We start from the raw sequence: 72,089 nt of genomic DNA, 5'->3' as shown, positions 1-72,089 counted from the left end.
TGGTCCTTTTCCTTCTTTCGAAAATGCTGGTGCTCCTTATATGGCAACGTTGTCCCTGTTTGGGTTAACCATTGGTTTACCTGTCTAGTTATTTTCGATCTCGGTGATCCCGAGTGTCCTAACTCTTGCCCCACCATCTCCTTCATTCGAATCACGTCACGATGATTCTAAGGTTGATCCCTTGCCTTCTTCCCTTATTTCTTCACCTTCCTCTTCTACTCTGCCTGGTGAAAGTTTCAAATCTAGTAACCAGGAGGCTAAGAAGAAGCAGAAGAACATGAGGAAGAAGAAGTCAGATAAGCAAGAGGCCAACCATGTGACTATTACTCCAAATGCACCTCCTGTAGACAAATATTCTGACCCTCCACGGAAGGTTAGATTCCCTTGCAAGTTGTGTAAGGGTGACCATCTCCTTCAAGACTATCTTGGCGTTCCTAAAGTCTTAGAGGTATGGTCTCAAAATCTGGATCGACCATCCACATCAACCTCTGGAGATCATGTCGATGCTGCACCCTCAGTTAATGATGGTAAGAAGAAAGGGAAGATTAGATTCCCTTGTAAGTTATGCAAAGGAGAGCATCTTCTTCACCTTTGTCCTCTTATGGATAAAGCTTCCAAAGTTTTGTAAAACCTTGCAGCTCCTCAACCCCAAATTCCTGTTGGTTATCAGAGGCTTTCTTCTAACTCTCTCCCGGTTGGTCAAGAGATTGACTTGGATTCATCACTTGTCGGTCCTGCTCTTCCTGAGAGAGACTCTTTTGTGTTTGTTCCCGACCAACCATTGGTCGAAAAGAGTGTCGACTTAGCTCCACCACCAGTTGCTTACTCTGTTCCGGAAGAGCGTAGTGATCATATTGCTTATGTTCTTCTTGTCTCCTCAGATTCTCATCAATCGAAGAGTGACCCTCCCGTCCAAGTTGTTCAGGAGAGTCCTTATTCTATTCCTGCAGAGAATGGGGGCAATCATATGATACCACCATCAAGTAGTTATATCGTCTCTTTAGATTGGGGTCCATTGACTGCTTTCTGCCTCCCATCTTATGTGCCTTTCCAGATCACAGTACAAGCCTATAATATGGTAGTACCTGGCACTATATTAGATGAAGGTGCATCTGTTAGCATTATGTCTTCTACTACTTGGCAAGCTTTGGGTTCCCCACAGCTTGTGCCTGTCACCCAGAATCTGTTGGCTTTCAATGGAGGAAACAATCAACCTTTAGGGATCCTTCCGAAGTTCCCTATTACTTTGGGAGGAAAGACTGTCTATATAGACGTGATGGTAGTCCAAGGTTCGTTAGATTTCAATCTTGTCCTTGGATGCGACTAGGTTTATGTCATGGGAGATCTTGTTTCTTCAATTTCCATGTGGTTTGTTTTCCGCATGAAGGGAGAATTGTGACTATTGATCAACTGTCATTCATTGATCACCAGGCGGCTCCTTTACAACCATCGTCCCCTATCGGATCTTGTTTGGAAGCAGTAACTTCCCTTCCATAGGTAAATTATGTGGCTACCCGTTCCGTCTCTGCATCTGCTGATGATCACATGGATGGTATACTACATTATGTACTGGGGGCTTTCGAACCCGATCTGTCTTTGGTACCAATTGACATGTATTCCTCCCAGAGTGTGGTTCTTCCATCTGATGAAGACCTATTGGGATACATGTTCTCGTATGGTTCATGAACATATGTGATGAGGATAGTTCCTGGTCTTGTGTCAACCTCGTTAAAAAATGAAAGAAAGGTGTGAGGATAGTTCCTGGTCTTGTGTCAACCTTGTTAAAAAATGAAACAAGGAGTTCTAAGCATAGTTATTTGTCTTGTGTCAAGCTCATTAAAAAATGAAACAAGGGATCAAGGATAGTTCTTTTACTATGTCAACCTTGTTAAAAAATGAAACACCTCCCTTTTCAAATAGAGTTTTTGATTAAGATCTTGTAAAATCCCAGTCGAGTCTTTCCAAGATCTCAAAAGTGAACCTTCATTCCATCTACCTAGTTGACTGAAATGAAGCTTGGGGGGCATGTACCTCGATTGAGTTCATTATGCTGGGGGCATGCAAACTTATAGCAAGCATCGTTTTTGTTTCAATATTATGTAAACATGAAACCAAATACAAGCAGAGTTCTCCATGGTTTAAGCTTGTGTTAAAATAAACCCATGCTTGATTTAAATCTCCTGATTGCCATTTTAGTCAACTGATTTCTGCTAGATGAGCTTGGTTGTTTCTTTCCATCACCACCATCTCTTTGGCTGATCATATGCTTTCACTTGGTTGTTTTCCCTTTCCTGAGGGACCACAACGATGAGTGGTTTTATTAGCCAACCTCTTGACCATTACATGTTATGAGAAGTTCCTCTATTTTCGGAACCAGTTGCTACCTTTTATACCACTCGTTCCTCTAGGACGAGTCACCCTTCAAATCTTTTCACGACTCGTAAAACTCATATGAAAACATTGTCAAGTATTTTTTCCCTTTTCGACTCGTTAAAGAGAATAAAAATGGGGGGTCCACTTTCAGCTCTTTTCCGACCCTTTAAAAGTGAAAAGATGGTTGAGCCCTTGTCATTTCAAACTCATTAATGGATGCAAAACGTTGTGCGCCCAGTATAAGTTTACCCCTTTTTCGGGCTAGGGGGCACTATTTATGAAAAAGTTACTCCTTGATTGGAATGGTCAAGCGGTTCTCTCAAGTATTGTTTTCTACCTTTTCGGGATCGAGAGACACAAACGTATGAAAAGGGACCATGTGGAGTTTTCTTTTAGATATCTTTTTCAAACTCTCTAAACATGAAAAAGATACCAAGTTACACCTTTGTCGGTCTCATTAAACTATTAAATGACATCGGATTCGTCACCATGACGAACATGAGCTTCTCCTTCTTAGGGATTGTTAAACTTACTAGGTCGGATTTGTCCTAAAGATGAACTTACAGTGCAAGTATATGCTATCCCCTTCAAGCTTGCGATTAAAAAGTAATTGGGGTACTCGTTAGAAATGGTGGGGGAAATTTAGAAATCTATCAGTCTTTTCAGTAGCTCACTCTTGAACATGACACTCCTTGCTTTGTGTCGGGTTGGGACATCCTCCTTTACATCATTGACCTTCTGGTGTTTGGGCTATTCATTTTTGCCTTCCATCTAATCTCTACTATATCATCATGACCACTGATCCTATAGATCCAAAAGCTACCAAACTTCCAGTTGTGTTGCCGCTGTGTTCAAGGGTTGTCCTTTTGCAATTACACTTACATTTGATTCTTTGTATCATCCAAAATCATTTTGCATCCTCTCGTCTCGCGTCGATGATGTGGGATTCATTATGGCCCTCCTTCAACATGATCGCTTTCTGTCGACTTCAACTCATTATTCAGAAAGTTTACAAGAGACTCCCTTCCAGTACCTTAGAGCTTGCATGCCCTAATGGCAAGTTCTTCGCACTTGATGACAAGTTCACATCATTGGCTTTCGATCTAGTGATTTCATGGGTGTTCGACTTCAGTTCATGTATTCACATTCCATGGATTGTGCTGATAATACCTTGAGGACCGTTGTCATTATTGGTGGTTTCTCTCGCACTTGTTAACAGTTTACATCATTGATTGGTAATCAAGCGACTTTATAGAATGTTCAACATCAACACATCTATTTGCATGCTAGGATCTGTACTTTGATCGGGTTGTGTCGAAGCACAAGACCCGTACTCAGATTACACAAGTCCAGGTTGCGAAGTGGTGTGACATAGTTTATGATGATATGCATGTTTGTATCAGATGGTTGGCTACAACCTGACCATGAGTTATCATATGTGATCCTTCTCATTATTGGATGGTTGTGCCCATACCTAGATCCATTTCCATGATCATTCTCTGGATGGTTGTGTCCATGCCAAAATTCATGTATTATTTGAAAGAGATCTCAGTTTATGTATATGTATCTGTACTTTCTTGCAGGTTTTCCAACAATAGACCGATTCCCCACATTGATTTATAAAGCATTTCATCCCTCACTCCTACTCGACCTTCATGCTTTAGGGGGCATCTATTACACAACATTTTGTCATTGTTCCTGTACTCCTCGTTCCTTGATCCTGGAGGACCTCTATAGTGTACCCCGCATGGCTACATTTGCAGAAGGAGCGAGTCGCCGGACCCCACCGTAAGCTTCACACACTCTGATATGGTCCATACACCATCACCAAGGCTATAGGTGAAAATTCCTTCGAGCTCAACATTCCACCCTTCCTTGGTTTGCACCTAGTGTTCAATGTAGACCTCCTTTAGCCATAGTTTTCACCATTGCTGGACAAATCCGACATTGCAGAACAACTCACACCCACAAAGTTAAACCCAAATTGCATGGAATAGGACACAACTGATCAGATCATGGATGCACAAATCAATAACACTTGCCAATAGAGGATCCAGCTATATTGAGTTGTCAAAGTAGGCCAACTCCATCACCAGGGAAAGTGGTTCACCAGGGACTAGATCCAATAGACATTGCCTCACCTCATGGAGGTTGTGCACGCAATGGGGACCATTTCTTCCTAAGGAGGTAGAAATGATCCAGGTGGATATTGGTGGCCAGTTGCCTATTCCACCTAGATCTCCAGTCGGTTTCATATGTTTCCTTGTTTATTGCAGTATTTACTATTTTTAGCAGTTTTTCAAATCCTGAACTTCCGGAGGAGTTTTGACACTCCAAATGACGTTTTTCTGAGGTTGCAATAGGCTCAAGAAAATATGTAGGGTTTTTTCGCAAATCCTATAGTACTCGGAGAGATATTTCCAACAAGGTATCGTATGTGCTAAACGAAGATAATATGACCAATTTATGACCCTAGGAAGTTGGTTGCCCAACTAACCCCAACGGGGCCCACAAACTCTTGGCGTTCCATCTCTTAGATTAGGGTTTTCTATTTTTGTTCAATAATAAATAGGCCCTTGAGCTTCATTGTAACATAGTTCAAAGACATGTATCTGCCACATCTCTTCTCTGAGATAAACTACCATCACCTGAGATAGTTTTATTTCCATTCTGTTTGTAAGCATAATTTAGTATTTGATATTAATGAATAAAGTGTTATATCTGCTACATCTATGTATTTATGGTTATTTCTGTAATTCGTTGCATTCCTGTTTTTGTTTGAATTAGAGAGAGAGCACCTTCCACACCTCCACACCACACACCTCCACACTCTCATACCTCTGCACTTTTGAAAAACACATTCTCTCTCTTCTACTTACGACCACTTCCATCATACATTACATGGCATTACTTAATCTAAAATCTTATTTTTATTTTTTTTATATCATATCAATTCTAGCACAACATTCTTATGTCTACTTATGCATTACATATAATGATATGATTTGAGCACCATCATGTTTATTAAATTAATATCATGTTAATAATGCTCTGAGTATAAGCGCTTTCAAGTATTCATTTATTGTTATTCCAGTTATAAAATTTTCATAATATTCATTTAAATTAATGTCTTTCACACTTTATATAATTTCTAAGTGTTAAGGTTATTAACCCCTCATAGGTGTTCGTTTAAATTCACAAAACAAAAGATTTACATCAACTCAAAGGAACATTAAATTACCATATAATTTTCCACAAATCGATAAAATAACCAAATAAGAAAAGATAATAAATAGGTCAGATATCAATTTATATTAAATGAAAAATGAAACAATAACAATGGGGGACCATAACTTATGTTATTTAAACTATCTGAATTATGCAAATATTTCAGAATGCTTTTCTAAAGCAGATATTGCACTGTGATTTAATCTTCGCATAATGCAAGAGGGATGACGAGATTTTTCTATGCCATATATATCTATCTATCTTCGCTAATATAGTATGAGCTAGCTCTGGTGCACATAAGTACTCTCCGTATTATTCTATACAATATACACAGTGTATCTTTGTCACCAACCCACAATACAATGAACAAGATGCAAGGATTTAACTTAAAAAGATTTATATTAGATTATCACAACAACATTAATAAATATAGTTGATACATGCTATATAGGTAAATATTTAATCAACAAATATAAAATCAAATCCTAAAATTTTTATGCAACCAAAACCTAATCCTAAAAACTAATATCTAAACACTAATATTTCAAATTTTTCATAATCTAATTATAGAATATTTACCCAATCCGGCATAAAAATAAGTTTAAAGATACGGCAATATGCATATGAACATGAATATCAATACTCAATGTTTAAGCCCTGAACTTATTTTGAATATGAGTATCACCAAACAAGGTAGACATTATTTAACCTAACATAAATAAGCGACACTGTAAAATAAGTTGTATGTCCTAATGAGTGGTCTTAACCTACAAAATGCCCTTTGTAGTATATAGAAACCTTTCAACACTGTATAACGAAAATCTCTGAACTTCGTGCATTAGACTTTAAGGAGAGTCAATATCCCCTGGTAAACAAAACTCCACTTTCATAACAAAATAAATAACAATAAAAAAACGAAATCATAAGTTATTGAGGTCAATTTGTTTCATAACAGAATAAAGAGGAGGAAACAAAATATATATTTGTAATTGAAATTTATTGAATTCTTACTCTTGGGGGATCACTACCCTGGCTTGTTGCAACTAGTGTTATTTCTTGGGAATGAATATTTTGATTCAGATTCAAAGATGCACAAGTACATAATAACAAGGAAAGTCGGAAGAAAAGAAAAAGATCATCGAGAGAAATAAAATGATATTTCCAAATACCATTAAGCTTTTCTTCTTATGAAGAAGCAGATTCAAAGATCTGAGATATGTAGTAGATAAAAAAGTCGAACCTAAAACATTAGGCTCTATGCTCCTCCCTCGTGTTGTCTCATCCCACAGAATTCGGATCAATTGTGATCATTGAAAAAAAACAAAACGATCCAATTCCAATCAAGTTAATAACACCCCACAGAATTCGGATCAATTGTGATCATTGAAAAAAAACAAAACGATCCAATTCCAATCAAGTTAATGATTGCTTAACATGTGCATAATTAAATTTAATGGGTTATTTTTGGGTTTAAAACTAAAAACCAGTTGAAATAATTTTCATATCATCCATTGGATAATGTATTAGACGAAAAATATTTTTTTGAAATAAATTATTTTCCATTCATTTATTTAAAAATCAAAATTCCTCAAACCCAATTCCAATAGAGACCATGCTTACGACGTAATTATAAACTAAAATATTCATACCTAAATATTACATGAATGGCATGAACAAGAGAATAACCATTGTTTGCGTGAATATCATTACTACTACTGTGAACAAATAAAGAGTGTGGTATGAGGGTCAAAGGAATCATCGTAGAAGTAGCTATTATTAGCACACTTATAGACAAATTCACTCCTATGGAAGCTGTGGAATTATCCTAATAGGTATCGCTGGTTTTTAATTTTAGAAAGGACTTCGAATTTTTTCGTGATGAGATTTTTTTCCATTAAATGTCTTTCGACAGATGTGTTGAGTACCTACTGGAGGAATGTAGAGCAATTGATAACGTCTTTTCCAAATTAAAATTACGATTAGATATGTGCCACAAAATTATGGAATTAAAGGAAAGACTCAAGTAGACCCAGTGAAATGCTTAAAATCTCAAATTGCTTGCTTATGCATTGGATGTGAATGATCATGGTCACACATGGTCAGATTATTTTGAGTAAATGGATAAAGGTGGTTAATCTGGAGTAACATTTATTTCTATCTTGAGAAAGGGTTTTAGCACCAATGTATCCTATACATACAAGAGACTTGCCACCTTTAGAGTGAAATAGCTTCTTGTGGCCTTGAATCACACATAAATTCACATATGGAAGTAGGATCAAATCATTCATCCAAAACACTCTTTAATGAACTATAACTTACCAACCATCTAAGGTGGCTTTATAACTAAGTAAATAATTTATAAAAGGAGCCTGCTACTGAGGATTATATGCAGAGTGTAGAGAATTTAGAAGAGTTTCTTCCTTCCATGACACATTGAATTTAGGATAGTCATATTACCATCTTAGCGAATGATTGAATATTTCAAGTACCTTCTGAGGACAGATAGTCGTTATCTTCATGCCCAAAAATCTCACCGTTGTTACAGTAAAGCAAAACTTAAATAAATAGGAACTTTGGTTATGCAGATAAAATTTGACTTGTGAGCTAATTTCTCACCCCAACAACAAGCGATTCATCAACTAAAGCTGTCGGACGAGGAAAAGTTGTTGAACAAAAAGTTAGTAGCAGGTTAATTAAATCACAATTCCATATCAAATATTACACCTTTTCAAATTCATTATAGCACTCAACTTACCAATGTTTAACAAACATATATGCTTATTATATTATGTTTGAGAACTTCACCTATTAAAAAATTACAATGTGAGTATGGACAACTTGAGTCAAGTTGATACATTCCCTAATGACATGGATTAGCTCATGTGTTGAGCATAATGTTGGCATTGATGTAAAATGAGTAAGGATGGAAAATGCATGGGGCGTTTAGCTCAAGGGGAGTCTCTTGTTAGTTGTAGCCTTTTGTAGAGAATCATCATAGTAGAAAGTCAGTTAAAGAAGCTAAAATATTATAACTATGGTAGTTGGGGGTCTTTGCCTTTGAATCCATTTTGGCCTTAGGAGATCAGTTTCAGATGCTCCTAGAAGTGGCATAGTTAGATAATTCTATGAAAGAGCTTTCCAATAGTATGTTCAAGTCAAAAAAAGGCCTCCATGATCAAAAGATATCGTCGGTCAAAGTATGTATATCAAAATGTTCGGGACTTAGGTGTATTTGATTGCATTAGGTGTCGAGCCTAGTCAGCTGAAAATGTAGGTGCACTACAAGGAAATAGGCTGACCCAACCCCAACCTTGACCCTAACCTATATGGGACCCAATTTTTGGACTATTGGCATTGTCTGGATGCCCAGTGGTAGCAAGTGTGTTGGCATTTATGTCAACTAGATCATTAAGGTTGGTGGAAGTAAATGTGTTGGCATTGATGTCCACTAGGCTAGTTTTGATGGCAACTGGGGATAGAATTGATTTGTATGGTTTATCAAGCTTAGGGGGAGTCCCATGGCTGCTGTAGTCTCTTATAGAGAATCATCATAATAGTAGGATTATTCGAGAAGACATGATATTATGACTATTATCGTTGGAAGTCCCAAAATTTGGAGGGGGTTATGCCTCAGAAGGTTAGCTCAGATGCTACTAGATTTGGCATAGTTGGATAATGCTTGAAAATAGCTTTCCAAAAATATATTGAAGTCTGCAAAAGGCCTCCTGGATTGACAATTTATTGAGAGTTAAAGTTGGGACCCCCAAGTTCAAAGTGGTAGTACTAAAGATTTTTTGGATACCTATTGTGTGCATAGTTAAGTTTGGCAAAGTTTCCAAACCCAACAACAAGAATGGAGGAGACTCCATCGAAAGTGTCGAGTGCACATGGAAGGAGCGTCAAAATGACAAGAAATATTTTTATTGGTTGTAGGAAGATCCCACAACTCACACCTAAGCCCAACAGAAGTTAAGCATTGATATAACCCCAGTGGAACATTAAATAATTCAATGAGGATTGGTGGGTAGACGTGGAGCGCACAGTATGACGGAAATGCTTTCTATTGGACGAGGCAGAGCCCACTTAACACATAAGCCTGTAGCAGTTACCTCGGTGGGTTCATCCCAACGAAATGATAAGGAGCCCCTTAAGAGTAGAGCAGGTAGGCATGGCCCTAACACAGTGTAGCAAAAGTGGCCATTGATAGAGATTTGTGTGGGAGGCCCCCACACTAACAACTTAGTTGGTTGAGGCTAGCCTGGAAAGGTGACACCGGAAGGATATCAATGCAACATGTAGAAGAGAGTCAACTCAAATAAATTTGAGCAAAGAAAAGGAAATAAGATGGAATCCATTAAACGTTTTACAAAGAAAATGGCGAACAAACAAGTTCGTGAGACCTTCTATCTCCTCTCTAAAAGTGGGACAAATGACAATGTTTGATTGGCTCTCAGGAGATGATGGTGGCTAATGACATCAGCATGACATGGTCCAATCAGAGCATGAAACGTGGTAGGAATATTTAGTGTTTTCGGTATCTGAATGACCCATTTCTGAGTGACACACGGACCAATCATTGGATGTCATGTGGCAAAGGTGATGTTAACATGACGTCATCCCATTGGTCATATCTCGGAAGGTTGAAAGCAACAAAATAATAAAGTGACAGACTGACTGGGTGTGGGATGATGTGTCGATCACAGAGACAACTCAACTTGGGTGTACAACTATTGGTCCACAAGCGCAGTAGCAGACCCCACTTGATAGTGTAACCCACGGGTAGTAACCTAGTGACTTCTAACGAACGCAGAAAAGAAAGGGCCAGGAAGTAGGTGTCGGGATGCGATGGAACTAATGATGCCTTATGGAAGAAGCGACAACCAATGAGAAGCTGAAGGGAGGACCCCATGGGACAAATAAATCAACTAAGAGGATGCGAGAATATTAATGCGGAGGAATGTTTAAAATGTTAGGATAGAGAGCTACAGGTTTAGCGCCGATACAAAGGCACATGTAGTTGAAAACCAAATGCATGGAGCAGCAGTTAAGCCCTTGGAAGAGTAGTTAATGAATAAAATGACCACCCACAGGCGTAAAAGGAAATCAAGTGTTTGAAGACTTAAGTAGAGGCCACAGTGGTTGGTCCTATGGGCATAAAACAAGTAAAGGTGCTAGCGAAAAGGTACAAAGGAATTTCAGCGGATTTGGTAGTGATTCTTCTAATTAATAAAAAAAGGGCTAACGGAATTTTTCCTTGGCAAAATTGTTTATTAAAAGGCCTTTGGGCCTATAGTAAAGTGCATTGGTGAAATTGGATGGATGAGTCGGTAACACGGAAAATTTTAAGTATGGAAATTTATCTTAAAGTTTAGCAACCTTAACGAATCTTACTAGTCTCTAATATCCAAATTTAAAATGTTTGATGATAATTTTGTTCAAATGTTTAGATTTATAATTATTTTATATTAGATAATATATATTATTGGCAATTTTGAAGGTAAAATCATTTTATACTGTAAAATTTGGGCAAATCATTTTTAGAAAAAATGGAAAATGGCGAATCTTTTTTTTGGAAAAATCATGGACTATTAGCCCACTTGCGAATATTAGCCCCTAAAATTTTCCCTGGTCGGTAGTTCTTGGGCACTAGATGCAATAATTTTCCATGGTCATAGATGGAATAAGCAAGAGCCTCAACATCCAGGAAAATGCACACAGTAAGGTTGGTGTAGCTGGATTAATGGTGACTATAGAAATTATTGGTTTAACATAGAAAGGACCATGATGCACATAATAATTAATGGAGCTTGTCATGAATAGAAATAAGCCAACTTTGATCTTCCCTACATGATACGAAGAAATCAAGTGAAAAAATTGTTAAGTGTAGAAGCTTTGGTCACATTCCAAGAGAGCCATGCCTGTAGTACACACAGATCTCTGTGCAAAATTAAGAAGTGCAGAGAGCCTTGTTGGAGTAAAAAATTTGAATGAGAACTAATTCTTAGTATGGGAGAAACACATAGGTTCCTATTCTTATGTTTAATAAAGATGCAATGGCCAGAAAATTCGATGTAACATCAACATGGAGAGCCATGATGAGTATGCTCTTGGACAGAATGTGATTGACTGCACATATAACATTGATCACTGTGTAACAGTGGAACAAAACCAAGGATTGCAATGGAGAAAAGTGGGGAACGAAACATTGTTGAGAGGGTTATCTGGAGAGATCTGTGTGAGTGGTTGTTGCTATGAGAGGTCGAGAGTACCTATATAGAGGAGAAAGGCTAAGAGTGGCTATGTAGAAGAATAGGGCCAAGAGTAGAGAACAAAGTGTTGAGAATGTTGTAGAAGTGTTGAAGGCCAAGAGGTAAATGTCTACTACTATAGAATGAGAAAAGTGAGTAGAGAGAAAAGTGTTATAAGGGTCAGGTATGGAGTATGCTGTTGAGTGAGAGTGAAGGTTGTTGAGAAGAAAAAAGGGATAAAGGTAGAGGAGAACAAAGAGATGAAATTAGGTAGAGTGGCTACCAATTACAAAGAGAAGAGATTTCCTTATTGAGTGTGGGTTGGTTCCTACAAAAGAGGGATTTGGTGCTGTTAGGTTCCTATACCAATAGGAGTCATAATTTTTGAATGACTGAGATCAAACCTGTAATATGTACATACCTTTGCCTTTTGCAAATGTTTCCATATTAATAATATATAATATATATATTATATATATATATATATATATATATATATATATAAAATATTAAAACGTAAAGAGGGTATGTCTAAAAGAAAACTCAAAGGACAAAAAGTATAAAAAGGTCAAAAAAGATGAAAAATATAACCCAAGAAAAGAAAAGACCATGAAAGTGTGCTAGTCAAAATGCCACTACTATTTAACTTTTTATGTAGAATAAATGATTGTGTGTAGTTTGTAACCTATTCCACAATCCATGATGGTCAAAATGTTTAAACTTGGTTATTTCTGTTTCAATTTCATGTTTATAGATAGAGAATAAAAATCTGACCAAACAGTGTAATCTTGGCAGATAAGTAGATTAAGTAGAGTAAATAAAAAGGAGATCAACTGTTAAATCTGAGCCCTTGGATGTAATAAGGTTAGATTTAGTTAGATTACCATTGTAAAGAAAAGAAAAATGTTTGATAAGGGTTTTCTAGCTCAAATGCACCCTAATAAACAGAAGTAAAAATGGTAGGATGAGTAGATGGGTAAGTAGGAGAAAGGTTACAGAATTGTGATGATTGTTAGACAAAAAGCATATTTATCACTCTCATCATGAAAGTTCTAAGTATGAATGAGAAATTGGACCGACACAAAGTTCACAAAGTCAAATTGATTAATTTCCCCTCACTCATTTCACCCTTTACTTAACTAATTTCCCACAATAAAGTTGAAGCACCCAAAATCTTATGTCAAAGGGGCTCAGAGTATTTCTATGACTTATGGAGGGATTGGACCCTCGGCCCAATGACTTATAGATCTTAAGTACTAAAATCCCCACATAAAAATTCACCCTTCAATTCATCCATTTTTCCCTAATAAATCCCTTTTTCTAAGGTGAAAACACCATTTTCCTAAGGAAAAGCAATCACCCCCATGGATACCCCTTTTTATGAAAACCCACAAAATGCACTTAGCCTAAGTTACAATGTTCTATGTAAAAAGCAATAAAACTACAAAAACACATTATGCTTAGCACACTTCATTTATCCCCCGCAATTTTTATATTAACTTTTAACATCATTTATATCTTAATTCCGAAAAAACCCCTTTCCTGTATATTTTATTAAACCCCTTTAATATTAATATCCCTACCCCTAAGTTTGAAATATAAACTTTATAATTACCCAACCCCAACAAATGACATAATTAATCGATCTACGATTAATTAAAGTCAGATCATCTGCCAATCATATCTCATTGATATTTTAATCCCCACCTTAACCCCTCATTAAACTAAAACCACCGCGTTTAATTACCCGTTGGGTCCCTCCATTACCCTCTGTGCATTTCCCATGCCCGACCACCACACGATCTCCCCCCTCCCCATCCGATGGCCCACGTTGATTTCGGAAGGGCCTAAAGTCTGAACGATACCCGCCTGAAATGGGTTGTTTTCCGTGGGCCCTGGAGGCGACATGGTGCTCGGTGAGTGGAATCGAGTGGCCTCCCCTCAATACCGCCAAGTGCCCAAAGGCTGTGCAAAGTAAACTAGTTATCGCTAGCCCGCTACCCACCAAACTATCACTATTCATCTCGATACGTGACAAACGATCACTGTTCACCTGTACCCGCCAAATTGACCTTTTGCACATAAATCCAAAAAAGCCCCAAATCATTGTTTTTATCATTTTAACTATAATTTTCCATGCACACGCATGTGAATGTTGAAAAGCCGTCAACCCGCGTACACCTGCACTCTGAAGATGCCAAAAGCTCCCATATTGCCTTCTAGCCTGATTGAAGCCTTTTGAACCATTCAAAATTTCCAGTTACATGGTTGACACCCCGTTTTCATCAATTCCAGGTATTTAAGCCATAATCCATTGAAAGCCCTGTTAATTTCTGAACCATTCTCTAAAGCTTTCTTAATGGAAATTAAAGGGAACTTTAGTAACATAAAACCCACCTGGAATTGAACCCCCATTACCTCAAAGACTGAAAATTTACTTTCCCCACATTCTTAAATCCACAAGAACTAAGGCTGTCTGCCCCTATTGCCATGGATGTCAGGCCAATTACTACTCCTCACCTGGACCTGGACCACCTTCCTCTTGCTGATAAAGATTTTCAAATCAAGGACACCTCTGTCCTTGAATCCCCTATCAAATTGTACTGTCAATATAGAAGACCAATACCTCAACCACGTAGATAAGATAGGTCTTTGGGAGTCTAATTTGCCCAAATACCAATTCCCTGAGGTGCACATTTTTGCAAAGATTGTCTATTATTGCCATGCAAACTACATCCCTAGTCAAAGAGCAGTGATGTCCCTTGACCAAACCATACTTTTCACCATCACTGCCGAGTTAATCAATGAAATGTTGCAACTACAACCAGGGCAGAATTTAACTCCTATTTCAATTGGTGATCTACTAGACAAATTTCCTAATCTTACCACTACCAAACTTGCTGAAATGCTCCAAACCTTCATCAAGGAGGAAAATCATATCCCAATAGACCCTCCCCCATATGTGGCTACGTATTTCCCCATTTGGTCAGGATATAGTAGCAATGATCTCTTGTGTTTTAGGCTATACAACCAGTGAATACATAGATGAAATCATCTTAGCCTTCATGTGCATTTTTAGTCCAGGACAACCCCTACTGTCATAATGATGCAGGTACATAGCTGATAAGATGCATGAACAATTTCTGAGAATGAGTAATGAAAGAGTGTTTAAGTATTCTTCAATTTTGTACCATCTTTTCTTATATTACCAAGCTGAAAAGTTCCCTTTCACTCTCCAAAAGCTTGACACTAAAGGTCATCCTAGGTCAGTAATTTTTTGGACTCCTCTGATACATAAGCATGATTCCCCTTATCCATACATAGATTTCATTGATCTTTTTGTACATATAGCAGTGACCATGCTGCTAGGAAGTCCTCCTCCAAGAATCAGTTCAAATATCAGGAGGATCCTGTAGCTGTCAAAACAACACAAAGTGGGATATTGGTACTTGTACCAAAATCACACAGAAATTAGGATCTATGGCTGTGAATTAGCCCCATATAAACTGCCCAGATACCTCCAAATGAGGTTATTTGATCTGGAGTACTACAGGCAAATAATCAACTCAGATGAGGTGCATTTTTTTAAGGCCAAAAAGAAGGCCGAGCTCAGAATCAAAGATCAACTAGGCCCCTTTGTATGTAATAGCAGAGAAGTTGGGAAAGAAGAAGAGGAGATCCTTGAGAGACTTAAACTTAAACAAAGCTTCATGTGGAGATATGACCCCTGTGACTTCATCGGCAACAAGAGACAGAAAAACAAGATGGCTCCATACATTCACCACCAAATCCATGAGATAGAGAAATATGAAAACCAATTGGAATGGGTGGAGAATACTTTAGTAGACAGGGATAACACTCAAGTAGGAGTTGAAAATGCTCTAATTGATTTAGAGAGGAGGCTTGATGAGGGTTATTTCCTGCAGGTGCCAGGAGAATCTCAAGCACAAATAGAATGTCAAGCACAAACTGAATCACAGGCCTAGGGAGAATCACAGGTACAAAGTGAATCTCATATAGAAGAAGAGTCCCAGGTGCAAGAAGAGTCAGAGCAGCTAGACCTATCAGAGGAACTAGGTCAAACAGGTATACAGTAGCCCACTATGAGTACTCCCCCTAACTTGCAAACTCCTCTAAATGAGGAGAAAAGCCTGAAAAGGAATAAGGAAGAGGCCACTACATCAGGTAGAGCAACCATACAAACATATGCAGAAACCAGCCTAGTCAAAAGGCAGAGATTAAATACTGTGTTAGAACAGGAATTCACAGAAGAAACAGTTGGGGCCACCAACACAGAGAAAGAAAGAAGCAAGCCTGCCACTTCTTCTAGGGGCACACTAGAACCATCCACATCAAACACTCAGATGTTGGAAAGGCAACAGAGTGTTGAAGTGTCCTCCTTTAGGATGCCAGCTGACAGGGATCAAGATATCAAAGAAAGGTACAAAGATATAAAGGTCAGGAATGAGAGGCTAAAAGCCCAGACTTATGCACGGTACCTAAAAATGGCACCTGCAAACTAGACAAGGCTTATGTCAGCCCATGATGTAAAAGAGGGAAAAATGCAGATGACATTTATGAAGCCTACTACCCAACAACCAAGAACATTAGCGGACTTTAAAAGGGTAGATTTTGAAGTACTGGCAAAGGACATACATCCTATTGACCAGATTAAGCTGCACAAACAAACAGGGGAGATGATTTACTCCACCTTGACAGGGAAAGCCACTGCAGCTCACCAATTACAGAATTCCCTTAAATAACATATCAGCTCAATTTCAATTGGAGAAGGCCTCTTCACAAGCAAAAGGCACCAGAATAAAGTCCTTAGAGGACTTAATCATTGAGTTAGGACATGATCCCAAAGATGTGAAGGCCACTGAAAGACTAATCAAGAAGAAAAATGATGACATAGTTGCTTTGAAGAAGCAATTGAAGATTCCACCACTGCATCACCCACAGACAGCGGAGGTCCTGATCTAGAATTTATCCAGGATGAAGAATTAAAGGTATTACAAAGTCATGTGCATGGATGTGCCTATGTTACTTTATGCAATGGATCGATAAGATTGCAAAATACACAGACATTGAGGCAGTTAGAGAAAACATAACAGGAAAACATGTAAGACAACAAGTTTAATAAGGAGTTCACCCAATGCTCCTGGGCTATGTCTCCCGGTCCAGCTCTCAGTGGTGGCCTCTCTATTATGTTTTTAAGTAGGGTTTTTACAATAGTGAGCTCAATTTGAGTCTCACTAAATAGATAAAAGTCAGTAGGAAGGGAGTGCACAGACTCTTCTTACTGAAATCCAACCTCTGATGGTCATAGTAGTATGACAGGCCTATGCCGAGGAGTTTGCTTGAACCTCTCAAGCCTTTTAGGGAGTACACTGACTCTCTAACTCTCTCTAGCTCTGTTTGGCTCGATGTTGCCTTCAGGTTAGCTCGACTTCTACTTTCTGTTTTCTACTCTTAGCTATCTCCCTTCTTGTGTTGCTTTTTTTTCTTCTGTCAAGTCATGGCTTTAAAGCCAGTCTGTTTTTTTGACTATTCATTTCCACTTCCGGCCTTTTGGTTTCCTTACCTCTATCTGTTCGAATTCCTCTGCTCTGCATCATCATCACAGGGTAACACCTCGTAGGGAGGTGGCCACCTGTTTCCTAACGAACTGGGTGTCAGATTCCTTGAATCATTTTTGAATGGTTGTTAATCCCATTTGCTTCAAGATCGCCCGTGAAACATGAATCATTTTCCAACTCATCATCCACATCGGACTTCAAATCCCCTGCCATCTTGCTTTTTGACTTGTCAAATCCAATCAGTCATCGGGACACATCTCTGCCATTTATCTAGGCCCCCCAGATCCTACGGTCATCCTTTCATATTGGGTGGACAAGTTACATGATGTTTACCCATCCGACGTGAGCAGTTTTCTCCCTCATCCATCAAATGCGTGTCGCTCGATGTGTGGCATCGGGCGGGACTCAGTCAAAACTGCTTACCGCCTCGAGGCCTTCCAATATCCTGCCAGTTTGTGGAATCCCGCGCTACAGAACTGAATGCGTTACTTTCTTCGAATTTTATAGCGATTTTGGGTCCGGGAGCTTCAAGGCTTTCCTTCACTAGGGGGACGCCCTGCGATATGTGATTTAGCGCTAATCGTGTATCAGAAACCACCCTCGTTTCTTGATTTGGCCTCTGGTTTTTCCAGTTTGTGCCAACGCGTGTTACCATGGGCCAACGGTCTGTGCACTCGACCAAGGGTCCTCGTTGCTCCACTCTGGCCACAACTGCAATTGTTATGAGGATTCCTTCTGATAGCTTTGATTTTTGTAAGACTTGAATTTTTTGGCATAATTTGAAACAGTCATGAAAACTTAGAGAGTGTTTTAGGATCCAATTTGGATCACGGCCTTCCCACTGAAAAATATTTTGAACCACCAAAAGTTGGTTTTTCTTTTAAGCATCAGTCAAGTGAGGGTATTGCTTCCTCGCTTGCTCAATTTCTATCCATTTCGCACTACTTGGCTTTGAACCTTTGAGTCCAATCCTGAGGTATTCAACATCCCCTCTGTGCGTAGTTCTTACCTTCCTATCCAGAATTGTATCTTCCTGCAATTCATTAAGATATTCAGGCAACAGATCATCAATAGAAGGCAATTGACTCTGCTCTTCGAGGTCTTCGATTAATGAAGGTTCAAATAGTCTCAAGCTGTCTACATTAACAACTGAATAGATGCACTGCATATACACTGGTAGATCAAGGTGAAAAGCATTCACACCAATCTTCTCAAGTATCTTAAAAGGTCCATACCTATTGGCTTCAACTTCAACTTCTTACCTTCACCTTGCATTCTGTCTTTGCTGATATACAGCCATACTTGATCACCAACTTGGAAACTATGCTCCATCCGATGCTTGTCATTCCTTGCCTTGTATTTCGCTTGGCTCTTTTCCAGCTGTTCCTGTACTGCCTGGTGAATCTCTTGGATTTGTTCAATGAACTTGGTTGCCTTGTCCACATCACAGTGTCCATCAACTGCTATGTCTTTACCAAAGACAAAATCCAAGGGAGACATTGGTGTGAAACCAAAACAGGTCTCAAAAGGAGATATTTGTGTAGAAGAATGTTTAGCTCGGTTGTAAGCATGCTGCACATAACATAAATGCCCATCCCAAAGTTTGGGATGCTTGCTGCAATAGCCTCTGAGGAACTGGATCACTATCCTATTGACCACTTCTGTTTGGCCATCTGTTTGCGGATGAAAATTTGTGCTCTTTTTCCGCCTGGTGTCCATCAATTCCCACAAACTTGACTAAAATTTCCCAACAAATTGGGTATCTCGATCAGATATTATGGAAGTGGGTAATCCAAAATGAACCCATACATGCTAAAAGAACAACTTTGTAGTTTTTTCAGCTGTAATTTTTTTGTTACAAGGTATTAAAATACACATTTTGTTGAACCTATCCACAACAACATATAAATAGTCATGACCTTTCCTAGATTTAGGCAGTCCTCCAACAAAGTCCATGGAAGCACTTTCCAAAGGATGAGAAGGATCTGGTAGTGGAGTGTACAAGCCTAGTTTTCTATTGTTGGGCTTGCTTTTAGCACACATGGTACACCCTCTTACATATCTAGAAACTGTCTCATTCATTTTTGGCCAATAACAAAATCTTTGCAGCTGTGCATCTGTTTTACTTACACCAAAGTGACCTGATATTAGAGAAGTGTGTGCTTCTTGAATTATCTTTACTCTTTCAGTTTGTGGAATGCATAGCTTTCCAAAATGATACAAGAGTTGGTCCTTAACATGATAATCCAATTCTTCTACTCATTTTCCTTGACTTAAAGTTGCATATACATCTCTAAAATCTATATCTTGAGCATATTGTTCAATGTAGCTCTCATGCAATACTGAATTATGCTAAGTATAGTTGATGCATTTATAATTTGTTTGGACAACATATCTACAACTTTATTGTGTATTCCATTTTTATATCTGATGACTAAATGAAACTGTTGTAGAAAACCCATCCATCTATAGTGTCTTGATTGCTGCAACTTAGTTTGGGAGTGTAGATATTGAAGTGGTTGATGATCAGTATGTATAACTGTTTCTTTGCCCATTAAGTAATGTTTCCAATTTTTCACACTATGTACTAATGCATACAGTTCTTTATCATATGTGGGATAGTTAACTACTGCAGAATTAAATGTCTCAGAATGATAACATATGGGTTTACCATGCTGTATCAACACTGCTTCCATGGCATAGTCACTGGCATTTCTTTCAATCTCAAATGGTCTTTGAAGATTGGGGAGTGCTAGTACTGGTGTTGTACTAATCTTTTCTTTCAAGGTGTCAAAGGCTTTCTGTTGCTTGCCTCCCCACTGAAACACCTTGTTCAATCCTGTTAAAGCATGTAAGGGAGCTGCAATTAAGGAAAAGTTAGAAATAAACTTTCTCCAATATTGTGCTGCTCCTAAGAAGATTCCAACTTCTGTAGCAGATTTGGGTTTAGGCCAGTTTACAATGACTACAACCTTAGAGGGATCTATCTTCAATTCACCACCGCCTACTATATGTCCCAAATAATTCAATGATGTTTTGCCAAATTCACATTTTGAGAGTTTAACATAAAGATTTTCTCTTTTCAAAACATCTAGAGTCTGCTTAACATGCTTTAAATGTTCTTCCCACGTTTTTCTGAATATAATAATATCATCCAGATATACAATAAAAAAATCATCAAGAAAAGGTCTGAGTACATCATTCATTACTCTCATGAAAGTAGCAGGAGCATTAGTTAAACCAAAAGGCATAACTAGCCACTCATACAATCCCTGCTTTGTTTTTGAAAGCAGTCTTCCATGCATCTTGCTCTGCAATTCTGACCTGATGATAGCCACTATGCAAGTCTAAGTTGGAAAAATAAACAACTTCTTTCAATTGATCTAATAGATCATCTATGCGAGGAATGGGATAACGATTTTTTATCGTTATCTTATTTAGTGCTCGGTAATCAATGCACATTCTCCATGAGCCATCTTTATTTTTCACCAAAACAATTGGAGACCCACATGGTGATGTGCTAGGTCTAATGAACCCCTTCTCGAGAAGCTCTTGTACCTGCTTCTTGATTTCTGCATTCTCTAAATTGGACAACCTGTACATTCCGATGTTAGGCAATGGAGCATCTTGCTACAAATTAATATCATGCACTATTTCCTTTTTGGGCAGCAGACATTTAGGTTCTTGAAACAATATATCATATTCTGAAACAACTTTTTCTAAATCAGCGTGTTGTTTAGCATCATAGCCTTCAGATACATTGGTTTTATCATGTTTCTTTTCCTTTACAACCATCAGTAGAAATTGTTTGCATGAATTTACAATTCGTTTCATCTGCCCTGAGTTTATGAGAGTATAATTATTCTTGAGCTTATGAGCTCTTACAATATATTCGATTCCATCTTTAACAAGTAGGTACTTGTTCTCGGCTCTATAGAAAAAATATTTTCTATCATACAAGTAAGGACTTCCTAAAACAATTCCACATATATCCAAAGGAACTATATCTAACTCAACCTCATCTACAAATGCTGACCCAAAAAAAAACTGAAGTTTACATTGTCTAGTCACTTGTAGCTTTGCTTTATCACATAACCAACCTAATGGATATGGTTTCTTGTGATGTGTGGTTAGTAATCCTAACTTCTTTACAATTGCTTCAGAAATTAAATTTACATGTGAGCCACTATCAAACAAAGTATCAATCTTTTGATGATTGGAAATAACTTGAATATGAAAAAGCTCATGTCTTTTTCTCTCATTTTCATCATTATCAGTAGATTGTGCAGAATTATTGGTAGATGCTTCAGAATTTTTACCTTTTATACCTGTGGTTGTGATTGTTGCTTCATCTCTTGAGTCTGACCCCAAATCCTTTTGAATAGCTGCAACAGTCTTCTTCTTCTTGGCCTCGAACTTCTTAGGTGGATATAGAATCCAACAGTGTTCATCATCTTGCCCATCCTTCTTACAGTAAGTGCATGAAGACTTTATTTTCTATACATTGTTTGTCTTCCTCTCTTTCCATTTCTTTTTTCTTTTCTCCTTATTTTTTCTTGCAGTGGGTTTGGATGATCCCCCAAATTCTAGGTTCCCATTCTTACCTCTAGCTTCTAGATGCGTAGCCTAAATGGATACCTCATCTATGCTAGTGGGATTAAACATGAGGATAGTGTGCCTCATGTAGCTATGTAGACCACCTATATACTTCAACAGAGTCTCAGGTGAGTCTAAAGAAATTCCTAGAATCAAAGCTCTTTTCCTAAATTCTTGGTTGTAACCTTGTACACTTTGCCCTTTTAGTTGTCAAAGAGTTTGCTAGCTCATCATGGCTTGCTGCATGTAGGCTAGTGGATAGAATTGCTTTTTAATTGCAGAAAGAATCTTACCATGTTTCTTCATGTCAGCTTGTGTCCTGCCTTCCCACCATACCAAGGTAGTGCCTCCAAGGCATAGGCTGGCCAGCTGGATCTTACTCTTGTTTGAATCAATGCTCCGCACTCTGCAAATAACATCAATCTGTCTGATCCAATTATCCAGCTTCTCTGCATTCAATTCTCCATCATATATTGGTAAATTAAGTTTAACATCTAATTTAATCAAAGATGTCTTCTTTTTATTTTCAGGGCTATTATGAGGTGTGAGAAATTTTTCTTCTTGCCCTTTGCCTTTAGAGTGGTCATGGAGGAGAGATTCTTCTACTCCTTTGTCTTGTTTGCAGTTTGACGAATCTTCATCTCTATTTTTCTTAAATTCCCTATACATTTCCTCCACCATGGATCTCATGGTCATAAAACTATCCATGAACTAGGGGTCTGATTCCAAGGGATTTTATTCAAACATTTTCCTCTTAGAATAGACTCTTCTAATTTTTGGGTTAGTTTTAGCCAACTCTCCTTCTCCTAATTTAAGCTTTGATTTATTTAGCGTTCAACAAAAAAAATCCAGCACAAGCTTGTCTAACCTTAGTAACTTAGAGCTTTGATACTACTTGATCTGGAATTTATCCAGGATGAAGAATTAAAGGTATTACAGACTCATGTGCATGGATGTGCCTATGTTACTTTATGCAATGGATTGATAAGATTGCAAAATACATAAACACTAAGGTAGTTAGAGAAAAAATAATAGGAAAACATGTAAGAAAACAAGTTTAATAATGAGTTCACCCAATTCTCCTAGGCTACGTCTCCCGGTCCAGCTCTCAGTGGTGGCCTCTCTATTATGTTTTTAAGCAGGGTTTTTAAAACAGTGAGCTCAATTCAACTCTCACTAAACAAATAAAAGTCGGGAGGAATGGAGTGCACAGACTCTCCTTACTGAAATCCGACCTCTAATAGTCATAGTAGTATGGCAGGCCTATGCTGAGGAGTTTGCTTGAACCTCTCAAGCCTTCTAGGGAGTACATCAACTCTCTGACTCTCTCTGGCTCTGTCTAGCTCAATGCTGCCTTCAGGTCAGCTTGGCTTCTACTCTCTGTTTTCTGCTCTTAGATATCTGCCTTCTTGTGTTGTTTTTTTTGCTTCTGTCAGGTCATGGCTTTAAAGCCAGTCTATTCTTTTGACTGTTTGTTTCCGCTTCCTAGCCTTCTGGTTTCCTTACCTCTGTCCTTTTGAATTCCTCTCCTCTACATCATCATCACTAGGTAATGCCTCGCAGGGAGGTGGCCACCTGTTTCCTAATGAACTGGGTGTAAGATTCCTTGAATCATTTTTGAATGACCGTTAATCCCGTTTTCTTCAAGATCACTCGTGAAACATGAATCGTTTGCCAACTCATCATCCATGTCAGACTTCAAATCCCTTGTCATCTTGCTTTTTGACTTGTCAAATCCGGTCAGTCATTGGGACGCATCTCTGTCGTTGATCTGGGCCCCCCAGATCCTATGGTCATCCTTTCATGTCGGGCGGACAAGGTGCATGATGTTTACCCATCCAATGTGGGTGATTTTCTCTCTCATCCGTTGAACGTGTGTCGCTTGATGTGTGGTATTGGGCGGGACTCAGTCAAAACTACTTACCGCCTCGATGCCTTTTGATATCCTGCCAGTTTGTGGAATCTCGTGCTATGGAACTGAATGCATTACCTTTTCCAAATTTTATAGCGATTTCAGGTCCGAGCGCTTCGGGGCTTTCCTTCACTGAGGGGGACGCCCTATGATACGCGATTAGCACTAATTGCGTATTAGAAACCACCCCCGTTTCTTGATTTGGCCTTCGGTTTTTCCAGTTTGTGCCAATGCGCGTTACCATGGGCCAATGGTCTGCGCGCTCGACCAAGGGTCCTCATTGCTCTACTCTGGCCACAACTGCAACCGTTATGAGGATTCCTTCTGATAGCTTTTATTTTTCTAAGACTTGATTTTTTTGGCATAATTTGAAATAGTCATGAAAACTTAGAGAGTGTTTTAGGATCCAATTCGAATCAGGTCCTAGAGACCAAAAAAGGACAAGCGGAGCTTGTGGACTTGGTCCTAAAGCTAAATGACCAGTTGAAAGAAACAGAGAAAGAATTGGACACATTGATTCAGTCCAAGCAAAGTGAACTGGCCACCACTTCTACAGCTACCATTCCCACAGTAACAATTGCAGTTCCCTCAACACTGGCAACATCCTTGGCACCAACAGCTCCACCTGCCATGGCACTTCCAGTCACAACTGAGTCTACAACAATAGGAACCTCTACAGAAAAGACAACAGAGTTAGTGAAAGCCATGGAGGAAATGTCCATCCAGGAAAGAGAACTTAAAAGGCTTAAGGAGAAAGTGGCAAGCTTAGAAACTGACTGCAAGCTTGCCTAGATTCAGTAGAGATAAGAAATACAGAAATCCCTAAGGATGGGTGAGAATATTAAGGTCCTAGAGAAGGATCTAGCTCTACAAAAGCCACTAGGATAGACTAAGGAGATGCTCTGGGCCAATATCATTGACTCTGTCAATGATATTTGGCCATCAATTCAAGTAATGTTTGAGCAAACAAAATTGGTGAAAGTGGCCACCGAAGCAATGCAAAAGGTAAAGGAAGACTTAGGAGACCAGCCTGAGGATGCCAATCAACTCATCCACTTCTTGAATAGCAAGAACATGCATGAACTAAATGAGCTTGGTGTGGAGGACAGAACTGAAGCCATCATAGAAGTTAAAATGGTTTTGTCTAAAATAAACCTTATGCTTAACTTGGAGGAAAAATGCCATAACATGCAGGTTGGAATTGACAGATTCATGGCAAAGTTTCAAATTTTGAGGGATAAAGGCCTTCCAAGTCCTATGGTCATCCATGACAAGCTAATGACCCAATTGGACTGTGTTGACAGATTAAGGAAGTTATCCAGGAACATGCAAGCACTTTAGGAATCAAAGCTTTGTCAACAGGGAAAGTATTGTATGATACTTTAGAAAACCTATTTTTCCTAGAAAATGAGGTGAAACATCTCTTTGTCACCAAGCCTAATTTTTTTAAATATACTGAGGCAGACGATATCTATAGGAGAATGCTCAAAGTAAAGTTACTTGAAGATGAATGGTGGGAGAAAATGACAGATTTACTATAAGTTACCACAGTAAATCTAAATGACAGCCAGATGAAACAGGTAAATAGGGTCAAAGAGTAACAGGTTAAAGAGTATCAGTTAAAGACCAAAGACAAAGATGATTCCAGCATACACATATCAGCCAGCCTAAAAGGGCTCAAGTTCAACTGCAACAGCCAACACTACCACAATAAGAGGGACAGCATGATGCAATTTTCCATCTGTCTCTATCTTCATGCTTGAAGATATTTTTATTTCCTTAATTAAATCTCAAACTGTTATGAGATATTTTGTAATATTTTTTGTATAAATACTTCCCATTTCGAAGTATTTAGTGTGGATTCAAAGACATTTTTGTAGACTTGTATCTAAAATCAAAGTGCTATTGTATCAAGACTGGATTGGCTTGCTGGATCATGGAATAAAGTTCAGACATTTTACAGGATTCTTGTGTTAAGCAAAAATCAAATAAGTATTCTCTCATGTGTATTATTGTTTTTCCTTATGTTTATTAATAATCATATGTGTTTCTATGAAATCTAAATGGTAAACTAGGAATGATATTTCAGAACTTGCTTTAATGCACTCTATTTTGACTGTTTACCTTCTTAATGTTTTCTGCTAAACTATCTTAGTTAGGGAATTCTTAAATGCTCCCTTACTTCCGTAGTTTCTCCTTGTGGTCTATGTAGCAAAGAATTCTTAATTGCTCCTTGTTGATGATCACCCTCTGCTCCTCATTCTAATCCCGGTCTAAGGATTCTTCATTGCCATTTTACCCTCGTTAGAATCACTCCATCCATTAGCCCTCTGAAGATTTGCCTTTTGCTTTGCTAGCCTGCCCTGTAAACAATCCCTTTAATGATCTGGTCCAGGTAAGCTATCCTTTGATTGACTCCATAGCCCAATAGCTTAAAAACCTAGTTCTATCCATCTGTAACAAGAATTTCACCACCCAAATTTCAATCAAAATCAAAATCCTCATGAACACTAATAACTAGCCTAAAATCTAATAAAAACAAAGTTAAATTATATAGAGCTCTCTAGACTTAGGTTGCCTAGAACCTGAGTCTAAAGGATTTGGTTTGTGGTTACCTCGGATTATTCCTTCTTTTAATAACTTCTAGGGAAAACTTCTGAGTGATAACATAGTGGCAACCATACTGGGGAAATCAAATCCTCAGGCTTAATAAACCTTTGAAAAATTTCAAATCCTTATTTCAAGCCTTTTGAAGGGTTTATTAGAGGTTATTTATAAAAATCTCATAAAAAGAAAGTAACTAGAAAAGTTTGAAACTCTGGCTTCAAGGAGAACTCACTATACTAGGGCCAACCCAAACCCAAATCTTCCCCAAGTATTTGGTAATCCTAATTTGATTTCAAGAATATCCATAATACAAGAAAGTTCAGTCAATCCTACAGCTTCAATTAAAGCAGATTCATGCCCTGATGAGTAGTTGTTTTTAGAAGACCTCCCCTTTGACGAGTCATTTGACCTTTCCCTATTTAGAACTAGATCTGAAAGTGCACTTGATGACATAGTTCAAGATCCAAAATTTACAGCAGAACTTGAAGTCCAAAGGACAAACTTGTCAATTAGTCAGTATATTCTAAATTCCCCTCAGTTATCCCTTACTATTGTTAAGATTCCTGAGCTTTCTGAAACAGTTTCAACTCCCTTTAGTTCACCATTATTCCCTTCCATCTCTGAAGTTCATTCCTCACCTCAATTTATACCTTCACTTCCCCACCAACCTACCATTACACATCAGTCACCCATTACTCCTAGTTCCCCATCACCCATTGTATCATCTTCTGCAACCCAAACTCCACTTCTTAGTCCTGCCCAACTTAGAGCCATGGCAAATAGATACTCTCCTCTTGTGTTGCCTGCTCCACGAGCTACCATGCCACAAGATTATCAGAACAAAATTGTCCAATTTGATGGCATAGGAACTTACACAGCACAACAACATACAAACAAAATGACGGATTTCTTTGAATTACATGAAATCGATATTGGGGATGTTGAAATGAGACTGTTTGCTCAGACTCTAGCTGGTGATGTAAGAACATGGTTTAGATCTTTACCTGTTAACAACATAGACACTTTAGAAGTATTTTACCAACAATTTTTAAATAGATGGGAAAAGAAAAAGAACCATCTACAGATATTTTCAAAATATGAAAACATGAAGAGAGGACCAAATGCAACCGTCTAGGATTATTGTACTAGATTCAACAATATATACAATGCAATACCAGTCAATCTCAAACCCCCACTTGGCTTAGCTCTGATAAAGTTTCCTGATGGGTTTGATACTGATATGGCCTTTCAACATAGAGAGAGAAATCCTCCAACTTTAGAAGACATGCAGAGTGTAGCAGTTAGTGTAGAAGCTAATCTGATAGCAAAAAGAGCTAGGATTAGGAATGAAAGGAGAGGACCCTTGAAAGATGAAGCCTCATACTCTGACCTTAAAATAGATGCCCTAACCAAAGGAATGGAAAAACTAATGGATAGGATAGAGAATATTGAAAGGAAGCCTCACTGGGATAATCAACGGACACCTCCGGTGAGAAATCCAAACTTTAGAAAGAATCAAATTCAAAACACTGGAAAAAATGGACTTGATCAAAATATTAGGCCTCCTTTTCAAGAAAACTATGTTGAAACTTCCCATTCAGAAGACCTTGAACAAGACACAAAGATTAACTTAATGGGATTAGATGAGGAGGAAACTGTCTTTTTGACTCAAGATGATCAAGAACTACACATGCTTCAGCAATTGCAAACCCAATCAGGAGAATCATTCGATTACAAGCAAGGATATGATTTTGCTATCTTCGAAGTGCACAAATAGTACAACTTGAGGAGTAAAAAAACACTGGTACTCTTGACCAAAACAAGAAAGAAATACCAAATAAACCTAAGAAAATCAAAGCAATTCCAGTTACAAAAACTCTCCAAATCCTCTCTAGACCAAATCAGAATCCTTCTGGTCCCACCATTGTAGATATAACCAATGACCAACCCGTTAATGATCAATCATCCACTTCAATCCCCTCCAAGGAGACAGTGGAGGAATCTCCAAACATCATATTAGAAAATCCACAGAAAAATACTTCAAATGTAGAAAAAGAAGACCAACCTACTCCAAATCCTACCATGAAAATTCCAAATCCTCAAACAAGGAAAGTCCCTTTTCCTTTCAATTTGGGAGCAAAGGTGGCTAGGTTAAAAGATTCAGTCCCCTTGACAGAATTGATTAAAAATGAAACTTACAAATCTCAAATAAGCAAATATTTAAACTTCGTTGAGAATGAAGACACTGTTAACTTATTTGATGATCAGCCTAAGCTTATTTTTGGTCCTGATGTTAATGGCAAACCATTAGAAGGAGGGATACCACCCTTTTATATTAGCCTTAACATTCATGATAAGATCTTACACAATGCAATGTTAGATTCTAGGGCTTCACACAATTTAATGCCTAAATCTGTTATGGAAAAATTGAACTTAGATATCACTAGGCCTTACAAGGACCTGTTTTCATTTGATTCAAGTCAAGTAAAGTGCCTAGGGCTGATCAAAGACCTGTGTGTTTCCTTAGTACAATACCCTGCTAAGACAATTCTCATGGACATAGTTGTTGCTGATATACCACCTAAATATGGCATGCTATTTTCTAGATCATGGGGGGCTAAACTCCAAGGATCTTTGCAACTTGACATGTCATATGCCACAATTTCAGTCTTTGGACATCCTAAAAAACTATACAAAGAGACCCTAATGAAATATGTAGTGAGTAGTCAGGCTAGGCCTCAAAACTTTCCTATCTATTCCATGCATTCTGACATCGATTCTTTTATTCTGTACAATGCTGAACAAACACAAGAAACCACTTCAAACAACACTATTTCAGAACCAAAAGAAATTGCAGTTATAGTTCAAAATGAAATTGTCCAAACTCAATAGCTTTTAGATAGAAAGGATGATCAATATACCTTAATCAAAGAAGATTTTGTTCCCCCAGACAATAAGAATTATGAACATGAAATATTATGGCATCTTGAATTTGATGGATCAATGAACAAGTTAGGAGCAGGGGTAGGAGTGTGGATTTAAAATTTAGAGAATGATTATTTAGAGGGCCATGCTTACAAACTGAATTTCAAATGCACCAACAACATGGCTGAGTATGAAGCACTTCTTTTAGGTCTACAATTGGTTAAAAAGTTAGGAGCTATAAGAATTTCTATTGTGGGATATTTTGAGTTGGTTATCAAACAAATTAACGCTGTATATATGACCAAAGATCCTAGATTAAGTTTTTATGGAGGAACAGTTGTAGAAATATTGAACACTTTTCTAGAAACCAAGCTTGCAGTCATTCCAAGGAAACATAATATGCAGGCTCATAGTTTAGCAATGTTTGCCAGCACTTGTAAGTTACCATTTCAACCTAACCTTCAGTACACTGCTGAGGTTAAGCACAAACCTGCTATCCCACACAACTTGAAAAACTGGCAAGTATTTGCTAATTACCAACAAATAAACAATTTTTTAACTTTAGAAGAAGAATTTTTAAATAGCAACATAGATACTGACATAAAATTGGATCTTGATTTTACAAATAAAATAGAAATTAACAAATTAGAAAATTAAGAGATAGATAGATTCCATCCCACAAAGTTTACAAAATTTGATATTCGAAACCTAAAGCAAGTTGAAATTGAAGAGATAATTAACGAAGATTCTGAAATCATTAATCTCAAAGAAAAATATTTTCCCAAAGGATTAACCCCTTTGGAAGACTTGTTTGATTCAAATGACATCCCTAGAAAACCAAGGATGGAACCCTTAAAATCTAATATAGAGGAGTGCAGCATAGGGACTGAGGAAAATCCAAAATTGATAAAACTTTCAAAGTCTTTACCTCCTACTGAAAAAGTGAAGTACATAGAACTGTTGAAGGAATTCTGAGATGTCTTTGCTTGGAGTTATGAGGACCTCAAGTCCTATGACACCAGCATAATACAACATACCATCCCCATAAAAGAAAACCAGAAACCTTTTAGACAGAAGCTTAGGAGGATTAATCCTATTCTATTGCCTTCTATTGAAAAGGAAATCAGAAGAATGTATGAAGCCAAGATAATAGCACCAATTAGATTCTCTGATATGGTTTCAAATTTGGTGCCCACAAGGAAAAAGACTAGTAAGATTAGACTGTATGTTGATCTCAAGAATCTCAATAAAGTTTCACTCAAAGACAATTACCCTCTCCCTAAAATGGGTCACATATTACAAAAGGTAGTAGGATCGACCATGATCTCATTATTGGATGGGTTTTCTGGTTACAATCAGATTTTAGTTCACCCAGATGACCAGGGAAAAAGAGCATTCACTACTCCTTAGGGCACATAAATGTATGTGAAGATGCCTTTCGGATTAAAGAATGCAGGAGCCATTTTTCAAAGAGCTATGGATATAGCTTTTGCTAAGGAAATCCATGAATTCTAAGTAATATACTTAGATGATATCACTGTATTCTCAAAATCTGATAAACAACACTTAGATCATCTAAGCCAGGTTTTCATCAAATGTAGGAAGTATGGAATTTCTTTGAATCCTAAAAAATCTTTATTTGGGTTAGAAGAGGGTAAATTGTTAGGCCACATAATCTTTAAAGATGGTATCCAAATAGACCCTGCAAGAATTGAAGCCATCTTACAGATACAACATCCTAGGAGCATCAGAGAATTACAAGCCTTTTTAGGAAAAATAAACTTTCTTAGGAGATTTATTTCTAACTTAGTAGAATTAATTAGATCATTGAATAACATGTTGAAGAAAGATTCGACCATAAAATGGACTGTTGAGGCTAAGAAGTCTTTTGAAGATATTAAGTTAGCCTTAATAAAAACACCAGTTTTGATCAGTCCAAAGTTTGATAGGGATTTCCTTATATTCTCTTTTGCATCAAAACACACAATTCTTACAGTCCTACTATAGAAAAATGATGAGGGTTATGAACAACCTATTGCCTTTTTTAGCAAAGCCCTGAGAGATGCCCCTTTAAAGTACAATATAATGGAAAAACAAGCTTTTTCTTTAGTCAAAGCTATCAAAGATTTTAGAGTTTACATTTTATATTCTCATATAATAGCCTATGTCCCCAATGTAGTAGTCAAGGATATCCTAACACAGGATGGTCCAGATGGAAAGAGAGGGAAATGGATAGCTACTATATTAGAATATGACCTAGAAATCAAGCCAACAAAGTTAATCAAAGGCCAAGGTTTAGCCAAGCTCATGGCTGAATCGAAATGTCAGGCCTTAGATATAAATTTTATTGCAGAAATGGATAATGGAGAGGAGATGGCGACTCCAGCAATCAGCCAAGCCTTTATTGAATCACCATGGTATGCTGACATCATATATGTTTTACAAAATTTACAAGCTCGTCCTGAATTATCTAGGACCAAAATCAGGTTTTTAAAAATGAAATCTTTGAAATTTTGCATAATTGACAAGGCTCTATTTTGGAGGAATCATGAAGGTATCCTTCTTAACTGTTTATTAAAAGAAAAATCTAACAAGGTGTTACAAGAGTTTCATGCAGGTGACTGTGGAGGACATATTTACTGGAAAAACACTACTGACAAGATTCTTAGAGTTGGTTTCTATTGGCCTACTTTGTTTTCTGATGTAAAGAAATTTGTAACCTCATGTCATAAATGCCAAATCTTTGAAGGAAAGAAAAAGCTTTTACCCCTGCCACTAAAACCAATATCTGCTGAAGCACCTTTTCACCAATGAAGTCTCCACCTTCTTCTGCCGAACACAAATGGATTCTCATTGCTACATATTACTTTACCAAATGGATAGAAGCCATACCATCAAGGCAAGCCATTGATACTGTTATAATAACCTTCCTTGAATCCAACATCCTATCTAGATTTGGGAGCCCAACCAAGATCATCATTGATAATGCAGCATCCTTCAAATCTAAAAGAATGGTTGATTTCTGTAACAAGTACCATATAACTTTGGGCCATTCCACAACTTATTACCCCCAAGGAAATCGTCTAGCAGAGTCCTCAAATAAAAGTCTGGTGAACATCATCAAAAAATTGTTAGAAGACAACAAGAAAACATGGAACAAGAAGCTAGTGAATACCTTATGGGTAGACATGATAACCACAAAGAAATCCATTAGTACTAGTCCTTATCAATTAGTTTATGGAATGGAAGCTGTTTTCCCATCTTCCTTGGGAACACCAGTGATGAAGTTGCTCCAAGAGTTGCAGGTTGAACCAAATGACATCCAAAGAAGAATCAACCAAACAATTCATTTGCAGCAGACCAGGCAAGAAGTGTACAACAGATCTCAAGTTGTGCAGGAAAGGATCAAAAAGGATTTTGACAAAAGGACTAAGGCAAAAGATTTTTACCTAAGGGAAAAAGCTTTGAAATGGGACTCAAGAAGAGAGGATAAAGGTAAACATGGGAAATTTGATTTCCTATGGAAAGGCCCATATATCATCTATGCATTTAGAGGTAATAATGTTTTCTTCCTCAGAGATATGGATGGCACAAAAGCAGAAGGAGGACCAGTTAATGGTTGAATGCTTAAACACTACATTGAACCTAGTTACTGATTCCACTAATCATTTGTACATATTTTGTTTTTCAAAGTCTAGAGTTGATTGAATAGTGATTCTTTGGAGTTGAAGCCCGAAGAGAAGGCCCTAAGCTTCAATGATTTTACTGTCATAAATAGCAATAATGCAGAAAAGTGAAAAGGAAAAAGTTGCAAAGTGACATCACAACAATCCAAAAGGCCAGTGATCTACAAGTTATTGAAATTTCACCAGGAAATGCCATCCCCAAGTGGAGCCATTGTTAGGTTCCTATACCAATAGGAGTCATAATTTTTGAATGGCTGAGATTAAACCTGTAATATGTACATACATTTGCTTTTTTCAAATGTTTTCCATATTAAAATAAAATTTAAAATGTAAAGAGGGTATGTCCTAAAAGAAAAAATCAAAGGACAAAAAGAATAAAAAGGTCAAAAAAGATGAAAAATATGAACCCCAAGAAAAGAAAATACCATGAAAGTGTGCTAGTCAAAATGCCACTACTATTTACTTTTTATGCAGAATAAATGATTGTGTGCAGTTTGTAACCTATGCCACAATCCATGATGGTCAAAATGTTTAAACTTGGCTATTTCATGTTTCAATTTCATGTTTATAGATAGAGAATAAAAATCTGACCAAACAGTGTAATCTTGGCAGATAAGTAGATTAGGTAGAGTAAATAAAAAGGAGCTCAACTGTTTAATCTGAGCCCTTGGATGTAATAAGGTTAGATTTAGTTATATTACCATTGTAAAGAAAATAAAAATGTTTGATAAGGGTTTGCTAGCTCAAATGCACCCTAATAAAGAGAAGTAAAAATGGTAGGATGAGTAGATGGGTAAGTAGGAGAAAGGTTTCGGAATTGTGATGATTGTTAGACAAAAGCATATTTATCACCCTCATCATGAAAGTTCTAAGTATGAATGAGAAATTGGACTGGCATAAAGTTCACAAAGTTAAATTAATTAATTTCCCCTCACTCATTTCAACCTTTACTTAACTAATTTCCCACAATAAAGTTGAAGTACCCAAAATCTTAAGTCAAAGGGGCTCAAAGCATTTCTTTGACTTCTGGAGAGACCGAAGCTCGGCCCAATGACTTATAGATCTTAAGTACTAAAATCCCCCCCATAAACATTCACCCTCTTCAATTCATCCATTTTAACCTAACAAATCCCTTTTCCTAAGGTGAAAACACCATTTTCCTAAGGAAAAGCAATCACCCCCATGGATACCCCTTTTTATGAAAAACCCACAAAAATGCACTTAGCCTAAGTTATAATGTTCTATGTAAAAAGCAATAAAATTACAAAAACACATTATGCTTAGCACACTTCATTTATCCCCCGCAATTTTCATATTAACTTTTAACATTATTTATATGTTAATTCTTGAAAAAACCCCTTTCCCATATATTTTATTAAACCCCTTTAATATTAATATCCCTACCCCTAAGTTTGAAATATAAACTTTATAATTACCCAACCCCGACAAATGACATAATTAATCGATCTGCGATTAATTAAAGTCAAATCATCCGCCAATCATATCTCATCCAATATTTTAATCCCCACCTTAACCACTCATTAAACTAAAACCACCGCGTTTAATTGCCCACTGGGTCCCTCCATTACCCTCCGTGCATTTCCCATGCCTGACCACTGCACGATCTCCCCCCTCCCCATCCGATGGCCCACATTTATTTCGGAAGGGCCTAAATTCCGAACAATACCTGCCCAAAATGGGTTGTCTTTTGCTGGGCCCTCGAGGCGACATGGCGCTCGATGAGTGGAATCAGGCAGCCTCCCCTCAATACCGCCAAGCGCCCAAAGGCTATGCGAAGTAAACCACTTATCGCTAGCCTGCTACTTGCCAAAACTATCACTGTTCATCCCGCTACGCGACAAACAGTCACTGTTCACCCGTACCCGCCAAATTGACTTTTTGCGCATAAATCCAAAAAAAGCCCCAAATCATTGTTTTTATCATTTTAACTGTAATTTTCCATGCACATGCCTGTGAACATTGAAAAGCCGTCAACCCACATACACCTACACTCTGAAGACGCCAAAAGCTCCCAGATTTCCTTCCAGCTTGATTGAAGCCTTTTCAACTGTTTAGAATTACTAGTTACCTGGTTCACACCCCGTTTTCATCAATTCCAGGTATTTAAGCCAGAATCCATTGAAAGCCCTGTTAATTTCTGAACCAGTCTCTAAAGCTTTCTTAATTGAAATTAAAGGGAATTGTAGTAACATAAAACCCACCTGGAATTGAACCCCCATTACCTCAAAGACTGAAAATTTACTTTCCCCCCATTCTTAAATCCACAAGAACTAAGGATGTCTACCCCTATTGCCATGGATGTCAGGCCAATTACTACTCCTCACCTGGACCTGGACCACATTCCTCTTGCAGATAAATATTTTCAAATCAAGGATGCCTCTGTCCTTGAATCCCCTATCAAACTGTACTATCGATATAGAGACCAATACCTCAACCATGTAGATAAGATAGGTCTTTGGGAGTCTAATTTGCCCAAATACCAATTCCCTGAGGTGCACATTTTTGTAGAGATTTTCCATTATTACCATGAAAACTACATCCCTAGTCAATGAGCAGTGATGTCCCCTGACCAAACCATAATTTTCACCATCACTGTCGAGTCAATCAATGAAATGCTGCAACTACAACTAGGGCAGAATTTAACTCCTATTTCAATTGGTGACCTACTAGACAAATTTCCTAAGCTTACCACTACCAAACTTGTTGAAATGCTCCAAATCTTCATTAGGGAGGAAAAGCATATCCCAACAGACCCTCCCCCATATGTGGCTACCATATTTTCCCCATTTGGTCAGGATATAGTAGCAATGATCTCTTGTGTTTTAGGCTATACAACTAGTGAATACATAGATGAAATCATCTTAGCCTTCATGTCCATTTTTACTTCAGGACAACCACCTACTGTCATGTATGATTATGCCAGGTACATAGCTGATAAGATGCATGAACAATTTCTGAGAATGAGTAATGAAAGAGTGTTTAAGTATTCTTTAGTTTTGTACCATCTTTTCTTATATTACCAAGCTGACAAGTTCCCTTTCACTCTCCAAAAGCTTGACACTAAAGGTCATCCTAGGTTAGTAATTTTTTGGACTCCTTTGATACATAAGCATGATTCCCCTTATTCATACACAGATTTTATTGATCTTTTTGTACATCCAGTAGTGACCATGCTACTAGGAAGTCCTCCTCCAAGAATCAGTTCATATATCAAGAGGATCCTGCAGCTGTCAAAACAACAGAAAGTGGGAGATTGGTACTTGTACCAAAATCACACAGAAATTAGGATCTATGGTTGTGAATTGGCCCCATATAAACTGCCCAGATACCTCCCAATGAGGTTATTTGCTTTGGAGTACTACAGGAAAATAATCAACTCAGATGAGGTGCATTTTGTTAAGGCCAAAAAGAAGCCCAACTCAGAATCAAAGATCAACTAGGCCCCTTTGTATGTAATAGCAGAGAAGCTGGGAAAGAAGCAGAGGAAATCCTCCAGAGACTTAAACTTAAACAAAGCTTCATGTGGAGATATGACCCCTGTGACTTCATTTGCAACAGGAGACAAAAAAACAAGATGGCTCCATACATTCACCACTGAATCCCTGAGATAGAGAAATATGCAAACCAATTGGAATGGGTGGAGAATACTTTAGTAGACAGGGATAGAACTCAAGTAACAGTTTAAAATTCTCTAATTGATTTAGAGAGAAGGCTTGATGAGGGTTCTTTCCTGCAGGTGCTAGGAGAATCTCAAACACAAACAGAATCTGAAGTACAAACTGAATCACAGGCCCAGGGAGAATCACAAGTACAAAGTGAATCTCATATAGAAGAAGAGTCCCAAGTGCAGGAAGAGTCAGAGCAACCAGACCTATCAGAGGAACTAGGTCAAAAAGGTATAAATATCCCACTGTGAGTACTCCCCCTAACTTGAAAACTCCTCTAAATGAGGAGAAAAACCTCAAAACGAATAGGGAAGAGGCCATTACATCAGGTAGAGCAACCATATAAACATATGCAGAAACTAGCCTAGTCAAAAGGTAGAGATTAAATCTTGTGTTAGAACAGGAATTCACAGAAGAAACTGTTGGGGCCAACAGCATAGAGAAAGAAAGAAGCAGGCCTACCACTCCTTCTGGGGGCACACTAGAACCGTCCACATCAAACACTTGGATGTTGGAAAGGCAACATAGTGTCGAAGTGTCCTCCTTTAGGATGCCAGCTGACAGGGATCAAGATATCAGAGAAAGGTACAAAGATATAAAGGCTAGGAATGGGAAGCTAAAAGCCCAGAATTAGGCACAGTACCTAAAAATGGCACCTACAAACCAAACAAGGCTTATGTTAGCCTATGATGTTAAAGAGGGCAAAATGTAGATGACATTTATGAAGCCTACTACCCAACAACCAAGAAAAACAACGAACTTTAAAAGGGTAGATTTTGAAGTACTGGAAAAGGACATACATCCTATTGACCAGATTGAGCTGCATAAACAAATAGGGGAGATGATTTACTCCACCTTGACAAGGAAAGCCATCGCAACTCACCAATTGTAGAATTCCCTAAATAACATATTAGCTCAATTCCAATTGGAAAAGGCCTATTCATAGGCAAAAGACACCAGAATAAAGTCCTTAGAGGACTTAATCATTGAGTTGGGACATGATCCCAACGATGTGAAGGCCACTGAAAGACTAATGAAGAAGAAAAACGATGACATAGCTACTTTGAAGAGGCAACTGAAGATTCCATCACTGCATCACCCACAGAAAACAGAGGTCCTAGAGACCCAAAAAGGACAAGAGGAACTTATGGACTTGGTCCTAAAGCTGAATGACCAGTTAAAAGAAACAGAGAAAGAATTGGACACATTGATTCAGTCCAAGCAAAGTGAACTGGCCACCACTTCTACAGCTGCCATTCCCACAGTAACAACTGCAGTTCCCTCAACACTGGCAGCATCCTTAGCACCAACGGCTCCACCTGCCACGACACTGCCAATAACAACTGAGTCTACAACAGCAGGAACCTCACCAAAAAAGACAACAGAGTTAGTTAAAGCCATGGAGGAAATGTCCGTCTAGGCAACAGAAACTTAAAAGGCTTAAGGAGAATGTGGCAAGCTTGCCTAGATTCAGTAGAGAGAAGAAACATAGAAAGCCCTAAGGATGGGTGAGAAGATTAAGGTCCTAGAGAGGGATCTAACTCTACAAAGCCACTAGGATAGACTAAGGATATGCTCTGGGCCAATGTCATTGACTCTGTCAATGATATTTGGCCATCAATTCAAGTAATATTTGAGCAAACAGAACTGGTGAAAGCGGTCACCGAAGCAATACAAAGGGTAAAAGAAGACTTAGGAGACCAGCCTGAGGATGCCAATAGACTCACCCACTTCTTTAAAAACAAGAACAAGCATGAACTAAATGAGCTTCATGTGGAGGACAGAACTGAAGCCATCATAGAAGTCAAAAAGGTTTTGTCTAAAAGAAACCTTATGCTTAACCTAGAGGAAAAATGCCATAACATGTAGGTTGGCAATGAAAGATTCATGGAAAAGTTTCAAATTTTGAGGGATAAAGGCCTTCCAAGTCCTATGGTCATCCATGACAAGCTAATGACCCAATTGGACTATGTTGATAGATTAAGGAAGTTGTCCAAGGAACAGGCAAGCACTTCAGGAATCAAAGCCTTGCCAATAGGAAAAGTATTGTATGACACTTTAGAAAATCTATTTTTCCTAGAGCATGAGGTGAAACATCTCTTTGTCAACAAGCCTAATTTTTCTAAATATACTGAGGCAGACAATATCTATAGGAGAATTCTCAAAGTAAAGTTACCTGAAGACGAATGGTGGGAGAAAATGACAAATTTACTATAAGTTACCACAGTAAATCTGAATGACAGCCAGATGAAACAAGTGAACAGGGTCAAAGAGTAACAAGTTAAAGAGTATCAGTTAAAGACCAAAGACAAATATGATTCCAACGTACACATATCAGCTAGCCTAAAAGGGCTCAAGTTCAACTGCAACAGTCAGCACTACCACAATAAGAGGGACAACATGATGCAGTTTTCCATCTGTCTCTATCATCATGCTTGAAGATATTTTTATTTCCATAATTAAATATAAAACTGTTATGAGATATTTTGTAATTTTTTTTGTATAAATACTTCCCATTTAGAAGTATTTAATGTGTATTCAAAGACATTTCGATAGACTTGTATCTAAAATCAAAGTGCTATTGTATCAAGACTGGATTGTCTTGTTGGATCATGGAATAAAGTTTAGACATTTTACATGATTCTTGTGTTAAGTGAAAATCAAATAAGTATTCTCTCATGTGTATTATTGTTTTTCCTTATGTTTATTAGTAATCACATGTGTTTCTATGAATTCTGAATGGTAAACTAGGAATGATATTTCAGAACTTGCTTTAATGCACTATGTTTTGACTGTTCACCTTCTTAATGTTTTTTGCTAAACTATCTTAGTTAGGGAATCGTTAAATGCTCCCTCTCTTCTATAGTTTCTCCTTGTTGTCTATGTAGCAAAGAATTCTTAATTTCTCCTTGTTGATGATCACCCTCTGCTCTTCATTCTGATCCCGATCTAAGGATTCTTCATTGCCCTTTTACCCTGGTTAGAATCATTCCATCCATCAGCCCTTTGAAGATTTGCCTTTTGCTTTGCTAGCCTGCCCTGTAAACAATCCCTTTAATGATCTAGTCCAGTTAAGCTATCCTTTGATTGACTCCATAGCCCAATGGCTTAAAAACCTAGTTCTATCCATCTATTCCAAGAATTCCACCACCCAACTTTCAATCAAAATCAAAATCCTCATGAACACTAAGAACTAGCCTAAAATCTAATAAAAACAAAGTTAAATTATAAAGAGAGAGCCCTCTCTAGACTTAGGTTGGCTAGAACCCGAGTCTAAAAGATTTGGTTTGTGGTTACCTCGGATTATTCCTTCTTTTAATAACTTCTAGGGAAAACTTCTTAGTGATAATAGGTTGGTGGGCTCCAGTATTGTAGCAATAATGCTACAACTCCTAGAGCTTCCTTCTTTAATTTTATCAACCCGGTAGTTCGTAACAAACTTGGAAGCGATGGTGTTGTATGCACAAGTACTAGCTCTTGCCGCAGCTGTCACTTGGTCAGCTGGCACAAGTCCACTAGGAGCTTAAGCCAACTTCTATGAGATCTTAGAAGAATATTTTTAATTGATGGATGAAAGCTAACTTGAAGGAAGCTAATCTACTTGCAAAAAGAAACTGGAAGCGAAAAAGAAACGCAAACCCTAGCAAACCCTAATTCTACCAGCTAGTCCTACTGACACAAAGGAGAGCATGCAAACTACTGAAAGAGATGCCATTACTTCTATGAAGGTAAAATACATGTTTCTAGACTACCTCTATCTGAAGAAAACATCTTTTTGTATTTTTGATTAAGTTGTTGGAATTATCATGCATGTGCTTTTAACTATTTTTGACTGTGCAGAGGTGGATCAAGGAGGAGAAATGCTTGGAAGAGGTTGGGAAAGTTCAGAGAGGGTCTAAGGGGTCCCTAACACCCTTCCCTAGAGTTTCACAAAGTTTGGCTACCAAGAGACCGCGTTTATGAGCTTCTACAGGAAGTCTGCAGGGGTTCTACAGGATGTTTCAGAATTTCTACAGGATGTTCAGTAATTCCTACAGGATGTTCTACAATCGGATTTTGGGTGATGGGTGAGTGGAAGAGGCTGCATGGGTGGATAGGGAGGTAGGAGAGGGGTTTGTAATGACTTAGTGACAGAGAGATGAGATGATGAGGGGGTGTGCTAAGCTAGTTTGTCTGAAGGAGGGTAGAGGGAATGGAAGGTCGAAAAGGGAGGATAACGTGGGTAGTAGAGTAGCTGAGAGACAAGGGGTCTAATTGGGAGATGAGCAGTTGGCCTGGGCAAGGCTTAGAAGGATGAGAGGGTGAGGGAGTAGCACTGCATAGCGCAAACTGAATCAAATCATCCACGTCCTGCACATAATCAAAACATTCCTAACTTTTTAATGGAACCAATGAACAACAACGTTATTTCTAAGGAAAACCATGTATGGCACTGAAGCAAAGAAACATTCCAAGAGGTCTGAACGCATGGACAACTTCTACAAATGAAAATATTGCACCAAAGATTGCATGAGTACGTAAACCAATGTTTTTGGTGGGTAGCACTGTCTGCAATTCCAGCCCCTAGAATGAGGTGAAAATGAGTGTGCAAGCAACCCTTTTCTGGAACTTTTATCAACTCCAATCTCTTCACTCTATTCTAAATAGCTGAAGCAACTCTATCTTCTAACAATGACCTACTTAACCACACCAAGAAATCTAACTCAACAAACTGCGTTTCAAATGGATGTAAAGAAAACCATAATGCTGAAAGAAAAGATAACAATACAGAAGAAGGAGGCCTTAGGCTCTCAGGTTGGGCCCAACCTCGAGAGCTATGGCTCCTTTAAAAGCTCAGAACTGAGATCAAATCTGACTGCTTTCCATTAAAAAATAATAATCATAAGTCAAAGAGCATGCCAATAATGGCTACAAAAGAGAAAAACCAAGCTAGCAGCTCGTAGTGCAGAATGTGCAACAATGTTTCAAAAATCCTTTTCGAAGGCTAAAGCCTTATCATTTATACATCACGAGGCCCCAAGCTGGCCTCCTAAATCAGTGGGACTTGGCTGACCAAACTAGGAGTGAACTGCTGCTTCCTCAAAATCCGTTTGGCTGCCTTCTAAATCCGGTTGTGGTGGTTGTTGGAGCTCGGAGTTGGGGGTGAAGATCCCGAGGAAGGCCATTTAATGCTGGACAACCCTCCTACGAATCCTCAACCCCATCTTGGCTGTCTCCTGGTCCTTATCTGCTCGGTTTTGTTCCAATCATGTGTCAAAAAACCTGAAATGAGCACGTGTTAGCCACCTAGGAATAGTGACTACCCTTATTCGTACAAATGACATAAACATACTAAAAAATGATGCATAAGTTATGAAAAATGAAGGATTGAGCAAAGGTAGTTAGGCCAAATGAGCCCAAAATGTTACCAAATTTGGGGCTCATCATAGTTGCTTCCATCTTAGTGGATGTTTGAGTAGAGTTGTGGGTCTTATATGAAATCTACAACTGTGGACAAAAATATCTTCCTTATTTCTAGTGACTTGGTCTAGAACAATAGAAATCAAAGACTATAAATTTCTCCTTAGAGGAATTGGAGAATGGAAATATGCTTAGTTGTGATCCATCGCAAGCTCTTCTCTCCTCTTGGCTTGTAAGATCGAACTATAGCTTTGATCACTATAATTAGAACCTACACAAACAAACAACACAAGCCAAAGATATACGACATCTATGCAACATTATCTAATTGCTCTATTCAATGCATCAACATAGAAATGAGATATATGAATGTAAACATAACATAACACATATAGGAAAACGATATATTATTTGTATTCATATGAAGGGGTGAGAGTTTATAAATAAAAGTGGAAGATGATCTTGTGAATACCTCCGAAGTGGACTTGTGTTTCTGATCTGAATGGGAAAATTAGTTTTTCTGTGCTAAATTCCTCTTCAGAATATTGTAAAAGTGCTTAAGGATTCATAAGGTTAATTGAAAATTTTATCATGATTTTTTTGTTGTTTTTATGTAAATTTCATGTACAAATTAACATAAAAAACTGAGCGAACAACATCACATAACACACATGAACATCACCAAAACAATATCACGACAACACATGATGAAGGAGTTCACTCCGCCTGGGCTACGTGTCCTTTGGTCTAACTTCCAATGGCTTGGCCCTCTCTATTATGATAAAAAGTGTGAATACATCAGTTTACAATGCTCAAACAAATCTGAAACCTACTCCAATGGCTCCAGAATGTCGAAAAATGCCTTTCTAGCCTCTTTCTCCTCCTGAATTGGTAAAAAACTGAAGAATTTTTGGCTTCCCCTAGCTCTTGCACTATTCGATCTACAATTTCCCCAAAATCTGGCACCATCCTACAAATTTGCCTCCAATTCCACTAACTGAGCACTGATTTCACCAAAATTTCGGGCAAATTTGTTGGATGGATTAAACTCCCAATGAAGCCTTAATCCCAAAAATTAGTTTGCATGGGGGGCCACATGCCCAGGGTTAAGGCCAATAGCCCACTCCCACCGGTTGGGCCCCTAGTCCGCTTTGCCCACAGTGTTATTGGTTGCACACGCCCATGGGATGGCTCCCCATGGCTGGCCCCTTTTCTAAATGGACATGTGGGTCACAGGTTCAACCCTCACCCATTGCTGCTCAGACCTCCCCAATTTTTGGTGACCCTCGGGCTACCACATGGTGGCCTCTGGTTGCACCACGTGGTAGCCTATGGTTGGCTACCAACCAACCAATGGAAATCGCCCAAATCAGCATCAATAAAATCGTGCCACTTGGCACCATCTAATTCGCTGGAGAAAAAAAATCATATGCACAGTCACCCTACCCCCAGTCAGCGCCACATTAGCAGTATGGACTATTGACTATGCTGCCTACATATTTTTTTCAAAAATTTCCCTGTTTAGGAAAATGAATAAAACATGTTTCTGGGAGCATATAGAGTCAGTTTTGTGCGAAACAAGTTCTGCTGGATTTATGATGATGAGAAATACACAGTCGTTCAGGTTACACACCGATCCGATAATTGAATTTTGAGCACCTGGTCATTCCTCCCCACTGGAAGCTTTTGGACCCTAAAAGATCACTTTCAGTTGTTCAGTAGGTGAGGGTATAGTTCCCTCACCTTTCCAATCTCGATCCATTTGGCCTTGGAAGGATTTATTCCTTTGAGCCCGAATTGAAGGTAGTCCACACTCCCTCGTTTTGAAGACCTTGTTCTTCTGTCAAGAATCGTGTCTTTCTATAGTTCATCAAGTTATTCAGGAGAGAAATCTTCAATGGAATGAATTTGAACATTCTCTCCATGATCTTCAATCAAAGGAGGCTCATACAACCTTAAATTTTCCACATTACCAATACCATAAATTTTCATATATGAAGGAAAATCCAACTTGAATGCATTTTCACCAATCTTTTCCAGAATTCTGAATGGACCATATCAAATTGGTTTCAGCTTTTTACCTTCTCCTTGGAGCCTCTCTTTGCTAATGTGAAGCCAAACTTCATCACCGACTTGGAACTTGTGATCTACCCGATGCTTGTCATGCCTTGACTTGTACTTTCCTTGGCTCTTTTCTAGTTGTTCTTGAACTCTTTGGTGTACCAATTGGATTTTTTCAATGAACCTTCTTGCTTTGTCTATGTCACTATGACCATCAATAGAAACATCCTTTCCAAAAATGAAATCCAAAGGAGACTTAGGCAAGTATCCCAAACATGCTTCAAATGGCGATGTTTGAGTTGAAGAGTTTTTGTCCTGATTGTAAGCATGCTAAATGTAGTGAAAATTTTCAGCCCATGACTTAGGATGTTTGTTCCAATACCCATGAAGAAGATGCATCATGGTCCTGTTCACCACCTCTGTTTGAGCATGTGTTTGTGGATGAAATATTGTACTCTTTTTCAATTTTGTGTCCATGAATCCCCACAAACTTTACAAAAAGTTCCCAACAAAGTGAGAATCTCGATCACTAACAATGGATGTGGGCAATCCAAAATGCACCCATACATTCTAAAAGAATAACTAAGCAGTTTGTTCAGCTGCGATTTTATTTTTACATGGCATCAAAATACACATTTTGTTGAACCTATCCACGACTACATACAAATAATCATGACCTGTTTTTAACAATGGAAGAGCTCCTACAAAATCCATAGAAACACTCTCCCATGGTCGTGAATTTACCGAAAGTGGCGTGTACAAACCTAACTTCCTATTGCTAGGATTACTGACTTCACATAATGAACTTCCTTTAATAAAACATGACACACTTTCAAGCGTATGAGGCCAATAAAAATACCTCTATAGATGTGCCACCATCTTACTTACACTAAAATGACTAGCAATAAGAGAAGTATGTACCTCTCTTATGATGTCGACTCTTTCTCCCTGTGGAATACAAAGTTTGCCAAGATGGTACAAGAAGTTATCATGAAAATGATAATCCAATTCCTCTACTTGGTTACCTTGACTCAAGCTTGCATAAACATCCTGAAAGCCATTTTCTAATGCATACTTCTCAATATAACTTTCATGCAAAACAAAATTATGCTTGAGTAAAGTAACAACACTAATAGTAGGCCAAGAAAGCATATCAACAACTTTATTTTAGATATCTTTCTTATACCTTATCACCAAGTGGAATTGTTGAATAAAACCCATCCATTGGAAGTGCCTTGATTGCTGTAACTTAGATTGAGATTGCAAGTATTGGAATGGTTGATGATCAGTGTGAATGATTGTTTCCTTACCCATCAAGTGGTGTTTCCACTTTTTCACACTTTGCAACATTGCATACAATTCCTTGTCATATGTAGGATAATTAATCACTACACCATTGAAAGTTTACAAATGAGAACATATTGGCTTACCATGTTGCATGAGGACTGTACCCATGGCGTAGTCACTAGCATCAACCTGGATCTCAAATGACCATCTCAAGTCTAGAAGTGCAAGTACTTGGGCTAAATCGATCTTTTCCTTCAATGCATCAAAGGCCTTTTTCTTTTTGCCTCCCTGCTGAAAAACCTTTTTTGCACTAGTCAATGCATGCAAAGGAGCCACTATGGAAGAAAAATTAGCAATGAATTTCCTCCAATATTGGGTTGCTCCCAAAAAACTTCTTACCTCAGTAACTGTCTTGGGCCTTGGCTAATTCAAAATGACATCAACCTTGGAGGGATCTATTTTCAACTCACCTCCTCCAACAATATGACCCAAGTAAACTAAATAAGGTTTTCCAAACTTACACTTCGACATCTTTAAGTACAAAATGTTCTTTCTTTAAGACATCAAGTAATTTTCTCACACGCATGACATGTTCATCATGAGATTTACCGAAAATTAAGATGTCGTCTAAGTATACTATAACAAACTCATCAAGAAATGACCTCAAAACATCATGCATCACATGCATGAAGGTAGAAAGTGCATTACATAAACCAAAAGGCATAACTAGCCATTCAAACAAACCTTGTTTTGTCTTGAATGTTGTCTTCCAGATGTCTCCTTCAACAATTCTAATTTGATGGTAGCCACTCCTTAATTCCAACTCAGTAAAATAATTTTCATCTTTCAATTGATCAAGTAAATCATCTATTCTAGGAAGTGGGTAATGGTTCTTTACTGTAATCTTGTTCAATGCACAAAAGTCCACACACACGTGCCATGTTCCATCGTTCTTTGGCACCAAAACAGTAGGTGACCCACATGGCAAAGAATTTTCCTTGATGATCCCTTTATCCAACTACTCTTGAATTTTCTTTTTAATTTCTTCTCTTTCCATCACTGACATCATGCACATGCCAATGTTAGGAAGAGGACAATCATGCTCCAGCTATATTTCACGTTGGATTCCTATCCTGGGAGGCAATCCTTTTGGTTCTTGAAAAATCTCATCATATTGGGTAACAATATCAACCAATTCAGATTTCAATATTGACTCACAACCTTGAAAAACTTCATTATCAATATCGTTCTTGGGTTTGATCACTAGAAGCACAAAATTCTTGCTAGAATTCACTAGTCTTTTCATATGCCCCCCATTTACAAGTGAAATATTTAGTTTCTTGCTATGGGCTCTTACAATGTATTCTACTCCATCTTTGATCAAATGGTATTTGTTTTCATGTCTATGGAATATATATTTTCTATCACAGAGATATGGGCTGCCCAAAACTATACCACATATATCAAATGGCACAACATCAAGTTCCACTTCATCTATGAAATTTGCAGTAATGGCAAATTTTAGTCTACACTTTCTAGTTACTTGTAATTGTGCATTGTCACACACCCATCCTAATGGATATGGCTTATGATGTGGAATTGTTTCCAAGTTTAAACTTTTGACAATGTTTTTAGAGATGAGATTGGCTTGAGAGCCACTATCAAAAAGAGTATCAATTTTGCTATGTTTTGAGATTACCCTTATGTGGAAAAGTTATATCCTCTTCTTTTCATTTGGAGTTTCATTGTGTAAATTTGAAGTACTAGTGCTAGAAATGGAGTCCTTACCTTTTATCATGTTGGGATAGCGTCCCTTGGGGTCAAGTTTTGGTACTTACTTTTTGTATAATTCTAAAGTCTCCGTGATTTTTGGAAGCAGAGCGTGAAGCTAATAAGAGTCAAAAGGGCTTTAGTCCCTTAGGTTGTTAGGAGATAAGAAGTTTTGAGACCTGCCAATGGGTTGCAGACCATGATATTGTAAAAGTAAAGGCTATATATAGAGGAGTCATAGCGAGTCTAGGAGGTAACTAATTGATAGAAGTTCATTGTTTAGCCAAGTAAGCTAAGGTATGAAGGTCTGTTTCCTGTACTTAGGCAAAGGGGAAGGCTCTTGCAGCTGAGTGCACAGAGACCTTGATAAGTCTGCAGGATGAGTGCATGAGCCCCTGTAGATGGGTGCGCAGGGAAGAAGAGTCTGTACTTGAAAGAATACATCTAATAAAGACAATTTTGATCCATAAATTGTGCATCTGTGTATCTGTATTTACTTTTGTAGTTTCTGTATTTTCACTCTGTATCTGAAATTATATGAATGAATTCTTATCTTATGCATGAAAGTAGTAGATCAATATGATTTATTGATGTTATGAATGTTTAAATACCTTCACGAAGATATAGATGTTGTTTATGTGAATTACTGCAATTATCTGTGTTGGAAAGGTTAGGGTTCACGAAGACAAAACTAAGCCCTATAAGCCGCATGAACCCATCACACAGACCTCTGGATGCAAAAACCTGGTTTTGTCATCCCCCAATACTACTTTGGGTGAGACTGCAGCCGGCGCTATGCGGGTTGTTGCCGAAAGGGCCAACAATTTAGGGTTTTGTTTGTTGGTGCAACTAACTTTGAACCTGGTTCAGGGCCCATCAATCCAACAAATGGTTCTGTTGTCGGGACCTATCTGAGGAATGTGTGATAAGTGGTTGCCCACTAAGAAAGAAATTGAAAAGTGGATAGATCGGAAACTGCACACGTTTTCAGCTCAGGAGAACAGAGATCTGTGCCTGTCAAAGGAAGAGTCGTTGAATAGATACCTATTCACTGACAAACACGAGATATTCTTCTGCTCTTTCCCCATTGAATTGCATGATTCACTATCCAAATTGGTAGATAGTTAGGGTACGTGGAAGCTTTATGGCCCTACTAGGTGGACCCTAGAACTAGTGAAGTGCTTGGAGGCTTCAGAAATCAAAATTGTGTGGGCTGTTAACCACTAGATCGATAGTATTCTAAGAGGATTCATTACTGAGTTCGCAATCGATACATACACCAATTATAGTGAAGTAGAGCACAGGTTTTTCAAGGGAATGAGAGTTAAGTACTTGAAATCCCTGAAGGCCTAGATTAAGATGTTATTGTGTGAAAAGTGGGTTATGCCTTTAAATTGATGTTTGGGACTACGTGAAGTGGGAGAGCATTCAGAAGGAATGTAGATTCAGGCTCTGAATATAGTCTGTTGTTAGGATCATTTGATAGTGACGACAAAATTAGTATTTTGAAGACACCAAAAAGCGTGCTGCAGATCGTAAGCCAGGGTATCATAGGGATACCTCACCCATCCACTCCACCTCCACCCCACACACCGACACCTTCGCCTCCAAATCCACCTCCATCATTTAACATGAAAAACACGATGAAGATGCATGTTTTTAAGGGTTTGGGGACTGAAGACCCTGAGAAATTTTAGTTCATTGTAGATGTTGTATGGAAGGCATAGCGGATTACTGATAATGACATGAAGAAAGTGTATCTGATCACAGTGCTACAAGACAGAGCACTTAGTTTGCATATCAAGTTTTTCTGAGGAAAACCCAACACAACTATACTGGGGACACAACAAGCGTTGAAAAATGAATTTAAGAAACCCAATTCACAAGCCCAATCAGTAACAGAGTTCAGAGAGATCTAGCAGAGGGTAAATGAGTTTGCATGGGACTTTGACCAAAGACTAAAATGTCTTATTCAACAGGCTAACATGAGAATCACAGATGATCGACATAGAGATAGGTACATTGCTTCGCTCCTACCTCATTTGAGATTACCATTGTCGCAACAGAAAGTAGGAACGCAAGGTGAAGCCTTAGAGATTGCCATGAGATTGGAAGCTTCACTAGTGCAGGACACGAATATGGGGTTACAATAGATTTAGTCACAACTAGCTAGCCTGCATATGGAGTTACAAATCATTAAGAAGGGAAAGGAAGTCCTACCCGAGGTGCGCACGAAATTTTAGTGCCTGGAATGTAAAGGCCATGGTCATGATAAGGACCATTTCCCAGTCTATCAGAATTACCTTATTGGGGGAGGTCTCATCCCCCAGAAGCCAGAAAACATTGTTGGGCCAAGAATAGGAGTAGCCTTATGGTGCGTTATATGTTAAATCTTTGGTAAACACGTGACTGATAACTGTCATCTCTTGCAGAAGTTTGTGCAAACTCCGCAACAATTTTTTTACACTTTCTGTAAATTGGTCGGGCATGATGAGCACAACTGCCAGAGATATGAATTGATGATGGAGTAGACCGCTACTTATAGGATGCGGGCAGAAGATCGGCCTTAGGATCAAGGTGCAACACATAGAGGATTCCAAGACCGAGGAACAGGACGAGGACAAGGGGCTGGAAGGGGTTGTAGATAGGTTATTTGTCACAATTGTTGAGAGGTGGGTCATTTTTCACACGACTGTCAGAATTTGATGCACCCCTCCTATCAGTATTGCTAGTAGTTTGATCATGTTATAGAAGATTTCCCCGTACTTACAGCAAATATGCAAGAAAAAAAAGCTCAAACACCTACACAGAATATTCAAATGATGAGAGAAGAGCCTTGCGAAGAGGAGGCTAGCATCAATATCATGACATGAAGCAGTATAGCCACAGGAGAAGATAAGGGGAAGTAGTCAGAAGCTTATGGATGGGTACGCAAGGCTGCTAAGGAGGAAGTTGGGTTTGACCTAAGCCACACAAAGGAAACCTTCATGGAAGCCAAAAAGTGCTTCGCAGAACCCTCTACATCAGGAAGTCAAGGAGTAGTCTCGCGGAAACAATAGTGCACAAGATGTAGACCCTTCATTGTTAGCAACATTTTTGAAGACTTGTATGAAGCTTTTACGGGATAGGAAGGTGGTAGAAGGGCTACAAGATATGACTGATACTTGTACAGGTAAGATTAAAACTCCTCCAAAACAATGTGCAGTACACAAAGTGGGCAAAAGAAAAAAGTGAACAGGTCATGAGATGAGACTAACTGCGCAAATTGGGGAGTATGAGATGGACCAGATAATTCTCAATCTAGGATCTGATGTGAATGTTCTACCAAAGAAAACATGGAAAATAATAAGGAGGCATGTGCTACAATGATCTCCTATCCAGCTACGCATGGAAAACCAACAAAAGATCATTCCTATGGGGCACCTGTATGGGGTCATGGTAGATATTGAAGGAGCGAGCGCCCTAGCTGACTTTGAAGTGATCGAGATAGTTGATGATAGTAACCCTTACCCTACGCTACTAGGCATTGATTGGGCCTTTGATATGGATGTGATTATTAATCTTAAGAAGCGCAGAATGACGTTCGAAAGAAAGGAGCTCCAAGTTATTATTCCATTGGATCCAACTGAAGGCACGTGATATATGGAACCGGTCCGCGACTATGAAGAAGAGGATGACCTTGATCAGATTTATGATATCACTGCACATGATGAGGGTTGGAAAAACCCTATAGTAGATGGACAAATCGCATGGGATAGGGATAGTTCTTGCACTTCATATTCTGATGAAGAACTTGAGCATTGGTAGAATCGATTACATGAAGTATCCTATCTACGCTGTAACATGTTGAAATCGCTTCGCTGCATATCTACTGAGGTATGAAAATTGCCTTATTATGATGGTTTAGAATATGTTAATTTATTTTGGGATGAATTTGAAAGGGATGTGGCATAAGAGCATCAGTTCCAAGCGCTAGATTTTTCACTTTGAGCTACACCTGCTCATTGGTGGGGTATACATAAGGATAGCTTCGCTGATTAGAAGGAATACATGCGAATGATGATGTTAAGGTTTGGGTATGCTAATACCTGTATGATGGATAAATACACCAGGAAGGACAATCCACATGAACATCTAGCGTGATGGACTAAGGCATGGGGAGAGGAACCACAACCGGAATGGGTTCACATCTGTTTTCACACTTTGGATACCATCCCAATGAATTGGTATCTGAAAACTCAGCTACGACATGGGACAACTGAATGGGATGTCCTTGTTGACATGGCTAATGTGCACAATGCCAACAAGGGCAACTAACCTGATCGCAAGCCCCAATTAGACCTGCTTTCATTTGGAATGGCTAGCTCCAACGAGTTTTAAGGGACCCCGTAAACTGTTTGAACATGTCGAAAGATTGCTTCTGAGAGGAGGACTTCAATTAAATCAACAAAAATAAAACAGCTAACCTCTATGTATTAAATCCTATCTATACTACTTCTAACTACTCTAATCTAGTCCTAGCTATCCTAATCTATCCTGCAGAAGCATAATACAGAGGTTTAAACATCATATATATGTTCGGCAGGAGCATGATAAAGAAGATTAAACATCATGTATAGATTCAAGTCCAAATGAATCAATCACTGAATTCACAGCTGGACAAGACTATATTAAAGCTAAATTGCAATCCAATCACTCATATAGGAATCCACATTCTTTTATGAAATTAAACTTGCAACTGATGTTTAACTTAGTTTCAAATTAGAGACCATTCACAAGTTAACCATGAAACTAAATCACATTCAATTTAACAAGACTAATAGTGAACTGTAAGTCATCAATATGCATAAATACAAATCACATTTACATTCATGCCAGCAACAACACTCTGATCCAAAACATATAAAAGAACAATTAAATAATTCTGAAACTAAAGGCTCCTTCTTCCCCAAAACAATCCTTGTTCATAATAAAGCAAAATTTTCTTATCGAAAATTAAAAGTTGTTTCTCCTCTTCGGAGGTAATACTTATGAAAATGCCCCATGACTCTAGGTCTACCCTACTTCTTCATCTTCCCACTGTCTTAGATATGCAAATCGAGTACACAGAGGTAGGATTGTCAGCATGACCACTGGCACATAGAAAGCATAACAGCCGGATTGATTCCTTCCCTGAGGAAGAGAACAGATGTTGGTGAAAAGGGTGACTGTATGTTGCCTTCCCATAATGAAGACTGAGACAGCTCTGCTTACAAAATGTACAGGAAATGCATGGGGTTCTTCCTGGAATGCTTACAGCCAGACCCTTAAACGCAACACTTCTGCATACATGGCCCTTCAAATCCCCTCCTGCATCCTTTTCTTTTCACCTGCAAGGATAGCTATCATTAGCTTTATGATTGTGAACAATAGAACAAAAATGCTCAATCAAATGTAATGCTGCCTTCATTCATTTTATAAAACTACGGAACAAGTGTGAAAAGGAGTTATGCCTGATACATAGTCAACATACAATTTCCTGCTCAACCCATAGGCTTGGCACAGTTTTCGAGGGCTTCCTTTCATTGCAATTGGGTATCGGCCACTTCTCAGGTCACAGGACCCATGCCTTCCATCACCCCATTGCGTAATTGCACTATCGGGACCCCACAGGCTAGCTTTTTTCACTGAAAGACCGATCCTTTGTAATTTCGGAAAATTTGGAAAACATACGAAAACACAAGAAATCCCGCCCCGATCACTCAAGCCGGACCTCAAATGTTATATGCTGGAGTCTATAAATATCATTGGGTCTAGCCTATCGCATATCAAAATATACACAAGCCTGGGGCTCCGTCGATCGCGATATGCGATAAGGCTTCGGACTCGAAAATATATAAATTGTATTTGTTAGCTTGACAGGTCTGCTATATCGCTGCGCATGATATGTATAAGGCCCAGGCTCCGTCGATACGCAATATGTGATTGGGGCTGGACCCAACAATGTATACAATGTGGTTCATAGTGCCAGCAGGTCTGGAGGCTAGGGGTGCATCATATAAACATAAACCTTGGATTTAGGCCGATTGTGATATGCGATGGGCTTTCAGACCCAACAATATATCTATCTATCTATCTATCTATCTATCTATATATATATATATATATATATATATATATATATATATATATATATATATATAGATATATTGTGGTTCATAACACCATCAGGTCCGGGGCCTTATGGCATGTATTACGTGCCCAAGATGAATGCGATAAGCGAAAGAGGGAGGATATACGTATTTTGCGAAGGAATTCCTTTGTAAAGGGATTATAATGAGACAATAATGCGATGAAGGGTTTTGGAAGCTAGGAAAACCCCGATGAGCATATGAATAAAGGGCTTAACAAGGTTATATGTGAGGGGTTTGTTGAGGGGCTTTCACCATTTGTGAATGGAAGATTTGGCTCTTCATAGAGTTAAAATCACTGGGATGAAAAGGATCATTCAGAGAGATGATAGATCAAACTTATGGGGGCCCATTCATTATTTGCTATCATAGCATGTTTTAATAGGGTGGTAGTTGTGGCCACAACAAATGGCGAACCGCTGGGCAAACCAGTTATCTTTGTTTCCAAATAACCTTCAGATCAATAAAACATCAGGATGTTAAGATAAACTTGAAATGAAAACTATATAGATGGACAAGCATGGGTTCCACTTAAACATTAACTACTTTAGGAGGGATAGAGACAAATAGCTTCTACTTGCTAATATTATTTTGACAGGCATTCTCCAATAGCAGTATTATGGGGTTTATTGACCTTCCTTTACCTATTTCCCACTTTCAAAAATCCCTTTGGGGCCATCACTGGTCTGTCCATACCTGTTTAGGTGTGTACCTCAGCTCTTTATTGCTCATAAAGCTTGGTGTATACATGTTTTTCTTGCACTTTATATGAGAATTTCAATGCTATATTTTCATTGATTGAATTGGGCACATTCATGGATCATTCCATATTTTTAAACCACTTAAGCAAGGTTGGGCTTACTGTGTCAACCGGTACTCTAAGCCCAATAACAGTCCTTACTCTAACTGGCTTCCCAAACAACCTATCCTTCCAGATTGGCACAAGGAATTGACATTTCATTTCTTTTTAGATAATTCCTTCTAGTTTCATGCACAAGGACTAAAGCACAATTAGATTTTCCACAGGGTATGAGACAGTGAGCTTAGCCCATGAAAGGAGGTTTACTTGTGAGCAACAGGTATTGGACCATTTACTGTGGTGGATGGGACCAATGGAGAATGACCGTAAACCTTACAAGCAAGTATAGGCTAGGTCTGAGTGGGATTTATTTAAATGCAGTGTTCCTCCATGCCAGTCCAACTGTAGTTACACATTTTGTTTTATAAAGATGCCTTTACATGCTCCAAATATCCAAGTTATTAACAAATTTCACATAGTTCCCAACAAATTCTCATGAGGTGTTTCAGTTTGCATTCCACTGCTGATTCTCAAGTGCTCATGGGCTAATAGAAAGTTTATTTGATTTGCAAGGAAATGATGGATTCAGGAACAGTAGAATCATCAACAAGTTAATGAGGAAGAGAGTGGTAAATTATGGAAAATCTGAAAGGTAAAACAAGACTGGAGGACCACCATCAGCTAGCTGAAAGGAATGTAATTCAAAACAGTAGGAAAATAGACTTTGTAGAAAAAAAAAAGAAAGAACAGGAATACAACTACACTAACAGCAAAATGAAATGAACTCTAACCTACTCAGGGGGTAACCACCATGTGGTGGCTACTGGAAGTATCTCTTGAGATGCTGGCCATTAATAGGGAGTTTTTTAGTTTCTCCCTGTAAGGATTTCAATCTGTAAATTCCATGACCAATTTTTTCCACAACTTGGAATGGGATCAGCCATGAGTGTTGTAATTTTGTTTGCTTACTTGTTGGCTCACTCATGAGAGATGAAAAGAAAATAAATTTCTCAATGAAAGATATCACCTTGTCTTCATTTCCGTTTATAAGTTTGTCATTCTCCCTTTTGTTAATTGTCATGTCTCTGAGTGTTCTTTCGCAATGCCCGAACTTAAGGATTTGATTATCACCTTCGAACACCTGCCAATTTGAGATGTTATCAGTTATGGATGATTTGAAAATCAACTCAACATAAAATTTATTCCTATTTAATCTAATATTAGGAAAAATTTCTGCAGCCATAGAAGCCATCAGATCGGCATCGTGGTTATACTTTTGAGGTATGTAGGTGTCATTGAAAGAATCAAAATTGTCAATTAAACTCCATAACTCATGTTGGTATCTCACCAGGTGTGGCGACTGCAGTGTATCATTTTCTTTACCTAGTTCACCATTGTTTGTGGGCCATCAAAAACTCTAAGATTTTTTACATTCCTTTCAATGGCTCTTCTCAGGCCTTTCAGCAGACCTTCATGTTCTACTGTTTTACTGGTGCGTGTGCGTTCAATGAAAATTCTCCCAGCACCTGCACTTTCAGGACAGTTAGAGTCACCAAAGTGGAATGTCCTGAAAATAAACTCTAATGTTACACTAAAAGAACTACTTCCCATGAAATTAGTCCTATCATCTACTATAATACAAGGTAATTCATCAGTTGGATTATGGGGGTGTTTAATTCTTTCTTCCAATTGTGTGTTTGTCAAAGCCTCCTTGACTATTTCTGCATGGCACTCCCTGAAATAGGTTTTTGTGGCATAAACATCATAACTATAACTCCCAAGGATAGAGTTATAGAACATTACAGGTTTATTGGGGCTTTTTGGTTCCGTTACCACGTACTTCATGTATCTTTCCTGATCCACTCTCAGCATATCACTTTTTCCCCTCTGAGGTAATAAAAGGTGAGACCAATCAGTTGGGAAATATCAATTTAGATTTGATGACCAGTCCCTACTAAGCAGCATCCCATAAGCCTTAGGTATATCCACTACCACTATATCAATGACTTGAGTGTATTGAGGTTTGGTAGCCATCCGAATCAACACATCTTTCAGCTCCCCAATAACTCTCACATTCTTTCTGTTTAACTACATAATTCGAGTTTCAGTTTTATCGGGTATTACTTGAAGTCTCTTAGCAACATTGTAAGGCATAACAGTGGATGAGGCACCAGAGTCTACCAAGCAATTATGCACATTCATGTTGAAGATTTCGAATGTGATAAGGAAGGGTGGAGTCATAGATTTTGATTTCCTCCTTATCATGGCTGCACTGACATCTTGGGGCTTTTGATTCTTTTTAGATAACATGACCTCCATAGCTAATGGTATTTGGGCTGCGCTAGTCATACTAACAGGTTTGGACATTGGCTTCTTGGTTTGGGTGCTTGAGGTGGTGGGGGTTTTGCAGTTCCGCTCATTCATAGCTTTCAGCAGCAAATCTCTTTGCTGCATTAATTTTAACAAGTCAAAATATGTGATATTAGCCCTAGAATTCTTGATATCATCCACAATATTGTAATCAATGTCATAAATAGGATATGGTAGAGTAAACATACCTGTTTTTCCATTCTTAGATGGGAGTTTACCATCTTGAGTAGCCTTTGTTGCAGTGGGAGATGCATTTTCTTTCTTTGGGTGACTTGCAATAGGGGCATTCTTGGATTGACCGCCAGGTCTACTATTCTTGACAGGAACTCTGGGAGCGGATGCTTTCATAGGGCAAACATCTTGCTTTGTTCAGTCTAAGGGCTTTGTCGCATCTGGGAGCGGCCCTTTACTTCGCGTGTGGATTTCATTAGCGTTGATTTCTGCAATGTTATCTCCTTCATCGTCATTCTCATCACTATGGAAATCCCATAACACATTAATCTGGGTTTCCTCATCCGAGGGTTCTTCTACTTGGTATTCCTCCTCGTCTCCTTGTTCTAGTTCGAGCTCCAATATAGGTTCTTCTTTGTTAAGGAGCGATCCAATAAGAGCCAACTCTTCTGTGTTTAAAGCCCCTTCATTAGGTGGAGTAGGCAATGCAAGCTGGCCATGACCACCTTCTATTTTCTTACGATAGAAAGGCTTGAAGGGCTTTCTGTTGTTATAGTCTCCTCCATTACCACTAGTACTCTCTCCATGATTCCTTTTCATATTAATGACTGTGTTCGTTAGTTTTTTAATGATCTGATGCAACCCTTCCACATCTGTGGTGTCCTTTTCTTTAGTTTCAGCCCCTTTGTTATCATTTCCATTATTCTTCTTGGATGTCGAGAGGCTTTCTTTTCTCCAGTTGTAGGGTGGCATGCTGTAAGACTGAGCATTTCATTCTTGAGCTTTATTTCTTCATTGATAACACCTTGTAAGGTTTGCACATTACTCCTTTTAACCCACATCGCTGTAGGGATAGGGAGAGCAGAGATATAGAATTCCATTAGCACCTCTTCAGTAGGTCTAGTGGTGGCTGGGATTCTGTTGAACAAGGTGTTGAACCAGATGTTAAAATCCTTAACTTTCTCCTTGCTTTCCATTTTCAGATGGGATAATTCTAAAACTAAGGCCGCAGGTGTTTTGTCATCACCAAACTTGTCCAAAAAGGCCTGCTAAAAAGCATCCCAAGAGGTGATTGACCCTATTCTCAAGCTGAAATACCATGTGGAGGCTACACCAGTCAAAGTAAAAGAGAATAGGTGGCACACCACATCTTCATCGGTGACCCCCAACCTGCGCAAGGCTAGGAAGAAAGAGCGAATATGGTTATCAGCGGTATCTCCCCGCTCAGGGTCGAAATTGGGTAACACTCTTTCTGTATTTTTGGGTAAGGGATGTTGCTACCCAGGTACCGCTACAACATCCTGTGCAAGCCAGGGAGGGAGTGCTCCCAGAGGAGGTGGGGGTTGATTCCCACCTAGAGGAGGAGGTGGAGGTTGATTCCCACCTGGAGGAGGAGGTGGAGGCTGATTCCCACCTGGAGGGGGAACGTTGGCCATACTATGGATAGGGAAGTTTTGGTTGGAGGCTTCTCCATTAGGATTCTCAAAATCAAGTGAGGAGTTTCCTTTAGAAGGGGAATCCTCAGGAATTTCTTCCCAAGGGGTGTCAATACTTTGCAAGGATTCTAGCACAATATCTTCGAGAGAAGTGGCTACAGATGTATCTTCGCTCAGGGTAAATATCCTCGGTTTTTTCTTAGTTGTCAAAGGCAAAGAGTGAAAGATAGGAAGCTAAGAGAGGGAACAAGTGTAAGCCCGAGTTAGTACTTTGTCTGGTTGTTCCTGAGTGATAGGATATTCCCATAGTCTCTCTTCCTTGTGTGACCCGGAAACAGGACTTAGAGGGGTCTCTGTTTCTTCAAAATTAGGCTCTTTCAAATGTGTGGCAAGATCTCTCTGACCTTTACGATCCATACATTAATCCTTTTGAATCCATGCATGGCACTTATAGATGAAATCTTGAAAAGCTGGAGACGGCGGTTTAGCCCTCCTTCTAGCACCAATTTGTTGACATGGATAATGTGCGCAATACCAACAAGGGGAACTAACCCAATCGCAAGCCCCAATTAGACCTACTTTTGTTTGGAATGACTAGCTCCAACGAGTTTTAAGGGACCCCGTAAATTGTTTGAACATGTCGAAATATTTCTTTTGAGAGGAGGACTTCAATTAAATGAACAAAAAATAAAACAGCTAACCTCTATGTATTAAATCCTATCTATACTACTTCTAATTACTCTAATCTAGTCCTAGCTATCCTAATCTATCCTGCAGAAGCATAATACAGAGGTTTAAACATCATATATATGTTTGGCAGGAGCATGATAAAGAAGATTAAACATCATGTATAGATTCAAGTCCAAATGAATCAATCACTGAATTCACAGCTGGACAAGATTGTATTAAAGCTAAATTGCAATCCAATCACTCATATAGGAATCCACATTCTTTTATGAAATTAAACTTGCAACTGATGTTTAACTTAGTTTCAAATCAGAGACCATTCACAAGTTAACCATGAAACTGAATCACATTCAATTTAACAAGACTAATAGTGAACTATAAGTCATCAATATGCATAAATACAAATCACATTTACATTCATGCCAGCAACAACACTCTGATCCAAAACATATAAAAGAACAATTAAATAATTCTGAAACTAAAGGCTCCTTCTTCCCCAAAATAGTCCTCCTTATTCACAATAGAGCAAATTGTTCTTCTAAAAAATCAAAAGTTGTTTCTCCTCTTCGGAGGTAATACTTATGCAAACGCCCCATGACTCTAGGTCTACCCTACCTCTTCATCTTCCCATTGTTTTAGATATGCAAATCAAGTACACAGAGGTAGGATTGTCAGCGTGACCGCTAGCACGTAGAAAGCATAACGACCAGATCAATTCCTTCCCTGAGAAAGAGAACATATATTGGTGAAAAGGGTGACTATCTGTTGCCTTCCCATAATGAAGACCAAGATAGCTCTGTTTATAGAATGTACAGGCAACACGTGGGGTTCTGACCTGGAATGCTTATGGCCAGACCCTTAAATGCAGCGCTTCTGTGTACATGGCCCTTCGAATCCCCTCCTGTGTCCTTTTCTTTTCACTTGGAAGGATAGCTATCATTACCTTGATGATTGTGAACAATAGAGAAAAAATGCTCAAACAAATGTAAATTTTCCTTCTTTCATTTTATAAAACTACGGAACAAGTGTGAAAAGGATTTATGCCTGATACACAGTCAACATACAATTTCCCACTTAACCCATAGGCTTGGCATAGTTTTCGAGGGATTCCTTTCATCATAATCGAGTATTGGCCCGTTCTAAGGTCACAGGACCCATGTCTTCCACTGCCTCGATGCACAATTGTGCTATCGGGACTCCACAGGACCGCTTTTTTCACTGAAAACCCGATCCTTTGTAATTTTGGAAAATTTGGAAAACATACGAAAACACAGGAAATCCTGCCCCAATCGCTCAATCCGGACCTCAAATGTTATATGCTAGAGTCTATAAATATCGCCGGGTCTGGCCTATCGCATATTGCAATATGCACAAGCTTGGGGCTCCGCCGATCACGATATGCGATAAGGCTTCGGACCCAAAAATATATAAATTATATTTGATAGCTCGACAAGTCCGCTATATCGCTGTGTGTGATATGTATAAGGCCCGGGCTCTGCGGATACGCGATATATGATTGGGGCCGGACCTGAAAATGTATACAATGCAGTTCATAGTTTCGATGGGTCTGGAGGCCAGGGGCACGCCATATAAACATAAACCTTGGACTTAGGTCGATTGCGATATGTGACGGGCTTTCAGATCCGACAATATATATATTGTGGTTCATAACGCTGTCGGGTTCGGGGCGTTATGGCATGCATTACTTTCCCAAGATTAATGCAATAAACGAAAGAGGGAGGATATACGTATTTTGCGAAGGAATTCCTTTGTAAAGGGATTATAATGGGACAATGATGCGATGAAGGGTTTTGGAAGCTAGGCAAACCCCGATGAGCATATGAATAAAGGGCTTAACAAGGTTATATGTGAGGGGTTTTTTGAGGGGCTTTCACCATTTGTGAATGGAATATTTGGCTCTTCATAGAGTTAAAATCACTGGGATGAAAAGGATCATTCAGAGATATGATAGATCAGACATATAGGGGGCCCATTCAAAATTTGCTATCAGAACATGTTTTAATAGGGTGGTAGTTGTGGATACAATAGTCCTGAAGGAAAGCTTGCTGTTAACTTTTAGCTTTGAAGATGAATTTGAATGTATTGATGAGGCACTCTAAGAAATCAAAGCAGAAATCTTCAAAATACTTGAGGAACTGGTAACATGGGTTCAGCCAGATTGGAATACACAGTTGCGCCATGGCTAGAATGTTATAATATGACTACAGAAGAAATTGAAGATGACCCTAGAAACATTATTATTCCTGAGCCCAAAGGACAGTGTGAGGTTTAAGGACCTAAGGCAACAATCCTCGACATATCAGAGCCTTTAAAGACTAAACATGTCAATATTGGATCCGACACGCAACCAAAGTTTATTAAGATAGGTGACTATTGGGATGAAGATACAGTGGATAAGGTCGTAGAGTTGTTGCGCGAGTATCAGGACTTGTTTGACACCAAGTTCTCTTATCTAGAGGGTATAGTATGGGATTTGGGCATCATGAAGCTTACCTTGAAGCTAAACGTGAAGCCTGTAGAGCAGCGCCCCTACAAATTAAATTCCAAGTAGAAGGAAAGGGTACACAAGGAGTTGGATAAGATGCTGGAATCTAGGATCATTGAACTTGTGGAGGAATCAAACTGGGTGAGTCCCATGGTAGTCCAAGAAAATAAGCAGCATAATAAAATTTAGATACGCTGAGACTTGAGGAAGTTAAATGATGCATGTGTCCATGACCCATTCGCTATGCCATTTACTAACAAGCTACTAGAGAATGTTAGAAGGAAGGAAGCCTACTCGTTCACTGATGGGTTCTCGGGGTACCATCAGATCAAGATCGTGCCAGAGGATCGAAGTAAGACCACCTTCGCAATAGAATGGGGTTATTTTCAATATACGGCAATGCCTTTTGGGCTGAAGAATGCACCTTCGATATTTTCGAGAGTAGTAATTGCGGATTTTAAGGAATTTATCCACAAATTCTTAGAAGTATACTTTGATGACTGGACCTTATTTGGGTTGGTCAAGTGCCATGTTGCTAGTCTGCGCCTCATGATGGATACCTGTCGAAGACATCAGATCACGGGTCATGTGTTTTGCAAGTAGGGCTTGATGGTAGAGCCTTCCAAGATAGATATCATTGTTAAATTGGAAGCCCCGAAGAACGTAAAATAGTTGCGTGCAACGTTGGGCCATACAAGGTATTATAGGAAATTTATCAAGGCATAAACGCAAATAACTGTGCCAATGGAGAGGTTGTTGAATAAGGACACAACATTCTACTGGGACAAAGATTTACAAAGAATTTTAGACATTTTGAAGAAAAAATGGTCACCGCACACATTTTGGTGTTCCCAGATTGGAAAAAGGAGTTTCAAGTTCACGTGGATGCATTGTGTATTGCGATAGGTGCGGTGCTAACCCAATCGGGCGGAGGCGATATCAATCATCCTATGGAATTTACAAGTAGGAAATCATCAAAGGCAGAAAAGAACTACTCAACTATAGAGCATGAAGGGCTAGAGATGGTGTACGCATTACAAAAATTTCGACACTATCTGTTAAGTGCACACATCAAAATGTATATAGAACATTATGCTCTAAAATACCTAGTCGATAAGCCTGTGTTGGGGGGGAAGATTTGCAGGTGGTTGTTGCTATTCCAGGAATATGATTTTGAGGTGATTTTGAAGCCTGGACGCCTGAATGTTGGTCCTCATTAGCTATCTAGGATTGAGACTGGGAATGATCCTACAAGTTTGGAAGAAGGGTTGCCTGATACATAGATCTTTGTTATTCATATCGCAGACAATCACTTGGCAGATATAATTTAGTTTTTTTCTACAGCAATAGCCTCGGAAGGATATTGGACACAGTAGAAGAAGGAATTGGTGGTCCGCATGGCTGACTCCTTTATGATCGCTGGACACTTATACAAAATGGGTTCCGATGAGATATTGCGCAAATATGTCCTAAAGTATGAACAGCCAATAATTTTGGCATAAGCGTATGCAGGAGTAGCTGGAGGACACTATGCTGGCAGAGCAACTACGAAAAATATCTTGTGCGCAGGACTTTGGTGGCCAACAATGCATAAATACTCGAAAGTGTATTGTGGGGCATGTGATGCTTGTTAGAGGATGGGGAGACCATCACGAAGGGATGAGTTTCCATGAAATCCGTAAATAACCCTGCAGGTGTTTGATAAATGGGTGATTGACTTTGTGGGTCCAATTTAGCCACCAGGGAAAAATACCAGGGTGCAATACATTATTACAACAACTAAATACTTGACACGGTGGAGAATTTTTTTGGGAAATGTTCAGAAGGATCTGTGTGAGTTGTAGATCTAGACAAGCATATTACAGGCAGGCAAAGGTCAAGTGAGTGAGGTATTAGCAAGCCTGCATCAAGTGAGCACTACAGTTTTTAACATGGACAAAACTTTGGATCTTTGTGTAGTTCAGTTACCCGATGGACCTCTGTGCACTGAGATAGACGAGGCAAGCACCTAGCTACTACAGAGCAAGAATATCGGCCTAAACCTCGCGACACTCCCTCTCCAGACCTTGCACGAGTTTCACCAAGGGGTCCGAGATGAGTTGCAGATTAGGGAGCAACATGCTTTGTTGGTTAATGGTGAAGAAAAACAAACAACCAACTATTATTTGAATAAAAGGCGTAGGCACAAAGGGGAAGGAGGAAATCACCACGCGAAAGCCAGCAATTAGAAGCAACCATTACACAGGTTTGCAATGAGCTGCCAGAACTTAACATTTCAACTAAAGCAGCTTCCACAAAGAAGATCCAAAAGATGTCGGTGATAGTAAAAGAGTTTAAGAACAAAATCAACTGAGTCTGGTTTGAACTACAATTACAGATCTTAGAGTTGCAATTGAATTTGTAGCCTACGACTCCTCCAGAGGTTCGAGAGAAGCAGAAAGCTGCTATCAAAGAGGTCATGGCCACTTTAGAAGATGCAGTCAAGGGCTGCACCAAGCTGTTTGAGCAGGCCATGGAGTTATGAAATTCACTATAAGAGGACCCCACTCTGTAGAAGATCGATGCGGACATTAGGGAAATATAGAGGCAATTCGATGAGATCCAATCGACTGCACGAACACTAGCGCTAGTGCAACAGTTCACAAGGTTGCAAGAAGGAAATATTATGCAAAATGAAATTGATGAGTTGCGCCGCAAGGAAGAAATTCTCATTTCCTGAAATCAACCTTGGATAGAGGAGGCTAGCCAGCTGACTCTCTTTGTACAGAGTAAAGTGAAGGGCATGCAACAAGCTCAGAGGACCATGGGCCTTGCGGTGGAAGGCCCAACTACCAAAAATTTGGTCGAGGAAGTGCAGAAGGATACTACGCAGGGAATAGATGATCTACAGATTTTGAAGTTGGAGTTCCACGAACTCCAAGCGAAGATCAAAGCATCAGCCAAGTGACTCTATGATGATTCATGGAATTGTGTTGGGGGCCTGTTAGGATAGGGTCCCCTGTGGTCAAGTTTTGGTACTTACTTTTTGTATAATTGTAAAGTCTCCATGATTTATGGAAGTGGAGCGCGAAGGTAATAAGAGTCAAAGGGGATTTAGTCCCTTAGGTTGTTAGGAGATAAGAAGTTTTGAGACTTGCCCATGGTTCGTGGACCATGGTATTGTAAAAGAAATCATTATATATAGAAGAGTCATACTGAGTATAGGAGGTAACTAATTAATAGAAGATCATTGTTTGAGCAAGTAAGCTAAGGCAAGAAGGTTTATTTCTTGTACTCGGGTGAAGGGGAAGGCTCCTGCAGCTGAGTGCGTGGAGACCTTGGTAAGTCCACAGGCTGAGTGCGCGGGCCCCTGTAGCTGGGTGCACATGGAAGAAGAGTATGTACTTGAAAGAATACATCTAATAAAGACAATTTTGATCCATAAATTGTGCATCTATATTTACTTTTGTAGTTTCTATATTTTCGCTCTGTATATGAAATTATATGAATGAATGCTTATCTTATGTGTGAAAGTAGTAGATCAATATGATTTATTGATGTTATGAATGTTTAAAGACCTTCACAAAGATATAGATATTGTTTATGTGAATTACTGTAATTATCCATGACAAAAGGGTTAGGGTTCACGAAGATAGAACTAAGTCCTATAAGCCATAGGAACCCATCACATAGACCTCTGGATGCAAAAACCTAGTTTTATCATCCCCCAATATTGCTTCGGGTGAGACTGCAGCCTACACTACACTGGTTGTTTCCGAAAGGGCTAGGAGTTTAGGGTTTTGTTGGTTGGCGCAACTAACTTTGAACTTGGGTTAGGGCCCGTCAAGCCAACATATCCCCATGGTTTTGGTTTTATTTTCATCACCTAAATCAGATCCCAAATCCTGTTGAGTGGTTGCAATTGTCTTTTGTTTTCCCTTGTTGTTGAATTTCTTTGGTTTCATCTCAGGATGAAGCTTCCAACAATCAGCTTCATTGTGACCATCTTTGGAACAATGCTTTAATGTTACCTTCTCTCCTTCCTTCTTAATGGATGCATTTTTATTTCCTTTCCTTTTGAAACCATTTTCTTTTCCTTTACCCTTAAATGGCTTTTTACTACCCTCTTTTGGAGTATTTTTCCCTCTTGCCTCAAGATGAGTGGCTTGCACACAAACCTCATCTAGACTATTGGGATTAAACATAAGGATAGTATGCCTAAGGTAAATGTGTAAACCCCCTATATACTTCAACAACGTGTCTTGTGATTGCAAATCTACACTTAAAATTAGAGACCTTATTCTAAATTCTTTGGTGTTATCTTACACATTTTGACCTTTAACTTTTCTAAAGTTCTTCCAATTCATGATGAATTTCTGCATATATGCTAGAGGGTAAAATTGTATTTTAATTGCAGCAATGAAATCAGACCAAGAAATTGAGATCTTACCATGTTTTTTAATCTCTTCTTGTGTCTTGGCTTCCCACCATATTAGTGTTTCACCCTCCAGTCTCAAGGAAGCTAGCTGAATATTTGTATCATCATATTGAAGGTTTTTAATTCTACAATAGACCTCTAACTAACGAACCCAATTGTCAAGCTTCTCTGCATTCACTTCACCATTATACATGGTCAGTTAAAATTTAACATCAAATTTTAACAAGGGTGTTTTACCAATTCCTTTTGAGGTATGTTGATGAGTATGAGTAAGGGTTGTATTAGTGGAGGTTTACCTACAATTCCATTACCTCCTCCTCCTGAAAAACCTTATCCTTTTGGAGGCTTGGAGCTTTCACCCTACAGTCTTGTATTCCTCTCTTCATAGAGGACTTTCACCATATCTGTCATGTCAAAGAAAGCCTTCCTCAAAACCTTCTCATCCTCTGACATATTTGGAGGCTCTCCTTCATGTGACATGCTTACTGAAGCTTCAACTGCAATTTGAGGTAGAAATGGCGGTGGAGATTGTGGAAATCTTGCACTCGTTCTGCTTGACCCAAATGTAGGACCTTCAACCAACATTCCTTCTCTTTTCTCGAGCTTCAACCATGTAAGCATCAAATTCACTTGCAAATAGTTAAATCCTCCTTGCACAATGAAAACAAAGATCTCTAATACCAAACTTGATTTGAATGGGAAAATTAGTTTTATTGTGCTAAATTCCTATTCAGGATATTTTAAAAGTGCTTAAGGATTCATGAGGTTAATTGCAAGTTTTATCATGATTTTTTGAGTGTTTTTATGTAAATTTCATGTACAAATTAACATAAACAAATGACTAAATAACAACATATAAAAGACATGAACATCACCAAAACAATATCACAATAGCACATGATGAAGGAGTTCACCCTACTTGGGCTATGTCTCTTTGGTCCAGCTTCTAATGGCTTGGACCTCTCTACTGTTTTAAAAAGTGTGAATACATTTGTTAACAATACTCAAACAACTCTGAAGCCTACTCCAATGGCTCCAGAATGTCAAAAAATGCATGTGTAGCCTCCTTCTTCTCCTAAATTGGTCAAAAATTGAAGAAGTTATGGATTCCCCTAGCTTTTGCATTATTCACTCTACAATTTCCCCAAAACCCGACACCATCCTGCAAATTCCCTTCCAATTCCACTAACCGAGCACTTATTTTTCCAAATTCTGGGTGAATTTATCAAATGGATTAAATGCCCAATGAGGCCTTAATCCTAAAAATCAGGCCACATGGGGGGGCCACATGTCCGGGGCTAAGGCTAACAACCCTCCCTGACTGTCCGAGCCCCCAGTCTCCTCTGCCTGTGATGCTATTGGTTGCACGCATCTAGGGGCTGGATCCCCATGGGATGGCCCCTTTTCTGAATGGAGCAATGCTTAATGTTTAAATACAGGCCGACAACAATAGTTATTAAGAACTATAATGTGGTATGTTGGTATGATCAGGAGCTCAAGACCAAGTGTCGTAAAATGGTCAAAAATGAAAGCGCTTAGAACTAGTTTGAACCTAAACGAAGGGATAGATCTCGTCTTCCTGATTCCGACACCATGAACGGTTTGGAAAATGGTCGTCGTATGAGAAAGTTATGCTAAAAAGAAAAATTGCCCAATAACATTGAAATTTTGAAATTTTTCAAAAAAAAATTCAAAATAAAATATTTCATAGAATATTCTTTGGAATATTCCATTCTGGGAAAAAAATGGTAGGATGCCATGTGGCAAGCCCGGTAGCCGCCACGTGGCCAAGGTCACAGCAGCAATTTGGGCGCATGTTTAAAATTTTGGTCGAATTGTGGTTTGAACCCGCGACCTCAAGTGGCTGATTACTCTGCTTTACCAATGCACTACATAGGTGGGTCTTGTTATGGAAGTGGAAAAAAATTCATTTGATTTTTAAGGTTTCGTTGAGTAGGGCCCCAAGCGGGCCAGCCCCCATACATATGACTACGCGCCCAAAACTGTGGGTCTAAACCCTTAACCACCGGCACAAACTCCAATGCAAACCACCAGCCCGAGATTTCTGGTCACATGCTGGATTTACTAGCCGTTAATTGACAGTTAAGTTGGCGGATTTTTTGCGGAGCACTCCAAAAATGGCGGAATTGCCTATTTGTCGGGGTTATCTGGCAGTTAGCCAGTTTTATCTGGAGTTTTTCTAGGGAAGACTGGAGAAACTTTAATGAGCCATAACTTTGGCTAGGAAAGTCCTTTTTGGACGATTTTTTTTTTTTTTGATTTTGGGTATCTTCGACCTTCTGAAGCCATTGGCACAGGTTTCATAGCCATCTGAGGTCATTTGCAGGTGATTTTTCTTCGTGGAAGTTCCAGGAGCCACCAAGGCCAAATCAGTTTGGGAGTTGCATTGGGAATTGTGCAGCCAGTGAATGTGGAACGAAGGTCATTCCTGAAGTTTTCCAGGATTCTAAATCCATTTCTACAGCTCCTTTTTCCTGTTGAGGCATTCTTCTCACTGTTTAGCTTCAGGGAAGCTTTTAGGGCCACCAGGGCCATTTCAGTGCTTGAGCTATTTGGGGGCTATGTTCATCCATTTTTGGTGATTCAAAAGCCTATGTATACTATTTTCGACCTTTTGAGTCTAATGGCAGGGGTTTCAGAACCAATTGAGGTCATCTTCACCTCGAAATTCTCCATGCAAGATTAAAGGGCCACCAGGGCCAATTGGGGAAAGTACTGTATGAGGTACAATTTCACTGTTTAGTGCTTGGGAAAGAGCATGTTTAGCTAATTCCTATCTTCTAATTCTGTATTTACAGTCATATCTTTCTTTCAAGACACTCATATTCTTGTATTAGCCTTTGTAGCATTTTTAATACAAGAGGAAAATCCTAGTTTGAGAGGCTTGGTCCAACAGATGTAGCCCAGAAGGGGTGAACTGCTTCATCATTTTGATGTCTTTATTTGTTGTAGATGATATGCTAAAAAAAACTGATACAAAGTGTTAAACAACAAATATACATAACTTGCATGCACACATAATCACCTATTCAGCTACAGAAAGTTATTTGTTTTAATCCGCAAGACATCAAACTTCAAGTATGTGTATGTCAAAGACTTCTAAGTGTTTACTACATTATGTCTTTAGGTAGAGCCTGTAGAGGACCAGGTAGCCTCTGGAACTCATCCTCTCTTTAGAGGTGACATGTCTGGTGAATTCCCCTACAGTCTATCTCTGTATAAGAAATAAAAAGTTTTCACATTTTCAGAGGTCACTTGGAGTGTATAGCTCACATTTGAAATTATGGGAAATGGATACCTTGCACCCTTAAACAAGTACATTCCATTTTCAGATCAGATGGTATCATAGCACTAGGTTTGCTTGACTGACATCACTAGCTTGATTTTGTAGCTTGAAAGGTGTCTTAAGCAGTGTTGAAGATTGACTGCTTTATTATTCTGCAAACTACTTGTTGTTTGAGTTTGCTGAAGCTCTTTTGTTCATTTTTATAATGACAACTTCCAGAAGTGAGTTCTCAAAATCATCCTCCTTCACAATATTCTTTGATGAAGGCTTGAAGCAAGAATTTTTCATCATGATGAATATGGTGAGAGAAATGTATGAGGATGAAAGAAAGAGCTCTAGACTCCAAGAGCAATTGAATTCCATGAGGGAAGAGAAGCAGTTGCTTTCTGACCAATTGCAAGAAATGGAAGGCCAACTTCATATTGCAAACATGAATCTGGAAAGGATGGATGAGTTGGAGATGCAACTCCTTGTTGCCAAAGAAGCCTTAGCCAAGTATCAGCTTGAAGAAGAGGTAAACAATTCTATTTTGTCTTCAAATTCTTATAAGAATGTTTATGTTGGTTCTTTTGAGAAACATACCAGAGGCATAGGGTCCAAGTTGATGTCCAAAATGGGATATGAAGGAAAAGGATTGGGCAAACATGCACAAGGTATAGTTGAGCCAATAATGGTTGAGGTAAGGCCTAAGAATTTGGGTCTTGGCTATGGACAATCTTATGAAGAAAGTTCCAAAGCAGCCATGAAGGAAGAAGGTGTGCATAAGCATGCACTTGAACAAGAAAGTGGTGAAAGCTCTAAAACCATTGAAGGGATTGATAGTGTTCCAAAGGGAGCTTCTTCTTCTTTCGATTCACCTCCTTATGAAGGTAATGAAGGTGAAAGAGAAAGGTATAAATCTGATTTCCATCACACTTCCTTTGATCATGTAAAGCATGGAAAATTTCCACACAAGCATTGGAAAAGAATTGCATGTTCTTTTTGTGGTTTGGTTAACCATAGTGTTTCTAGATGTTGGAAAAGAATGGCAACATACAGGAAACTTTTGAAGGAAAGGAGGCAAGAAGCCAAAGTTCCATTGAACAATGCAAATCATGTTGTCAAGAAGATGAACATGTGTTGCACTTATTGCCATAAGCATGGACATATTGCTAAAAGGTGTTGGACTCTAAATCCAACAATGCTTCCACGAAAGTTGAAGAAATTGGAGAAAGAGTATGGCAAGAATGGGAAGGAAGTTTCCATCATTGATATGTGTCAGGATGATACACATGTTGATATCGATGTGTAGTTAAAGGAAGTGCCTTTGAAATGGATTGGTAAGAAATGGTTAGAATTATTATCCAATTAAAGTTGCATTTCTTTGATTGAATGCATTTTATTTATTAAGGGAATGCAAGTTGCAGGATGGAAAAGTTGAGTATGAGACTCACTCTATCGCAGCGAAAGTTATATTCATTTCAACTTTGAAAGTACATTTACATGTGATCGAGGATATTGTACTTATGATTGTACTTAAGAGAAAGTTGAAGGATAAACTGCATGCATGAGAATGATATGCATGAGCACAGGAATCATGATGATTTCCTTGTATTTTAAACATGTATGTGTGATTAACGTGAAGGGTTTATTACTTTGTTTTTAACCATGCATGTAATGTAATATTGACTTGGAAAAAGTTAATTTGATCTCTAAGATTGTAAAGAGGAGAAATGATGAAGTGTTTCATATGTGTAAAAGCCTTCTTATTTGGGAGGCAGCTCTTCTTCTAGAGCGGAGGTGCCATGGATGGGCATCGTGATAGTTGGCAAGCCCACATGTTCAGAGGAATATTTCAGCTCATATATCAGCAAGTTTCATTGCTGGTTCCTACAATTTCAGATTTGTTTGGCGAAAGAACAAGCTTGGTCGGGATTCGACAAGTACTTGGCTTATGCAGCAAAAAGTCGCCATGACGACAGTTGGCAAGGCAGGACATTTTGGCAGAATGGAAAAGGATATTTCTATTCCTCAAGTGCTGTACAGTTCAGTTCAGAGATTCAGTAAGCTTTTGGGGACCAAAATCCTCTCATTTGGGAGGTGTGATCAGGAGCTCAGGACCAAGTGTCGTAAAATGGTCAAAAATGAAAGTGCTCAGAACTAGTTTGAACCTAAACAAACGGATAGAGCTCAACTTCCTAATTCTGGCACTGTGAACGGTTTGGAAAACGGTCATCATATGAGAAAGTTATGCTAAAAAGAAAAATTGCCCAATAACATTGAAATTTTGAAATTTTTCAAAAAAAAATTCAAAATAAAATATTTCATAGAATATTCTTTGGAATATTCGTTCTGGGCAACAAATGGTAGGATGCCACGTGGAAAGCCCGGTAGCCACCACGTGGCCAAGGTGACATCAGCAATTTGGGCGCATGTTTAAAATTTTGGTCGAATTGTGGTTTGAACCCCGCGACCTCAGCTAGCCGATTACTTTGCTTTACCAACGCACTACATAGGTGGGTCTTGTTATGGAAGCGGAAAAAAATTCATTTGATTTTTAAGGTTTCGTTGGGCGGGGCCCCAAGCGGGCCAGCCCCTAACGGCCAACCCCCATACATATGACTACGCGCCCAAACTCGTGGGTCTAAACCCTTAATCGCCGGCACAAACTCCAATGCAAACCACCAGCCCGAGATTTCTAGTCACATGCTGGATTTACTGGCCGTTAACTGACAGTCAAGTTGGCGTATTTTTGGTGGAGCGCTCCAAAAATGGCGGAATTTCCTATTTGTTGGGGTTATCTGGCAGTTAGCCAGTTTTATTTGGAGTTTTTCTAGGGAAGACTGGAGAAACTTTAATGAGCCATAAATTTGGCTAGGAAAGTCCTTT

The sequence above is a fragment of the Pinus tabuliformis genome, chromosome 6 (genome assembly GCF_031772625.1).
Source record: "Pinus tabuliformis cultivar Carrire ecotype Pingquan chromosome 6, CPIR1, whole genome shotgun sequence".
Taxonomy (NCBI): Eukaryota; Viridiplantae; Streptophyta; class Pinopsida; order Pinales; family Pinaceae; genus Pinus; species Pinus tabuliformis.
Note: the sequence above shows the minus strand (reverse complement) of the source record.